We start from the raw sequence: 72,089 nt of genomic DNA, 5'->3' as shown, positions 1-72,089 counted from the left end.
CCTGAACTGATATAAGCACATTTAATATCTTTCTTTATCCCAGAATGAGTATTTCTGCAATTGACTGCAAAATAATTACTGGTTTTCACTAAAGGATTCAGAACTATCCTCAACTCTACAGCACATGGTGAGAGTTTTTGGACAAGGAAGTGAAGTTCTGCATTCACAATAACACAGTGGTAAGGGAACTCTCACTGTTCCCACTTTATAGATGGGGGACTAAAACTGAGTAAATCCAAGAACTCCTTGGTTTCTCCAATGCAAAGCCACTGTGTGTTTCTCACTCTCCAGCAATGCCTCCCTATAATACTACAAATAAATAAATAAATAAATAAATAAATAAATAAATAAATAAATAAATAAACGCTTTGCCTCCACAACACATACACACAAAAGAGTTCTATCTTCATTCAATTTTTTTTTTTTTTTTTTTTTTTTTTTTTTTTTTTTTTTTTATTGTGAGACTGCTATAATTTCAATGTGACAGCTTTCACAAACAGGACAGAACGAAATGAGAAAAGGAAAAGAAAGTGTAAATGAATGAAGACGTAAAAATTGGTAACATGTTGGTAGAAAAGAACAAGAGGCTGATGAAGCCAGAGTGCAAATGTAAGCAAGAAAGGTGTGGAACAAGTATGAGCAACCAACTGAAGTAGTAACACATGCACATTTTCTTTAAGCTTTAAAACAAGTGATGAAGAAGCATGTAACCTTCATTATTATTTCTATGAAGTAGAAAAGGGCAGAGATGCATCCATGGTGAAGATGTAATAATAAAATAACACCAGTAACAATTTCTAGAGTGTTATTTTTAATGTCTCAGACATTGGATTGAAACAGATCTCATTTTATATTTTTCTTATCATGGCTCCATAGGTATTATTGCCCCAATTACAAATGAGAAAACATACTCCCAAGGAAGTTAATATAAAATGTGCAAGATCAAACAACTAACTTCAAAATTTGTGTCCAAAAGAAGAACAGTTTTCTGATTCTGAGGGCAGTGCTCTTTGTGCTAAACCACCCAGCTTCTTCCATGTATGTAAATATCTGCTTATCAAGGAATTCATAAAACTACTAAATTACTTTTAACATTGGAGTAACAAATAAGAATGGAAATCTGAGGATAAATGTGGGGCTTCTAGGTGACCACCACAACGTTTTTATTTGGGACATAAGGCTCTCCAAAACCATGAGGCACCTATTAAATAAGTCACTTTTGCTGATGTTCCCAATGGTATTACAAAATCGAATAGGGAGTTTTACTTCTAACATGACATTTATTTCTATGGATTTTCTTCTAATACAATAATTACTTTGGATTCAATAAATTATGATCATTACATTTCACATGCATCATAAGCTTTATACGCACAGGAATATTTTCGGGTTAAAAATGACTCTAACTTGTCTGAGTTTGCTTCTGTTGCAATTTAAATCAGCAACTTGAATAGTTATCCTCTTTACCAAAGGTTTGCATTCCAGTTTCCGGGTCTTCAGCTTCACAGATGTTCAATCTGAGCAGATTGAGAATAGATAAATAAGTCAATGTAAAACAAATCACAGCTTGCTTCAAAAGAAAAAAAGTTTTCTTATTTTGTTTGCAATCATTTTGTTCTGCCAGTTTCAAGAACATTTATGCCACTAAACAATGAGAACCCTAATTAATTTAAAAAAAAAAAAAAAAGAAAAAAGAAGGACAAACAGAACACACAGACAAGTCTTTTACCATCGGCTTCAGTAATATCAAATAATTCTAGGTCATGGAGACAGAAGACACAGTAACTGTTTGCAATATTCTTCAGACTGAACATCAAGATATAACAGTGGGTACAATCAGGCATTCCAGAAATGTTATGTTCTGTGTGTTTGCATTCTTGCCAATTTTATTACTATTATAAATATAAGGTCATATTATAACTGGAGAATTTTCTCAGATGAGAAAGAGTTTGTTTTGCATATTTGTGTGAGTAATGCTTGATGTTAAAATAGATTTAATTTACACTGATGTTACTTGTACCAAGTTTACATATCAATAAATTGTACTGGTATCATACTGGAAGTGGCAAATCCCAGTACTCACTTTATTTTGCAGTTCTTTTTGGAGATCTTGCTTGTAGATTTCAAACTCTTCATGTTCAGCTGCAATGGCATTTTCTGCAGTTCTTACCAAAAAACTGCAACTTCATGAGCTAGATGAGCTGAGTCGAAGAAACTAACACATAATTCTACTCATTGTCACTCTTCAGTTTTCTTAATTTATTTAAAAAATACAGCAAAAAGGTTCTAGTGTGGTGTTTCTATTTTTTGTGGTCACATGACACGTATGATATTAATTCTATTAAACGACTGCAGAGAAATCCTAACTCAAATTTTAGAGCAATAAAACATGCTGGGAACAGTAGCTTATGCCTGTAAGTCCAGTACTTTTAGAGGTGGAGGTGGGTGGATCATGATGTGAAGGGATGGACAGAATCTTGGTCAACATGGTGAAACCACATCTCTACTAAAATTACAAAAATTAGTCACATGTTGTGAAACTTGCATAGTGATTCATGAATAACTTTTAAAAAAGAAATTCTGGAATAAAAATATCTTACAGAATATTTTAAACTGACAGTAAAAAAAGCTGAGTTTGTTAGCTCAACTTTTATGGATTCAGTAAAATTCAACAGAATTTTCAAAGATCTGCTTTTCTAACAGCCTTTCTTGCAGAAGAAAAATAAATCTCTGTTTTAAGCAAAATATTTAAAATATGTCAGTGACCACTTTACATAGAGTACATATGTAATTTTAGTTTGTAAGTTAGTAAATATTTTGATACATGCAGCAAGTCTAGATTTAAAATAATTATATAAAATATTGAAGTAAAATTTATTTAAGTCTTTAAAATTATTGAAGGCAGCTCCAGCATTAAACTTGCAGAGTTCTAATAAGTTGTGTAACAACTTTGAATCATACAGGTAAACTCCAATAAAAGTTACCAAAGCCAATAATGAAATGTTATTATTAATATGTAATATGTTTTCACTTGATGGTTTAACAGCTTGAATGTGTCTTCCCTCAAAATAACACATTCTTACAAAGAGAAAACAACATTCATACATTATTTGATGACATTAACTTTGTGTGATAAGACAAAAATCTGAGATTTTGTGTGTTGAATGTGTTATTGTCACTTTTCTCTTAGTTTAAAATGGCACTGAATTACCTTCTCTTTGGTATTAGTTCCATTGTAATCCAAATTTTAAACATGGCCATCCTCAACTTTTAGCAAAAATGAAAAGAAGGATTGGGGTAATAAATGCTTCTCTTGTATCTACTTTATTCACTGAAGATTTCAACAAGAAGCACTTTAGAGCAGGCGTTAACAGAAATAATCATAATTCTAGATTAATTACTAAAACTAATGGAGAAAATTTATTTTCAATCTCCACAGATTTACATCACTTTGGGAGGTCGAGGCAGGTGGATCATGAAGTCAAGGAATTGAGACCATCCTGGTCAACATGGTGAAACCCCGTCTCTACTGAAAATACAAAAAAATTAGCTGGGCATGGTGACACGTACCTGTAATCCCAGCTACTCAGGAGGCTGAGGCAGGAGAATTGCCTGAACCCGGAAGGTTCAAAATTGTCCTGCAGGTCGGGCCAGTCTGGCGGCCAACGTGGGGTTAGATGTAAGAGGGACACAGTGAGGGATGTCGTTGAAGCCAGCCGGATTGAAGGAAGAAATCCAGAGAGGAGTCACCACAGGAACCTGCTGCGGCCTTGCTCTCTGGTAAGTGAACGATGATATTATGGGTCAGGAAATTAGTCAGCATGAATTGTTCATTGAAGAACTCAACAAAGCATTAAAGGCGCGAGGAGTAAAGGTGAAAGTAAGATGGTTAATTAAATATTTTGATTATATTAAGGATGTTTGCCCCTGGTTCCCTCAAGAGGGAACCATAGATCAAAGATGTTGGAAAAGAGTAGGGGATGCCTTAAAAGATTATTATAGTGCTTTCGGGTCTCAAAAGGTCCCTGTAACTGCTTTCTCATACTGGAATCTGATAAATGAGATCATTGCCCAAAAACATGACGATCCAGTCATTGCTAATGTCATAACCCAGGGGGAAACTTGCCTGAGAGACTCATGCAAAAATTTGTCCGATAAAAGCCCCCCCACCCTCTTTAAATAACATTCGTTAGTTTTGGAAATACCAGAGTCCAAAGAGGGCAAGGAGAAAAAGTCAGGGGAAGCTGACTTAATGCCATTTGATAGCAACTCTGGTAAAGAGGAACAAAAACCCGTGGAGAGCGGTGGGCCTGTGTGTTCCTTAGAGAAATTTGCTGAACGTGTAACCGCAGGTCTTAAACAAAAATTAGCTAATCCAAAATATCAAAAGAGGATTGTATGGCTAGCCAGTCAAGCTAATAATTCAGAGGACGAAGGCATTGATGAGGGTATTGATTGAGACGATCTTGAGGATGAAGTGGCTCGATACCAGAATTCTGTGATCTGAGTTGGATATATTTAAAGGTATTTTGAAAGTTATGTTCAAGGCTAACACCTGAGCTTTGTTTAATGTAAATAAGACCTTGTGTTTATGAACCTTCCAGCTAATTTGCTTTTTTTCCCCCTTACATGCCAAGTGATGTTAAGGTTTTGAATGTTTTTGTATCAGTTTTTTCCTTTGTAAATGGCATTAACATTGTTACTTGAGGTCTTGTTTAATCACTTTTGTTGTCCTGAGGACTTGAATTTACAGTGCATCAGATTTGTTGTAATTTAGTCTGTAGATAGTCTAGTTTCAGCTGTTTATGGTGATGCTACATTTACATTTATAAATATGTTTGTGGTATAAAAAAAAATGAGTATAACCAAGTTTGGCTGGAATTAATATCCCTGGGCACCCTGGAACAGGGTGGTGTATATTTGTGTACAACCCGGCCTCTCTTCCCCTGTAGCCATACCTCTGGGATTCTACAAAGTTATTGTAGACTTAAAAGACTGTTTCTTTACTATTCCTCTCCATCCAGAGGATTGTAAGCCTTTCACTTTCAGCCTTCCCACAATTAACTTTAAAGAACCTATGAAGAGATATCAATGAAAGGTTTTGCCTCAGGGCATGGCCAACTGTCCCACCTTATGTCAGTCATATGTGGCTATCGCCATTGCGAAAGTTAAAAAAGATTGGAAGGATGTATACATAATCCATTATATGGATGATATACTTTTAGCAGCAGCAAAAGAGGAGGTGGTCTTGTCTTGTTTCAAAAGTCTACAAACTGCCCTTACTGCTAATGGGTTAGTCATCGCCCCAGAGAAGGTGCAACTTACTGATCCCTACACCTACCTAGGATTTCAGTTAAGTGGAACTCGCCTATCGACTCAAAAAGTGCAACTCAGGCTAGACTGTTTAAAAACCCTCAATGATTTTCAAAAATTGTTAGGAGACATAAACTGGCTGTTACCTTATCTAAAATTATGCAAAGCTGATCTCAAGCCCCTATATGATATATTGGTAGGGGACCCCAGTCCTACTTCTTTAAGACAACTTACCCCTGAAGCAAAATCAGCTATCAACTTAGTTAACCAAGCTATCAATAACCAAACCATCACCTTTTTCAATATTGACAAACCATTCCAATTTATTTTATGTCATACCTCATTATCTCCCACAGCTGTGTTCTGGCAAACTGCTCCACTTATGTGGATCCATCTTCCTAATATGCCCACTAAAGTCATTGAAACTTACTACCTTATGGTGGCCAGTCTAATTACCAAAGGAAGAACCCTAGGCAAGGAATATTTCTGACAGGAACCTATCAACATTGTCCAACCTTATACCAAACAGCAGATCCATTGGCTCATGCAAAATACTGAAGCATGGCCCATTGCACTTGCCTCATATACTGGCAACCTCGATAATCATTATGCTCCCAATAAGCTTCTAGATTTTGCCAACAGACATGATTTTGTTTTTCCTAAAAATACTAGACTTCATCCCCTTCCAAATGGAATTACCATTTTCACTGACGGGTCATCCACAGGGCTTGCAGCCTTTGTTACCCCAAACCAAACTATCAGTTTTCAATCCCAATCTTCGTCTGCCCAATTAGCAGAGCTACATGCAGTTATAGCTGCATTTTCCATGTTTCCCAATGATCCTCTCAATGTCCATACAGACAGTGCATACATTGCTAACTCTGTCCTAAAGTTAGAAACAGCCCCATTCATAAAACACACCTCAACCACTGCAAAACTATTTTCTCAACTACAAAATCCATTAATTTCCAGAACACGACCTTTTTACATTGGGCATTTACGTGCTCATTCAGGCTTACCTGGTCCATTAGCCTCTGGAAATGCCAAAGCAGACCTAGCCACCCGTGTTCTGTTAGTTCAACTCCCTAACACCCCTCTAGCTCAAGCACAACATTTGCACAACTTGCATCATCTTAATGCTCAATCCTTAAGACTAGTTCATCACATAACTAGAGAACAAGCCCAAAAAATAGTAAAGTCCTGCACATAATGTGCCCCTCACTTACCGGTGCCACATCTTGGAGCTAACCCCCGAGGCCTCCTACCTAACGCCCTTTGGCAAATGGATGTCACCTACATCCCAGAATTTGGAAATCTTAAATATGTTCATGTCTGCATTGATACTTGTAGTGGATATATCTTTGCCACTTTACAAACCGGAGAAGCCACAAAACATGTCATTGCTCATCTTTTAACTGCCTTTGCATCCCTGGGGTGTCCAGGTAAAATCAAAACTGACAATGGGCCTGGTTATGTCAGTACAGCCTTCACTCAATTCTGTACTCACCTAAACATTCAACATGTTACAGGCATCCTGTACAACCCTCAGAGACAAGGCATAGTAGAAAGAGCTCATCTCACCATAAAAACCACTCTAAATCAAATTAAAAAAGGGGGAATGGTACCCCCATAAGGGATCACCAAAAAACCTTTTATCACACTCCTTATTTATTTTAAATTTTTTAACACTGTATCAAGAAGGACACTCTGCTGCCGATCGACACTGGCATTTTGAATCCAAAAGCCATTATGCATCGGTAATGTGGAAAGATCCCATGACAGGCTCATGGCATGGCCCGGACCCGTTTCTGATTTGGGGTCAAGGATCGGTGTGCATTTATGCCCAGGAAGCCGATTCAGCCAAGTGGCTTCCCGAGAGACTTGTAAAGCAAGTAGATACCAAAGAATCTGAAAAACCAACTCCACCCAGGGATGACACCAAGCCCTGAGGGTCCAGGCTTCTTAAGATCACAAATTGAGGCCATAAAGATGCAGCCCATTCAGGTTCATTACCACAGGCTGAAAATGGCAGACCTAGCGATGGAGTTTGATTCATAAAACACCAAGGTTATACCTTTCCTCTCAGGTCACTGGGCGAGCTGAACTGGCTAGCCAATGACGGGCAACTGAGGAGCATGAGTAAGGAGACTCCACCTAAAATAGGGAGGAAAATGTTTTTCCCCTTCCCATGACAGATAAGGAGTTAATGTTCTCTCACGTGGGGTCCTCTGACCTAAGACAGGCACGGTTCCCGTGTGCAAAACTACCCCTCAGCCAAATTTCTAAATAAAATAAAAAAGGGGGACCCATGGGCAGCAATAGCCACCATTTTGTAATCTGCTCAGCCATGTTGTGGTTTGCCTAAGCTGATAAGTTTCAGTCTAATCCCTCCTGGTAAGCTGATAAGTTTCAGTCTACTCCCTGCTGATAAGTTTCAGTCCACTGAAACTTACTTAGGCCAGAATTTCCCATATGCAAGCTACCCTTGCCCCGCCTCTCTGCCTGTGCTTACTTAAGCTGTGAACTTCTCTACAATAAACAAGAATTGATCAGACTCCTGTCTTGTCTCCATTCTTTGAGTCTCCTGTTCCCATCCATCCCCACTCCCTGCCTTTGAGCTCCTGTTGTTGTCCTGCAGGTCAGGACAGCCAAGGCAGTCAGATCACCTGAAATCAGGGGTCTGAGACTAGACTGTCCAAAATGGTGAAACTACATCACTTAAACAAACAAACAAACAAACAAACAAAAAACAAACAAAAAAAAAACCTTTAGACAGCCATGCTGGAAAGCATCTGTAACCTCAGGAGGCTGAGGCAGGATAATCATTTGAACGTGAGAGGTGGAGGCTGCAGTGAGCTGAGATCTTGCCACTGCACTCAAGCCTGAGTGACAAAGTGAAACTTCATCTGAAAAAGAAAAATAAAAAGAAAGAAAGAAAAGAAAGAAAGATAGAAAAGAAAGAAAGAAGAAAGAAAGAAAAAATTACAGCCTTGATTTGGAATCTTTTCAGCCTTGTAAAGCAAGGTTACAACCTTATTCACCTAAATATTCTACTGCATAAATATTGTTACCTCAAATATTATTAAACTGATATCCCAATTATTATTAAACTTTGAAGCATTCCTAAAATCTCTTATGTCATTTATGATACCCAGTGCTTTAACATCACTCAGTCTCTTTTCCAAATAATAATAAAAATAATCAGACATTGCTATGCTCTGTTGCCCAGGCTGGAGTGCACTGGTGTAATCTTGGCTCACTGCATCCTCTGCCTCCTTGGATCAAGAATCTTAATACTTAACTCAGCCTCCAAGTAGCTGAAACTACAGGCACACACCAGCAAGTTCAGCTAATTTTTTGAATTACTTCTAGACATGAACTTTTGCCATTCTGCTCAGACTGGTCTTGAACAGCTGGGTTTCAATGACGTGACTACCTGTGCCCCTCAACGTGCTGGAACTACAGGCATGAGCCAGAGGCCTTGCCCCTTACATAAAATTTGGTAACGTCTTCAGAAATAATAATTACAGAAAATGTGCGTTCAGCACTTAACCTTCAAAAGAATAAAAATCTCCACTATTTTTAGTAATGGTGCTGTCTTAATGTTTTAGTTTGTTGGTCATTTTGACTCAGAGTTAGCAAACTCATATGAGCTTTTAAATAAATGGGCCATCCTTCCATTTGTCTTCCACAGAGCAAGAATTTACTAAACACTCTGTCACATTCCAAGCAGCATACTGAGAACTAGATATAAAAAGGTAGACAGATATAGTCTTCACCGTTAAAGACCTCAAAATGCAGTCAGGGAGAAACAATCCCAATATAATATCATAATTTCATAAATGAGGTAAATACAAATTTCATACAGAAATGAAGTCTAAATGAGTCACTCAGTGGAAGTCAGGGAAAGCATATCGGAGTGACATGAAAGGTGGATCTTGAAAGACAGTATGGTTTTATCAGGGAGAGAGAGGGATTGCCATTCCAGGTGATGAAATATAAGCATGGTGCTTTATATGAGGATGACAATCTTTTTCAAAGCTTTCATATACTTACAGTCAAATAGAAATCTAGTCAGTCATCTACTTTGAAGATTAAGATATTAGTCTAAAAACAATCCAATCATCTCAAAGATCTGTGCTTCCAACATTCAATTTTAGAACAGATGTAAGCCCAATTCCAAGAAATGATACACAAAATTGTAGATGAGGTTGCACTTACCATTAAACGATTAAGTGTTATTGAGAATACCCGAGGAAGATGGACACTATGGGGAAGCCTTTCTACTTTTAACGTCTGGTAGCAGCAGTTCTGGATGTGTGTTAAAAAATACTGCTATGGGACTTTCAAGATGGCCGCCTAAGAACAGCTCAGGACTTCAGCTCCCAGTGAAAGTGCAGAGGGTGAGTGGACGCTGCATTTCCAGACGAACTCTTATTGCCCACAGACCAGGAGATACCCAGGCAGAGGGGTCGCCAGCGTCGCAGTCCCAGCCGGTGCGGCTGTTTTGGCCCCCGCGGGGCTGATTCCGCCCGCGCGGCTGCTGTGACCACTCCCTGTTGCTGCGGTTCTCCGTACAAAAGCCAATGGTCTGGGAGCCCTCTTAGCTGGCGAGCAGAGCCTTGAGACGGCAGAATAGCCCATTCATCTGAAATAGCGAGCCAGGCCAGGAGATTCCTAGGCAAAAAATCCGCCAGGAGCCGGCGCCGCGGTTCGAGCCGACTCCGTGAGTCGCAGCACGGGAGATCCCGGCGACTTTTCAACAAGCGACCGGAATGCGGGGTCGTTCAACTTAAAAGAAAAGACTCTGAGTCAGGGAGCCAGGTGATCAGGTTCCGTTGGTCCCAGCCTTCCACCCCCAACAACAACGAAAACAAAAACAGTAATTGGAAACCCTCTGGGTTGAGCCCTTCAAACCAAGCACAGCTGAACCGGGACGGTCCGGCTCCGTGGGGGAGGGGCTTCCGCCATTACTGAGACTCTCCACCGCTATGGAGGCAGGCTGCCGTTGCCGAGGCAACCCGCCGTTGCCGAGGCAACCTGCCACAACAGAGAGTGTCCGCCATAACAGAGGCGGGGCCACCATTGCCCAGACAGTTCTAACTACGCCCATATAAAAAGGACGACAGGGAAGAGCTCAGGGCAGCTGGGCGGAGCCCACAGCAGCTCAGCAAAGCCCCTGCGGGCAGGCAGAGGCTAGGCCTGCTGCTAGCTGGGCGGGTCGACCTGAAAAAAAAAGAAATCAAAAAACGCAGTAGTGCAACGGAAACTCATAAAGCTCCAACTCCCTGGGACAGAGACAGACAACAGGTGGATAAACCCACAAAAATGGGTAGAAACCAGCGTAAAAAGGAGGAAAACTCCTGAAACCAGAACACCTCTCCTCCTAAAAGTGATCACAACTCCTCACCAGCAAGGGAACCAGACCGGATGGAGAAGGAGGGTGATGAAATGACAGAATCAGACTTCAGAAGATGGGTAGTAAGAAACTACAATGAGCTAAAAGAACATGTTCTAACCCATCGCAAAGAAAATAGGAACTTTGAAAAAAGATTGGACAAACTGCTGACGAGAATGGACAGCATAGAGAGGAGAATAAGTGAATTGATGGAGCTGAAAAACGCAACACGAGAACTTCGTGAAGCATGCACAAGCTTCAACAGCCGAATTGACCAAGCAGAAGAAAGGATATCAGAGGTCGAAGACCAACTCAATGAAATAAAAAGAGAAGGCAAGAACAGAGAAAAAAGCGCAAAAAGGAATGAACAAAATCTTCAAGAAATGTGGGACTATGTGAAAAGACCTAATCTACGTCTGATAGGTGTACCTGAATGTGATGAAGAGAATGAATCCAAGCTGGAAAATACTCTTCAGGATATTATCCAGGAAAACTTCCCCAACCTAGCAAGGCAGACCAATATTCAAATCCAGGAAATACAGAGAACACCACAGAGATATTCCTCAAGAAGAGCAACCCCAAGGCACATAATCGTCAGATTCACCAGGGTTGAAATGAAAGAGAAAATGCTAAGGGCAGCCAGAGAGAAAAGGTCGGGTTACCCACAAAGGGAAGCCCATTAGACTCACAGCAGATCTCTCAGCAGAAACCCTACAAGCCAGAAGAGACTGGGGGCCAATATTCAACATCCTTAAAGAAAAGAAATTTCAACCCAGAATCTCCTATCCAGCCAAACTCAGCTTCATAAGTGAAGGAAAAATAAAATCCTTTGTGAACAAGCAAGCACTCAGAGATTTCATGACCACCAAACCTGCTCTACAAGAACTCCTGAAAGAGGCTCTACACATATAAAGGAACAACCAGTACCAGCCACTCCAAAAACACACCAAATGGTAAAAAAAGCAGCAACACAATCAAGAATCTGCATCAACTAACCAACAAAACAGCCAGGTAGCATCAAAATGACAGCATCAAATTCACACATAACAATACTATCCCTAAATGTCAATGGACTAAATGCCCCAATCAAAAGACACAGACTGGCAAATTGGATAAAAAGCCAAAACTCATCAGTGTGCTGTATCCAGGAAAGCCATCTTACATGCAAGGATACACAAAGGCTCAAAATAAAGGGATGGAGGAAGATCTACCAAGCAAATGGAGAGCAAAAAAAGGCAGGAGTTGCAATTCTCATCTCTGATAAAATAGACTTTAAAGCAACAAAGATCAAAAGAGACAAAGAAGGACATCACATAATGGTAAAAGGATCACTGCAACAAGAAGAGCTAACGATCCTAAATATATATGCACCCAATACAGGAGCACCCAGATACATAAGGCAAGTTCTTAATAACTTACAAAGAGACTTAGACTCCCACACAATAATAGTGGGAGACTTTAACACCCCATTGTCAATATTAGACAGATCAACCAGACAGAAAATCAACAAGGATATCCAGGACCTGAACACAGACCTGGAACGAGCAAACCTAATAGACATTTACAGAACTCTCCACCCCAAATCCACAGAATATACATTCTTCTCAGCACCACATCACACCTACTCTAAAATTGACCACATAATTGGCAATAAATCACTCCTCAGAAAATGCAAAAGAACAGAAATCATAACAAACAGTCTCTCAGACCACAGTGCAATCGAGTTAGAACTCAGAATGCAGAAACTAACTCAGAACCGCACAGCTTCATGGAAACTGAACAACTTGCTCTTGAATGTTGACTGGATAAACAATGAAATGAAGGCAGAAATAAAGATGTTGTTCAAAACCAATGAGAACGAAGACACAACATACCAGAATCTCTGGGACACATTTAAAGCAGTCTCTAGAGGAAAATATATAGCAATGAGTGCCCACATGAGAAGAAAGGAGAGATCTAAAATTGACACCCTATCATCAAAATTGAAAGAGCTAGAGGAGCAAGATCAAAAAAACTCAAAACCTAGCAGAAGACAGGAAATAACGAAGATCCGAGCAGAACTGAAGGAAATAGAGACACAAAAAACTCTTCAAAAAATCAATAAATCCAGGAGCTGGTTTTTTGAAAAGATCAACAAAATAGACAGACCACTAGCCAGATTAATAAAAAAGAAAAGAGAGAATAACCAAATTGATGCAATAAAAAACGATAAAGGGGATATCACCACAGATTCCACAGAAATCCAAACCATCATCAGAGATTATTACAAACAACTCTATGCACATAAACTAGTAAACCTGGAAGAAATGGATAAATTCCTGGACATCTGCAACCTCCCAAGCCTAAACCTGGAAGAAGCCGAAACCCTGAATAGACCAATAACATGGTCTGAAGTCGAGGCAGCAATAAAGAGCCTACCACCCAAAAAAAGCCAAGGTCCAGATGGGTTCACAGCTGAATTCTACCAGACATACAAGGAGGAGCTGATACCATTCCTTCTGAAACTATTCCAGACAATCCAAAAAGAGGGAATCCTTCCCAAATCATTTTACGAGACAAACATCATCCTGATACCAAAACCCGGCAGAGACTCAACAAGAAAAGAAAATTTCAGGCCAATATCCATGATGAACATAGATGCAAAAATCTTCAATAAAATACTGGCAAACCAATTGCAACAGCATATCAAAAAGCTCATCCACCATGATCAAGTAGGATTCATCCCGGGGATGCAAGGCTGGTTCAACATACGCAAGTCCATAAACGTAATTCACCACATAAACAGAACCAAAGACAAAAACCACATGATTATCTCGATTGATGCAGAGAAGGCTTTTGACAAAATTCAACAACGCTTTATGCTAAAAAACCCTCAATAAACTAGGTATTGACGGAACGTATCTCAAAACAATAAAAGCTATTTACGACAAACCAACAGCCAATATCATACTGAATGGGCAAAAACTGGAAGCATTCCCTTTGAAATCTGGCACTAGACAAGGATGCCCTCTCTCACCACTCCTATTCAATATAGTACTGGAAGTTCTAGCCAGAGCAATCAGGCAAGAAAAAGAAATAAAGGGTATCCAAATTGGAAAGGAGGAAATCAAATTGTCTCTATTTGCAGATGACATGATTGTATATCTGGAAGACCCCATCATCTCAGCCCAAAATCTCCTGAAACTGATAAACAACTTCAGCAAAGTCTCAGGATACAAAATCAACGTGCAAAAATCACAAGCATTCCTATACACCAGTAATAGACTTCAAGAGAGCCAAATCAAAAACGAACTGCCATTCACAATTGCTACAAAGAGAATAAAGTACCTAGGAATACAACTAACAAGGAACGTAAAGGACCTCTTCAAGGAGAACTACAAGCCATTGCTCAACGAAATAAGACAGGATACAAACAGATGGAGAAACATTCCATGTTCATGGTTAGGAAGAATCAACATTGTGAAAATGGCCATACTGCCCAAAGTAATTTACAGATTCAATGCTATTCCCATCAAGCTACCAATGACCTTTTTCACAGAACTGGAAAAAAACACCTTAAACTTCATATGGAACCAAAAGAGAGCCCGCATAGCCAAGTCAATTCTAAGCAAAAAGAACAAAGCGGGAGGCATCACACTACCGGACTTCAAACTATACTACAAGGCTACAGTAATCAAAACAGCATGGTACTGGTACCAAAACAGAGATATAGACCAATGGAACAGAACAGAGGCCTCACAGGAAATACAACATACCCACAACCATCTGATCTTCGACAAACCCGACAAAAACAAGCAATGGGGAAAGGACTCCCTGTTTAATAAATGGTGTTGGGAAAACTGGCTAGCCATGTGCAGAAAGCGGAAACAGGACCCCTTCCTGACACCTTACACCAAAATTAACTCCAGATGGATTAACGACTTAAACATCAGACCTAATACCATAAAAACCTTAGAAGAAAATCTAGGCAAAACCATCCAGGACATAGGTGTAGGCAAGGACTTCATGACCAAAACGCCAAAAGCAATGGCAACAAAAGCCAAAATAGACAAATGGGACCTAATCAAACTCCACAGCTTCTTCACGGCAAAAGAAACAGTCAGTAGAGTGAATCGGCATCCAACAGAATGGGAAAAAAATTTTGCAGTCTACCCACCTGACAAGGGGCTGATATCCAGAATTTACAAAGAAGTAAAGCAGATCTACAAGAAAAAAACAAACAAGCCCATTCAAAAATGGGCAAAGGATATGAACAGATACTTTACAAAAGAAGACATACAGGAGGCCAACAAACATATGAAAAAATGCTCATCATCACTGGTCATCAGAGAAATGCAAATCAAAACCACATTGAGATACCATCTCACACCAGTTAGAATGACGATCATTAAAAAATCGGGAAACAACAGATGCTGGAGAGGATGTGGAGAAATAGGAACACTTTTACACTGTTGGTGGGAATGTAAATTAATTCAACCATTGTGGAAGACAGTGTGGCGATTCCTCAAGGACCTAAAAATAGAAATCCCATTTGACCCAGCAATCCCATTACTGGGTATATATCCAAAGGATTATAAATCATTCTACTACAAGGACACGTGCACACGAATGTTCATTGCAGCACTGTTTACAATAGCAAAGACCTGGAACCAACCCAAATGCCCAACGATGATAGACTGGATAGGGAAAATGTGGTACATATACACCATGGAATATTATGCAGCCATCAAAAACGATGAGTTCACGTCCTTTATAGGGACATGGATGAACCTGGAAACCATCATTCTCAGCAAACTGACACAAGAGCAGAAAATCAAACACCGTATATTCTCACTCATAGGCGGGTGTTGAACAATGAGAACACATGGACACAGGGAGGGGAGCACTACACACTGGGGTCTGTTGGGGGGAAATGGGGGAGGGGCGGGGGGTGGGGAGGTGGGAAGAGATAGCATGGGGAGAAATGACAGATACAGGTGAGGGGAAGGAAGGCAGCAAAGCACACTGCCATGTGTGTACCTATGCAACAATCTTGCATGTTCATCACATGTACCCCAAAACCTAAAATGCAATAAAAAAAAAAATACTGCTATGAATCCATTCATGGCTAAGATACACTCTTGGAATAAGAATATGATTTTCTAAAGAAATAGATCCAATGCCACTTGCTGACATGGATTCTCTGTCACTCCTCATTCTCCTTGACTCTTGTTGAATTACTTTACCATTCCCCAGGTGAAATGGCCACATAGATGACCCTTCTCACCTTAGGTACTCTTTTACCTAAGGAACCTTGACCCTTGCTCATTTCCATAGCATCATCCAATGGCAGCACAGTGCCTTTGGTTTCCAGTTTCCACGTGAACTCTCATCCTGCAATTCTGCACTTTTGGGCAATTCTTATTCTTTCACCTGTTAGAATCTCCAGATCTAGTCCTTCATCACTGAGTCTGCCACACAACCCTCACTTTCCCCCTAGCTTGGCAGCCCCCTTTCTTCTCCTCTGCTTCGCTTCACAACACAAGAGAGATCCAGAATTTTCAATTAAAGAGGCTGCCTTTATAAATTCAAATTAATTAGGCTCTGCAGAACTCCACACTTTAAATATCTTCATCTTTCCACCCTCACAGAACATATCAGAGGGAGAGACATTTACAGTTTCTCGCCAGAGCTGGAATAGAAAACTCATTTATAAGCATATGGTTTGGTATATCAATTCCAGGCTCCCCCAACCACAGATGAACTCTCAATGTAGGTTATCAATTCTATCTGCCTTAATGAGTTATTCTTACCTTACTCACATGAGCTACTCTAAATCTCCAAGTTACTCCTAAAATGCATCATCTAACCCTCTTAACCTGAGATGAGGCTTATTTAGGGTTTGTTTCTTATAGCGTCAATGTACTGTTTAACTCTGCAATACCTGCCTTTCCATTGATCTAAGAGAAAGCAAATTTGTGTATCCTTTTCAAGTTCCCTTCTTCTTTCCATTTGATCCTTTGATCCTGATTCCTATTGCTCTTTTGCGGCCTTGTTTTATTCATTGTACAACTTCATTTCTGGATCTTGAGCCTACATAGTAATAACTGAAGAAAATAGCCACACAGTAAAATAGGTATATAGCACCTCGTGGTGCTTATTAATTCTCTCAAGTTGGCTCTTTCTTGAAGAATAAAGGCTGTAGATTTTACATGACAAGATATCTCAGAATTGTTTTAGAATACAGCTGGTTTATTCTCATACTTGCTTTTTGTTTTCATTTTAATTTTTGCTATCTCAGTATCTTAAAATTGATCACAAAAATAAAAATGTCAAATATTATACTATATGAACAATTACAAATTCTCTTTTCACAGCTAGACTTAACATTAATTCTGTGTTTAAATACATTTAAATAAGTCTCACCCTTGATATGCTGAGAATAAGCATCTTCAAACTGATCATCAATAAGTTGAAGTTTCTCACCTATTAAAATATCACATATCAAATTAAGATACAGAAGTATGACCAGGTGTGTAAGAGGGAGGCCTCTGGTTCAAAAGTAAAGATTATACTTAGGAGAAATCATAGACATTCACAATTTATTTAGGTCGAAACACACACACATACACGTGCAAACACATACACAATCAAGATGAATGAACAAATGAATGGACAGATATAAAGGAAGCAATTGTAATACAAATGCAGCAATGGTATACAGGTGGTAGGCCTGAAAGTGTTCACTGCAAAAGTCTTTCAACTTTTCTATATGGTTGATCGAAGCTATTTATTATAACATGTTGGAGAAAAAGAAATCCAAGGGTACAGTTTTAAGTCAGAATATATTTGGATATCTTCCTACTGTCTGTATAAGTGCTACGGCAGAGAGCTCTTTATTGTACTTTGTTTAAAGCTGACTTCAGATCGAAAACAATAAATTTTAAAGAATCAAACGTCAATTGGTGGGAAGATGGCCGCCTAAGAACAGCTCAGGACTTCAGCTTCCAGTGAAAGTGCAGAGGATGAGTGGACGCTGCATTTCCAGATGAATTTTTATTGCCCACAGACCAGGAGATACCCAGGCAGAGGGGTCTCCAGTGCCACTGTTCCGGCCAATGCAGCTGTTTTGGCCCCCACGGGGCTGATTTGGCCTGTGGGGCTGCTTTGACCATGCCCTGTCATGGCAGTTCTCCATACAAAAGCCACTGGTCTGGGAGCCCTATTAGCTGGCGATTGGAGCCCTGAGATGGCAGAGTTACCCTTTCATCTGAAATAGCGAGCCAGGCCAGGAGATTCCTAGGCAAAAAAAAAAAAAAAAAAGTCAGTAAGTCGCAGCATGGGAGATCCCGGCGCCTTTTCAACAAGCGACTGGAACGCTGGGTCATTCAACTTAAAAAATTAAAAAAAAAAAAAAAAAAAAAAAAAAAAAAAAAAAAAAAAAAAAAACTCTGAGTCAGGGAGCTAGGTGATCAGGCTTGGTTGGTCCCACATCCCACCCCCAACAATATCGAAAACAAAAACAGTAATTGGAAACCCTCTGGGTTGAGCCCTTCACAGCAAGCATAGCTGAACCCGGGAGGGTCCAGTTCAGTTGGGGAGGGGCGTCTGCCATTACTGATACTCTCCATCACTACAGAGGCAGGCTGCCATTGCCGAGGCAACTCACCATTGCCAAGGCATTCTGCCACAACAGAGAGAGTCCACCATAACAGAGGTGGGGTGACCATTGCTGAGGCAGTTCTAACTATGTACATATAAACAGGACTGAAAGGAAGAGCAGAGGGCAGCTGGGTGGAGCCCACAGCAGCTCAGCAAAGCCTCTGCAGGCAGACAGTGGCCAGGTGGGCTGCTAGCTGGGCAGAGCAGACCTGAAAGAAAAAACAACGGCAGCAGCACAACAGAAACTCATAAAGCCCTAACTACCCGGGACAGACCACCTGGGAACAAAAAGTGGTTTATGAGTTCACCTGCAGCAGATCTAAATGTACCTGCCCAGCAGCTCTGAATGGACAACAGAGATCACAGCTCAGGACTTAAGCCCCAATAAAAGATAGACTGTCTCCTCAAGTAGCTCCCTGACCACCACAGATCCAAAGAGTCACCTCATAAAGGAGAGAATTGATGGACAGTTGGTGAGCATCCTTCTGGGACAAAGATAGTGGAAGAGGAAACTGGTATCAACCCTTACTGTTCTGCAGCTGCTGCAGGTGATCCCCAGGCAAGCAGGGCCTGGAGAGGATCTCAGTAGTCCTACGGCAGAGGGGCCAGACTGTTAGAAGAAAAGCTTAAAAAAAAAAAAAAAAAGTAACTTCAGTATCCATGAACTAGAAGCTCACTCAGAGACCCAATCTGAAAGACAGTAACTACAAAGACAAAAGGTGGATAAATCCACAAAAATAGGAAGAAACCAGTGCAAAAAGGATGAAAATTCCCGAAACCAGAACACCTCTCCTCCTAAAAGGGATCACAACTCCTCACCAGCAAGGGAACCAGACCGGATGGAGAAGGAGGGTGATGAAATGACAGAATTAGATTCAGAAGGTGGGTAGTAAGAAACTACAGTGAGCTAAAAGAACATATTCTAACACAACGCAAAGAAACTAGGAACCTTGAAAAAAGAGTGGATGAAATGTTAACAAGAATGGACAACATAGAGAGGAATATAAGTGAATTGATGGAGCTGAAAAACACAACTCTAGAACTTCGTGAAGCATGAACAAGCTTCAACAGCCGAATTGACCGAGCAGAAGAAAGGATATCAGAGGTCGAAGACCAACTCAATGAAATAAAAAGAGAAGGCAAGAACAGAGAAAAAAAATGCAAAAAGGAATGAAAAAATCTTCAAGAAATGTGGGACTATGTGAAAAGACCTAATCTACGTTTGATAGGTGTATCTGAATGTGATGAAGAGAATGAATCTAAGCTTGAAAATACTCTTCAGTATATTATCCAGGAAAACTTCCCCAACCTAGCAAGACAGGACAATACTCAAATACAGGAAATAAAGAGACCACCACAAAGATATTCCTCAAGAAGTGCCACCCCAAGGCACAAAATCATCAGATTCACCAGGGTTGAAATGAAAGAGAAAATGCAAAGGGTAGTCAGAGAGAAAGGTTCGGTTACCCACAAAGGGAAGCCCATTAGACTCACAGCAGATCTCTCAGCAGAAACCCTACAAGCCAGAAGAGATTCGGGGCCAATATTCAACATCCTTAAAGAAAAGAATTTTCAACCTAGAATCTCCTATCCAGGTAAACTAAGTTTCATAAGTTAAGAAAAAATAAAATCCTTTGCGAACAAGCAAGTACTCACATTTCATCACCACAAAACCTGCTCTACAAGAACTCCTGAAAGAGGCTCTACACATATAAAAGAACAACCAGTACCAGCCACTCCTAAAACACACCAAATGGTAAAAGAGTATCAACACAATCAAGAATTTCTGTCAACTAACCAACAAACCAACCAGGTAGCATCAAAATGACAGTATCAAATTCAAACATAACAATACTATCCCTAAATGTCAATGGACTAAATGCCCCAATCAAAAGACACAGACTGGCAAATTGGATAAAAAGCCAAAATCCATCAGTGTGCTATATCCAAGAAACCCATCTTACATGCAAGGATACACAAAGGCTCAAAATAAAGGGATGGAGGAAGATCTACCAAGCAAATGGAGAGGAAAAAAAAAAAAAAAAAAAAAAAAAAAAAAAAAAAAAAAAGCAGAAGTTGCAATTCTCATCTCTGGTAAAACAGACTTTAAAGCAACAAAGATCAAAAGAAACAAAGAAGGACATTACTTAATGATAAAATGATCACTGCAACAAGAAGAGCTAACGATCCTAAATATATACGCACCCAATACAGGAGCACCCAGATACATAAGGCAAGTTCTTAATGACTTACAAAGAGACTTAGACTCCCACACAATAATAGTGGGAAACTTTAACACCCCATTGTCAATATTAGACAGATCAACCAGACAGAAAATCAACAAGGATATCCAGGACCTGAATACAGACCTGGAACAAGCAAACCTAATAGACATTTACAGAACTCTCCACCCCAAATCCACAGAATATACATTCTTCTCAGCACCACATCACACCTACTCTAAAATTGACCACATAATTGGCAATAAATCACTCCTCAGAAAATGCAAAAGAACAGAAATCATAACAAACAGTCTCTCAGACCACAGTGCAATCGAATTAGAACTCAAAATGCAGAAACTAACTCAGAACCGCACAGCTTCATGGAAACTGAACAACTTGCTCTTGAATGTTGACTGGATAAACAATGAAATGAAGGCAGAAATAGAGATGTTCTTCAAAACCAACAAGAACGAAGACACAACATACCAGAATCTCTGGGACACATTTAAAGCAGTCTCTAGAGGAAAATATATAGCAATGAGTGCCCACATGAGAAAAAAGGAGAGAACAAAAATTGACACCCTATCATCAAAATTGAAAGAGCTAGATGAACAAGATAAAAGAAAAAAAAAATACTCAAAACCTAGCAGAAGACAGGAAATAACTAAGATAAGAGCAGAACTGAAGGAAATAGATACACAAAAAACTCTTAAAAAAAATCAATAAATCCAGGAACTGATTTTTCGAAAAGATCAACAAAATAGACAGACCACTAGCCAGATTAATAAAAAAGAAAAGAGAAAATAACCAAATTGATGCAATAAAAAATGATAAAGAGGATATCACCAGATATTCCAAAGAAATCCAAACCATTATCAGAGATTATTACAAACAACTCTATGCACATAAACTATTAAACCTGGTAGAAATGGATAAATTCCTGGACACCTGCATCCTCCCAAGCTTAAACCCAGAAGAAGCCGAAACCCTGAATAGACCAATAACAAGGTCTGAAGTCGAGGCAGCAATTAAGAGCCTATCACCCAAAAAAAGCCCAGGTCAAGATGGGTTCACAACCGAATTCTCCCAGACATACAAAGAGGAGTTGATACTATTCCTTCTGAAACTATTGCAGACAATCCAAAAAGAGGCAATCCTTCCCAAATCATTTTATGAGACAAATATCATCCTGAAACCAAAACCCAGCAGAGACACAACAAGAAAAGAAAATTTCAGGCCAACATCCATGATGAACATAGATGCAAAAATATTCAATAAAATATCGGCCAACCGATTGCAACAGCATATCAAAAAACTCATCCACCATGATCAAATAGGATTCATCCCGGGGATGCAAGGCTGGTTCAACATATGCAAGTCCATAAACGTAATTCACCACATAAACAGAACCAAACATAAAAACCCACATGATTATCTCAATTGATGCAGAGAAGGCCTTTGACAAAAATCCACAGAGCTTTATGTTAAAAACCCTCAATAAACTAGGTATTGATGGAACGTATCTCAAAATAATAAAAGCTATTTACCAACAGACAATATCATACTGAATGGTCAAAAACTGGAAGCATTCCCTTTGAAATCTGACACTAGACAAGGATGCCCTCTCTCACCACTCATATTCAATATAGTACTGGAAGTTCTAGCTAAAGCAATCAGGCAAGAAAAAGAAATAAAGGGTATTCAAATGGGAAAGGGGAAATCAAATTGTCTCTATTTGCAGATGCCATGATTGTATATCTATAGGACTCCATCGTCTCAGCCCAAAATCTCCTGAAACTGATAACTTCAGCAAAGTCTCAGGATACAAAATGAATGTGCAAAAATCATAAGCATTCCTATTCATCGGAAACAGACTTAAAGAGAGCCAAATCAAGAACGAACCGCCATTCACAATTACTACAAAGAAAATAAAATACCTAGGAATACAACTAACAAGGAACGTAAAGGACCTCTTCAAGGAAAACTACAAGCCACTGCTCAATGAAATAAGAGAGTACACAAACAGATGGAGAAATATTCCATGTTCACAGTTAGGAAGAATCAATACAGTGAAAATGGCCATACTGCCCAAAGTAATTTACAAATTTAACGCTATTCCCATCAAGCTATCAATCACCTTCTTCACAGAACTGGAAAAAAAACACCTTAAACTTCATATGGAACCAAAAGAGAGCCCGCATAGCCAAGTCAATTCTAAACAAAAAGAACTAAGCAGGAGGCATCACACTACTGGACTTCAAACTATACTACAAGGCTACAGTAATCAAAACAGCATGGTACTGTTACCAAAACAGAGATCTAGACCAATGGAACAGAACAGAGGCCTCAGAGGAAATACAACATATCCAGAACCATCTGATCTTCGACAAACCTGACAAAAACAAGAAATGGGGAAAGGATTCCCTGTTTAATAAATGGTGTTGGGAAAACTAACTGGCTAGCCATGTGCCGAAAGCAGAAACTGGACCCCTTCCTGACACCTTACACCAAAATTAATTCCAGATGGCTTAAAGACTTAAACATAAGACCTAAAACCATAAAAACCCTAGAAGAATATCTAGGCAAAACCATTCAGGACATAGGCATAGGCAAGGGCTTCCTGACCAAAATGCGAAAAGCAATGTCAGCAAAAGCCAAAATAGACAAATGGGACCTAAAGAAACTCCACAGCTTCTGCAAGGCAAAAGAGACAGTCAGTAGAGTGAATCAGCAACCAACAGAATGGGAAAATTTTTTTGCAGTCTACTCATCTGACAAGAGGCTGATATCCAGAATTTACAAAGAACTAATACAGATCTACAAGAAAAAAACAAATAAGCCCATTCAAAAATGGGTGAAGGATATGAACAGACACTTTACAAAAGAAGACATACAGGAGGCCAATAAACATGAACAAATGCTCATCATCACTGGTCATTAGATAAATGCAAAACAAAACCACATTGAGATACCAACTTACACCAGTTAGAATGGTATTCATTAAAAAAATCTGAAAACAAGGCCGGGCGCAGTGGCTCAAGCCTGTAATCCCAGCACTTTGGGAGACTGAGGCGTGTGGATCACAAGGTTGAGAGATTGAGACCATCCTGGTCAACATGGTGAAACCCCGTCTCTATTAAAAATACAAAAAAACTAGCTGGGCGTGGTGGCATGTGCCTGTAATCCCAGCTACTCAGGAGGCTGAGGCAGGAGAATTGCCTGAGCCCAGGAGGCGGAGGTTGCGGTGAGCTGAGATTGCGCCATTGCACTCCAGCCTGGGAAACAAGAGCAAAACTCCGTTTAGAAAAAAAAAAAAAAAAAAAAAAAAAAAAAAAAAAAAAAAAAAAAAAAAAACTGGAAACAACAGATGCTGGAGAGGATGTGGAGAAATAGGAACACTTTTACGCTGTTGGTTGTAATGTAAATTAATTCAACCATTGTGGAAGACAGTGTGGCGATTCCTCAATGACCTAAAAATAAAAATCCCATTTTACCCAGCAATCCCTTTACTGGGTATATATCCAAATGATTATAAATCATTCTACTATAAGGACACATGAACACGAATGTTCATTGCAGCACTGCTTACAATAGCAAAGACCTGGAACCAACCCAAATGCCCAACGATGATAGATTAGATAGGGAAAATGTGGCACATATACACCATGGAATATTACACAGCCATCAAAAACTATGAGTTCACGTCCTTTGTAGGGACATGGAGGAACCTGGAAACCATCCTTCTCAGCAAACTGACACAAGAGCAGAAAATCAAACACCTCATGTTCTCACTCATAGATGGGTGTTGAATAATGAGACAACATGGACACAGGGAGAGGAGCACTACACACTGGGGTCCGTTGGGGGGAAATGGGGGAGGGATGGGGGGTGGGGAGGTGGGAAGATATAGCATGGGGAGAAATGACAGATACAGGTGACGGGACGGAAGGCAGCAAACCACACTGCCATGTGTGTACCTATGCAATAATCCTGCATGTTCTTCATATGTACCCCAAAACCTAAAATGCAATTAAAAAAAAAACAATCAAATGTTATGTAGTTCAACACCTCCACTTTATAAGTAAAGAGCAAATACAAATATAGCTTAATAAGTGACTACATAATAGCATAACCAAACTAACATGAGGCCTACTGACACTTTCATTAGTCCAATGGCTGTAAAACCAACGATGGATCAAAAGCAACCACACAGCAGAATGCAAATCTGAATGCAGAATGCAATACTGACCATGTATAACAACCACCCAAAAAGTATGCATGCGGGAAAAAGACTGACAGAAGTAGATTGTAATATCAAAAGCGTTATTCTGTGGTATACAAGACTTTACACATATTTTCTCATCTACTTTCCTGTATTTTCCAAATGCTGTTAAACATGAGACTCTCCAGCCATGTGGGGTCACTGACACTTTTAAAGTGACCAGTCTGAACTAAGATGTGCTTTAAATGTAAAAAGCACATGAAATTTCAAAGGCTTAGTGCAAAAATATAAATGTAAAATATCTCATCATTATTTTTATATTCAATACATGTTGAAGTTATAACTTGAATATATTGGGTTAAAGATATTATTAAAGAAAAATTTACCTATTTCTTTTTACTGTTTCAATATGGCTACTAGAAAACTTGAAGTTATGTGTTTGGCCTACATATTGGATAGCACCACTTGATAAATAAGTTACACATTTCTAATGGAATTAAATCTACTTTTATTTAAAGACATTGTCACATAATGCATTTTTTAAATTACAAACATATCTTTACAAGTTACTGTTACTATTAAAGAGTAAGAAAGGATGAGAAATTCATTTAGCACATCATTTTAAACAGCTGTTTTGCATATCTACTCAACTACTGTAGAACAGCTGTATATTATAAAAATCTCTAGATAATAGATAAGACAATATTGGCTAAGCTATCAGTTCTGATGCAGAATGCTTTCAAATGTATCTTTCTCTGAGGTTCTCAATTTTCTCAAGTATAGAATAAAGTGATTGGCCAATGACTTCTCTAGGTCTTTACAAAACAAATAGTCTATTATCTTATAACTTGGTGGATGTAAATTTAAGACAATATATGAGAAAGAATCTCTCAGTTAGCAGAGGTAAAACACAACAAACAAGAGAAAATATGAGCCTTTGAATTCCTGCATGCCTTGATAAATGTAGCACTGGCATTCATGAGGTGAGGAAATGACATTCAAGAGAACTACCTGCCCCTGACCAGAAAACGATTCCAGAAGAAGTAAAATCCCTTGCTGCTGGCAGATTGCACTTTTCCAATTCAAGGAGCCAACACACCATATGATAAATTGTCTAACTACCTTCATTCAAAATGAAAACAGCAGAACTGAAATTATATAAGAAGACTATTAGTTCTTAGAGATTATATGTCAAAGATTAATGTCAAAGGTGTCTGAGTTTTCATGTTACAGCTCTCTACAGCTTAATGATTTTATTCAAATTCATTTTTGAAAATGTATCAAAAAGTTTAAAAAAATCGATGCATACAGTTTTGTTTTAGAGCTTTCAGCCACTGCTCACTGGTTACACAATCTTGGATAGTATCACATAATCATTTTGCACAACAGTTATTCTTTTTTCTTTTCTTTTCTTTTCTGTTTTTTCTTGGAGACAATAAAGGCTAAAGTGCAGTGGTTTAGCTATGGCTTTCTTCAGACTTAACCTACTGGCTCAAGCAATTCTCTTACTTCAGTATCCCAAGTACTTGGGAATGGCAAACTGCACCACCATCCAGGACTTGAAGCAGATTTGATTTTTTTTTTTTTTTCTCTCTTTTTTTTTTTTTTTTTTTTTTTTTGAGAGACAGGGATTTCCTGTGGTTGCCAGGCTGGTATCAAACTCATGGTCTCAAGCAATCCTCCTGCCTGGGCCTTTCAATATGCCAGAATGACACACATGAGCTACTGTGCCTAGACTTGGGTTCCAGGAAAAAATGTAAAGAATGACCTCAAGCATTCTACATAATGTGGAAGAAATTTGATCAAGCTAACTACATAAAAATTAAAAATTTACATGTGGTACAAAAATAAAACAAATAATACACTTCAATAATATGGAGATATAACTGTTGTAAGAAGTATTTAAAAATCATTATCAGTAGATTGAGAGAATAATGGCATTATTTAAATATTGTTATCTCTTTTAAAGTAGCCCCAGTATCATTTCTTGTCTAGTAGAAAAACCTAGGCTTTTAGAGCAGAAGAGGCAAACTTTCATATGCAAATGCCAGCCATTAGAAACTGTATCTAACCAAACATGGCAATTTCTAGCCTCTTCTTTTTGAATTTGTCCCCACATGTGCCTGGAAACCTGGCTTCCCCCACATATTCCCATGTGTGCAGAACATCTGGGAATCTGCATCTGCATATTAAAACTCAAGGGTGAAAGGGACACTTTTTTTAAGAGCCTGCATGTCTAGTAAATTAGTCACCAATTGCTCCAGCCTTCTCATGTAACTAGCTGATTTCCACTTCACTTCGGGTTTCTTCTATTGTCCTTGAAGAATATTTGAATTTTTAATTTATTTCATTTTATTATTTTAGAGACGGATTTCCTATGGTTGTCAGGCTTGTCTCAAACTCATGGCCTCAAGCAATCCTCCTGCCTGGGCCTCCCAATATGCCAGGATGACACACATGAGTTACTGTGCCTAAACTTGAGTTCTAGGAAAAAAAAAAAAAAAATGTGAAGAATCACCTTCTCAAGCATATACACCATCATTCTACAGAAAACATTACTTCTTCTTTCTTCTCTTTTCTTTCTTGCCTTTTAAACTCTCTACTTTTTAAAACCACTCCACATGTGTCTGTGTCATTTTATCCAGTTGGAATGAGACAAGAGACCTTGTGTTCCTGCACTCACCAGAGCCACATCATTTTGGTGTATAGACTAAAAATTCAAGATACAGCATTTGTCAGAATACTGAATACGGGGGCAAGCTTGAAACCTGTTCTATCATTCCACAGCATACTTACCCTCTTTATTAATACAAATAAAACAAATTAATGTCCATCCATTAGTCTAGTGCATATGTTTAACATTGACTTCTGTACTAAATATATCGATTTGGGTAGTGTTGGGGTGAATACGGAGAATGCCTCCTTAATCAGGAGTATTGAACTTCGGACTGGGAGACATCCTGGCATAATTTAAAGATCTCTGGAGCAAAATTTATTTTCCAATAGCCCATTCTGGGTGTTTGCAGAGAATCCTTAACTATCCTCTTGTAAAACTCTTTCCTATCCATAGCCTCTTACTCATTCTCTGTGAGAAACGTGCAGGCATTTTTAGTCTAGCAACAAAGTGTTTCCCTTTTCCCTTGTGGTGTGGTTACTTGCTACTACTTTTCTGATGAGTACATAGCATTTCTTAGCCAATGTCTCTACCGACTTGAAATGGAAATCCTCTTTCGGATGTATTTTGTTTATCTTTTATCAGAGCAACACCATATTTTCATTTTAAAATGTTAGAAAGTAAGCTCCAGGTCTCTTCTGAGATGGAAAATTTATGTCTCTAACAAGTAGGGGAAAGATGTTTTCTGTAGCCAAAATTTAGTCTTAATATTGTCCCACTGAAAGAAAAACAGCCATTCAGTTTTCATGTTCCTTTAAGAAATCTATTATATCTTGTATTAAGAGAGTATTTAATTAGTTAAGGTAATTTTAAGCCCGGAAGTTATTGGGAACAATTTCTATGGGTAAATGCTTTAGCACTGCCATAATAGCATGATATAAAGTCTCAACTAGCATGAATTCTCCCTTAAAGGCGCTTTGCCCAATTATGTAGTTTCTATTCAACACAAAACTTAACTCTGCTTAATTCTCAATTAAGAATTAAAAGCATAACTAATTTCCAAAAGTTTAGCGTCTTTGATGTCATGGCTTGGAGGGTCATTCCTGCAGTCATCGTTGGCACATTTAAATGGGTGCTTGGATTTCAGAGCAAATAAAATAGTTACAGAACTCCTCCTAATATATTTATCTCTATTCTGGCTCACATACAGGAAGGAGAAAGACCATTAGAATTCCTTTATTCTGGCTTCTCTTTCTGATGGGTAACAGAGTGTGTTTAATATGCACACTGCTGGAGAGTTTCTTTTTCTTTCTTTCTTTTCTTTTCTTTTTTTTTTTTTTTTTTTTTTTTTTTTTTTTTTTTTTTTTTGAGGAAGTCTCACTCTGTCACCCAGGGTGGAGTGCAGTGGTTTAATCTTGGATCACTGCAATGTCTGCCTGCTGGGTGCAACAGATTCTCCTGTCTCAGCTTCCTGAGTAGCTGGAATCACAGGCATGTTCCCATATATCTGACAAATTTTGATATTTTTAGTAGAGAGGAGGTTTCACCATATTGGGGAGTTTTGTCCTGAGTTCTTGACCTTGTAATAGGCCTGTCTCATCCTCTCAGAGCTTGGATTAAAGGCATAAGCCACTGTATTCATCCAAGTGTGTGTGTGTTTTTTTTTTTTAAAGCACATGGACTTCATGAACCCTGAAACATATAGAAAAGCATTTCTTACTTTATTTTGTACAAGAGAATGGCCTTAGTATTAGCCCTCTTCAAGTGTTGCAAAGTAATCCAGCCTATTCAGCAATCATGTCACACAGTCTCCAAGAAAATAATTTTTGAAAATTAGAAAAGGAAGTTTCAGGGAAACCATCTGAGTGTTCTCTTATTTAATGTTCTTTCAGTTTCCCTTATTACTGCAGGACCTTAGGCAGACAAAGAAAGATTCATGACAATTATTTGACAATCCTGACAGGTATATATATTTTCTAAGATTTAACTCAGGTATTTGACCTCTCGTGAAGAAATGTTATTCTGTTTCAGAGCCAAATAGTAACTGCAGCAAAACAGGCAGCTCTGCAAGCAAAAAAGAAAGAAAATATTTGGAGATGAGCAATATGTCTTATATAATAGGCTGCACAGGATAAAAGAAAATAGAGAAGGCAAAGAAAAAGGGGAAACACCATTGTCAATCGGCAATACTTTATTTTTTTTTTTAATTTATTTTTATTTTTTTTTTTTTGCAAGGCAGTCATTTTATTTTATTTTATTTTATTTTATTTTATTTTATTTTATTTTATTTTATTTTATTTTATTTTTTTTATTGCAATGCTTCTTAACCAGCCTATTTGGGACTGCTTTCTATTGTGTTTTTCCGACTTTCATGGTTTAAAATGGCTTCTCTTTTATAATCTTCATCCAACCTGGAAAATTTTATTTATTTAATCTTTAAAAGGTTGGCTTAGAATTGAGGTGGGAAACAAAACTCAGAAGACTGATAAGCAGGCAAAAGAGTAAAAATTTTTTCCTAGGTGGGCTTTTTGCTTCTCTCTCCCTGTGTAAACCTGGAGAAAGTGTCTTGAACTTCTGACCTTCTGACCAGCCCATCTTGGCCTCCCAAGGCCCTGGGATTATAGGCATGAGCCACCCTAACTGGCCAACAGCTACATTTTATATGCATATTGTTAAGCAATTAGCATTTTATCCTTTCATTCTTGGATCAAGAAAATAATTTTCAAATGCTATAATGTTAGATTATTAAAGTATGAGATATTTGCAATGCATTCTTATTACTTTTTAATTCTCTTCAAAATAATTTAATAGTTTCTATTTTTATTCTACATATCATTAGAATTATTCTCATTGGCAATTACTCATAATTTGCATGCCATTAATGCACTTCAACCCCCATAATCATATTCCACAGCCCCTGGAGAATGGCAGGCCCCAAGTGGTACAAACTAATTCAGACAGTTTGTCATGCATACAGCTAGATTCTAGCTGTCTATAAATGGAAAGCCTATCCATAGATACTGTTCAGTTTTAAGAAAAATGCTGGCCGGGCGCGGTGGCTCAAGCCTGTAATCCCAGCACTTTGGGAGGCCGAGGCGGGTGGTTCACGAGGTCAAGAGATTGAGACCATCCCGGTCAACATGGTGAAACCCCGTCTCTACTAAAAATACAAAAAATTAGCTGGGTATGGTGGCGCGTGCCTGTAGTCCCAGCTACTCAGGAGGCTGAGGCAGGAGAATTGCTTGAACCCAGGAGGCGGAGGTTGCGGTGAGCCGAGATCGCGCCATTGCACTCCAGCCTGGGTAACAAGAGCGAAACTCAGTCTCAAAAAAAAAAAAAAAAAAAAAAAAAAAAAAAAATGCTTACTACTGAACTTGGCAAAGAGACAAGTGTGCATGTGTGTATGTGATCACTTGTAACAATTATAATGCACTGTGTGGAGAATAAAACATTACATGTAATCCAAGTACTTTGGGAGGCCGAGGTGGGTGGATCACTAGGTCCAGAGATCCAGACCATCCTGGTCAACATGGTGAAACCCCATCTCTACTAAAAAAAAAAAAAAAAAAAAAAAAAATACAAAAAATTAGCTGGGCATGGTGGCACGTGCCTGTAATCCCAGCTACTCAGGAAGCTGAGACAGGAGAATTGCTTGAACCCAGGAGGCGGATGTTGTGGTGAGCTGAGATCGTGCCATTGCACTCCAGCCTGGGTAACAAGAGCGAAACTCTGTCTCAAAAAAACAAAAACAAAAACAAACAAAACAAACAAACAAACAAGCAAAAAACATTACAATTACACTAGAGGACTTTGTGCTACTTTCTTCACCCTTGGGAAAACTTTCCTAGTTGAAGTTACACCATTGCTTTTTAACACAAGACACAAGGGAACCTTATCAGAGGAAATACTAAGAAGGACCGTACTTTGTCAGAAGGTAAAAAAAGACATCTTTTTTTTTTTTTTTTTTTTTTTCAGCCATGTATTTACTTAATTTCTTCTTTATCACTGAACATTGTTTAGTGATTTGCCCTCAAGGATTTTTGTTGTTGTTGTTGTTGTTCCAAAAAGACTTGCTGCAATTATTTGACTTGATAAAGCAAATGGTGTTTTTTGGGGGATAAAGTTCATATGCTGTGCAGTTGGTGACCATCTGATTCTAAGGAGGCTAACCAAAGCCTAGACTTAGTGTGGATGAGATTGTAGAGTGATCAGAATATCAAAAGACAGGCTGGGTTGAGAGGTGACTATCAGATGATACAAAGGAGGCTTTAAAAAAATTAGATTTATTTTCCTGGCCCATTCCAATGGGAACCAACGTGAAAGTATTATAGTAAGTTAGCTTTTATAGTAAGTAACATTCTAACATAAGCGTCGATTTTGCCATATGGAAACACTTTATGGAAAATACAATAGAATATGTTTGCAGAACAAAGCAGTTAATGAGCATGACAGCGGGAGCAGTGAGAAGCAGCAGCAGAGCCTTTCTGAACAGAAGGACATATTATGATTCATAGTCTGAGGGAAGCATGGGGTCCAGTAATACAGGAGTTACTCCATATGGTCTGTCATAAATCCAGTTAGGTTGAAGCCACGAATGAAATATCTTTTCATAGAGAGAGGTCAGTTTTTAGAGAAAAGACTACTACTAAACTTGGAGAACAGACAAATATGTAACTGATGTAACAATTACAATTAGCTTTGTGGAGGATATAAAATTACAATTCCATTATTGGACTAAATATTTTTGTTACTTTTCATCCATGGGGAAAAATTATTAGTTGAATTTAAAACATTTATACTCTTGTCTCAGGAGAAAAGCTTTTTACATTTCTGTACAAACACATTTTTTTTTCCTTTTTATATTATGACACGATCATGTACATTCTCTCAAAATGTTTATGTTTTGTAGAGTTATAAAGTAGGAAAACATATCTGGTTGGTACCCAGTGAAAGATGGTGTGTGAATATTAAGTTGTTTCAGGGACTCTGGACTGACAAACAGAAAGTGTTGAAATACTAAAAAGTTAAAGAACATGGTTATTACATGATCAGAGTAGAGATTGAGAGTGTCTATGTCCTTGCAAAGAAAACATTCTATAAAGTTCTGGCTATAGAAAAAAAATAAAACTTCATGTGTGCATTTAATCTACATCATTTTTTAGAGAAGGTAGTGAATGTGGCAGAGGGAGCAGTGAGAAACAGCTCCAGAACCTTTCTGGGAAGAAGAATGATAGATTATGTACCATAGTATGATGGAAGGGTGGGCCTCCATAACACAGGGTATTCTCCATATGGTCTGTCATACATCCAGCTAGGTTGAAGCCATGAATAGAATGCTTTTCCACAGAGGGAGTTCATTGTTTAGAAAAAAAGCTAACTACTGAACTTGGAGAAGAGACACACGTGCCTTAGTAAAGACTAAAGCAGTTCTACCCATGTGCTCCAGTGCCCTTCTCCACGTGTTCAAACTCAAAATGCAGTGAAGCCCACCTCTTCTGCAGCCCACCTTGGAAGTCTCACTGAATGCTACACTTCCCTTTCAATTCCTTCAAAGACTCAAGACACACACAAAATGTGGCAGTTAATTTTAGTAATATACACACAGAAAGTGTGTTACTAGTTCCCACCTCATCTTCATCAGACTGGAGAAAAGGCTATTTTCAGGGTATGGGTACCACCATGGTGCAGCTGTGGCATGTCTTCTTGCTGTCACTAACCCAAGAGCTTGTGGCTGGCTTTCATCACAGCCATCTGGTTTATAAATAATAGGTTAGGACATCGTCTTAATTTGTGCACTACCAAGGGAGAAAATAAGACAAAAACAGTTGTGGTAGGAATCACTTTAAAATAGATATTAAACTACCACAACCAACTTTGAACAAAACTATTTAAGCAATCAAATAAATTGGTAAAAATTATGATAGCATGTCTCCCAGGAAAACAAGACAAAATTTAGAATTACTTCTCAAATGTAACTCAAAATGGAAAAAAAAAAAAAAAATTGTTCAGGTGCTCACCATCAGCACGTTGTATTACCTGCTTTTCAATGAATGTTAACTATTTTACAGTAAGGTCTTACCATAAAAACAACAGGATCATTTCCAGCCCCCTCTGGCATACCATCTTGACCTTACAAAGTGCTAGGATTATAGGCATGAGTCACCATGCCCAGACACATTCTAAACATTTCAGAAAAGATATGTGACTTCCACCTTTTCTCCACTTACGAAACAACTGTTACAATTTAAATATATAATGCAAATAAAGACACTGCCATAACTGAGGTACCTGTGTTGTCATGAGTGTGTATTCCTGATCTGCTTGATTTCTCCATTGCCTTAAACAGAGGCCTTTCAAGCATCTAGAAGACTAGGTGGAAATGTTAATGTAACCCAAGCTTTGCTTTGATTACTATCCTAAATAATACCTTACAACTTTTTACAAGTATGGTCATCAACAGTTTGCAATCTGAAGAAAGAAAATATAAGAATATAAAGTGGCATAACCAGATTCTCACTATGTAGCAGGAACCCTATTCCTAGCCACTGCCAGAAGCAGGCATGTGACACTTAGCACTGCACATGTGTGTTTTTGACTTCTTGAGTACTTCTCTGTATACTGCCTATACCTTTTTGAAACATCTCTAAATGTATAAGTAAATTAATATGAATGTATATGGTATTACATTTTATTCCCAAATACAGAATATTTTAGTTTTAAATATATCTACCAAATCTGAACTATGACATTTATTTTTGAATTATTATATTAAGATCAATCTATCTAGGCCAGTTTTGGTGACTCACATCTGTAATTTCAAAGCTTTGAGAGGATGATACAGGTGGATTATAAGGGTCAGAAATTTGAGACAAACCTGGCCAACATGATGAAATCTGGTCTCTGCTACAAATACAAAAAATAATCAGGGATGGTTGCTGGTGCCTGTGATACCAGTTATTCAGGAGGCTGGAGCAGCAGAGTCATCTGAACCCAAGAGGCAAAAGAACCCAAGAGGCAAAAGTTGCAGTGAGCTGAGATCATGCCATTGTATTTCAGCTGGGGGACAAAATGCAACTCTGCTAAAAGGAAGGGAGAGAGAGAGAGAGAGAGAGAGAGAGAGAGAGAGAGAGAGAGAGAGAGAGAGAGAGAGAGAGAGAGAGAAAGAGAGAGAGAGAGAGAGAGAGAGAGAGAGAGAGAGAGGGAGGGAGAGAGAGAGAGAGAGAGAGAGAGAGAAGAAGAAGAAGAAGAAGAAGAAGAAAAAGAAGAAGAAGAAGAAGAAGAAGAAGAAGAAGAAGAAGAAGAAGAAGAAGAAGAAGAAGAAGAAGAAAGAAGAAGAAGAAGAAGAAGAAGAAGAAGAAGAAGAAGAAAGAAAGAAAGAAAGAAAGAAAGAAAGAAAGAAAGAAAGAAAGAAAGAAAGAAAGAAAGAAAGAAGAAACCGAGATGCCAAATAAAAAAAAGGAAGTGGCACTTATTCTTCTTGAATATTTGAAAATAGAAGAAACAATACCTATTTGATTATGCTCTCCATTAATAGTACTGTCACTTACTTGTAAAGTAGATGAAAACATTTTACATTAAATTATGAAGTAGGGATTCCTTATGTTGGCTGCTTCCTTACTCTACTGTACCCTAATAAAATTGACGATGAACATCAAAAGAGGAAAAATAAAGAAAAATAATTATTTTCACGATTATCTAAAAATAACTACCATGAGTTGTGTTCCTAAATACATATCCACCTGGCTATTAAGACTCTGTTGTCAAGGCAGTTGCCAGAAATAGTTCTGATGGGGAGAGACTAGTTTGAAAGGTAAACTGTGCATCCTAAGGGAATTACTTCAATAGGCCAATTTCCCAACAAAAATAATTTTTATAATCACATAATAAAAATCATATGCAAAAACAAGCCTTTATGTGCAAATCATAAGCATCATAAAGAAATACTTTATTCTAAAATCTTGCCTTATTCTATGAAGTATTATTAATTTTATATGTGACGTAATTTTGGCATAATCTTTCTTAGAAATGAAAAACACAAAAGCAGCCAGTTTACTGATACAATATTCTTCAAATACATGCAGTGATAGAAGACTGAGATACATAAACTGGGTTTAAAATTAAGTTTCTTCAGGTTTGTGGAACGTTCAGCCACAGCTGTAAGCACTCCTCTATGTCATCGACCTTTATGTGAGGAAGCTTTCAAAGAGAGAAAATAACTTTTCAAGGGGAGAAAAAAAGCTTTCAAAGTGATAAATAATCATACAATAAAATAAAATCTACATTGCTATAATTCAGATAACTTTTTTGTGTGTATGAGGACTAGTTTTAAAGTTAGGCATTCAAAAAAATGCTTTTGCCCCTTTAAAAAAAGGAAAGTAGCCCCATCAGTGGACACAAGTACATTTATACTTGACTGTAAAGCCTACGGATTCAGAGCCTAGCATCTGTGTTTTATGTTCTAGTTTGTGAATCCAAATTTTAGTTATCTTTAAAAGTTAAAGATATGCTCTACATTGACAAATGCTGACCTGATTCACTCATTGAACCTGTCCACAGTTTTCAAGTACATGTCGTTCAACAGCCACATATTCTCATCTGTGAGGTGGAGAGCAGCATGAGCTATGACCTGGTTAACATGATGATGGTTTTCCTTAATGGCAGTGTGAGCAACAACAGATTAATCTTTCCATATGGCATAAAGAATGCAGACATTTCATTCTGAAAATTCTAATGATAATTTTCGTGTGGTGGGGAGGGGGAAGATTTGCTTTTGGCTTGTCCTTTATGTTCAAGAGATATATAAAACACTTGTTTGTATAATATATTCTATTTTTAAATTTGACATATAAAGCTCAAAGAATAGAAACAGAAATTAATAAATGAAATGTATATCTAGTCATTTAATAAATGTATGTTTATATAAATGTGCATATATAAATGTACATGTATAAACCTATATAAAGGAAAACTGCTTTATAACTTAATCTAAAATCATTCAATCTACTTTACAAATAAGTTACAGTCCTATAATGAGTAGCACTGTGCAGAAGAGGTGCCATTTATGCCAGGCCTCAAGGTCTGGGAGAAAACTGAGAGGGCTGGGTTTCCTCCACAGTAGCACCAGGTAAGAAGTAGAGACTGTTGAAATGACACTTGTAATGGCTACCAGAGGCCTCTTTCCAGTGCATGAAGCTTAGATGGCAGTGAGTCCTAGGGTTAGTGGGAGATGATGTTCAGCCACAGTTGTAAGCACTCCTCTATGTCATCAACAGGACACAGTTCTGCCAGAGCTGTGAGTGTCCTTTTTCTGGACTGAAAATGCTTCAGTGAACAGAAGATGAGACTGCCCCATCATAATATAAAGTGGAAATTTACAACTTGGAATGAGATCTTACTCCAGTGTAACTCTTTCTTTGAAAATTTGGTTTTTTGTTGTTTGTCTGTTTTTTTTTTTTTTTTTTTTTTTTCCAAAAAACACCTGTTATGGATTGAAGTGTGTCCTCTTCAAAATTATATTGTTCAAGTCCCAAGTCACAGTACCTCAGAATGTATGTATAGCTTCATTTAGAAAGAGGGTCACTATAGTTCTGCTTAGTTAAGATGAGGTCATATTGGAGTACTTTGGGCCCCTAAACTAACCACTAGTATATTTAGAAATAGGGAACATTTGGAGGTGCACACAGAAAAAAAGCATGTTCTACTTCACTTATATTGCCATTACAAAGCTAAGTAAGTCCTACAGAAATTAATGTTTTTGTGCTTGGCTGATAGCAGTGTTTTTGTTGCCATTGTTGCTGTTTTTCGTTTGTTTGTTTGTTTGCAGTAATGATTGTAACATCATCCTGATACCAGAACCAGGCAGAGACTCAACTCAAAAATAAAGCTTCAGGCCAATATCCATGATGAACATCGACACAAAAATCTTCAATAAAATACTGGCACAGATTGCAACAGCACATCAGGAGCTCATCCATCATGAACAAGTAGACTTCATCCTGGGGATACAAGGCTGTTTCAACATATGCAAATCAATAAATGTAATCCATCACATAAATGGAACCAAAGACAAAAAAACACATAATTATCTCACTAGATGCAGAGAAGGCATTTGATAAAATTCAACAGTCCTTCAAGCTGAAAACTCTCAATAAACTAGATATTGATGGAATGTATCACAATATGATAAAAGCAATATATGACAAATGTACAGCCAGTATCAGACTGAATGAACAAAAGTTGAAAGAATTCTCTTTGAAATCAGGCACAATACAAGGACGCCCTCTCTCACCACTTCTATTCAACACAGTATTGAAAGTTCTAGCCAGAGCAATCAGGTAAGAAAATAATAATAATAATAATAATAATAATAATAATAATAATAATAAAGGGTATTTTATTAGAAAAGGAGAAAGTCAAACTGTCTGTATTTGCAGATGACATGATTGTGTATCTAGAGGACCCCATTGTCTCAACCCAAAATCTACTCAAACGGATAAGCAACTTCAGCAAAGTATCATGGTACAAAATAAATGTGCAAAACTCACAAGCATTTCTATATATCAATAACAGACAAAGAGCCAAATCAAGAGCTAACACCCATTCACAATTGCTACAAAGAGAATAAAATATCTAAAAATACAACTAATGAAGGATGTAAAGGACCTCTTTAAAGAAAACTACAAACCACTGATCAACAAAGTGAGAGAGGGCAAACAGATGAAGAAACATTCTGTGCTCATAATTAGAAAGATTCAATATCATGAAAATGGCCATACCGCCCAAACTAATCTATATATTTAATGCTATTCCCATCAAGTTAGCAAAGACCTTCTTCATAAAACTAGAAAATAACTTTAAACTTCATGTGGAATCACAAGAGACCCCGCATGGCCAAGACAATCCTAAGCAAAAGGAACAAAGCCAGAGGCATCACACCACAGGACTTCAAACTATACTACAAAGTTACAGTAATCAAAACAGCATGATACTGGTACCAATGCAGAGACACAGACCAATGGAACAGAACAGAGATCTGAGAAGAAACATCACACATCCACAACCATCTGATCTTTGACAAACCCAGCAAAAACAAGCAATGAAGATAAGACACCATCTTTAATAAACGGTGTTGGGAAAACTGCCTAGCAATGTGCAGAAAGCAGAAACTCAACCCCTACCTGTTCCCTTACACAAAAATTAACTTCACATGGATTAAATATTTAATCATAAAACCTAACACCATAAAAACACTAGAAGGAAATGTAGGCAAAACCATCCAGGATGTAGGCATAGGCAAGGACTTCATGACTAAAACACCAACAGCAATGGCAATAAAAGTCAGGATAGACAAATGGGATCTAATTAAACTCCAGAGCTTCTGTGCAGCAAGAGAAACCATCATTGAAGTGAATTGGCAACTAAGAGATTGGGAAAAATATTTTTGCAAACTATCCATCTGACAAAGGGCTAATATCCAGAATCTGGAAAGAACTAAAACAGATATACAGGTAAAAAGCAAACAACACCATTCAAAAATGGGTGAAGGATATGAACAGACACTTTTCAAAAGAGCACACATATGAGGCCAGCCAAGAATACATATGAAAAAATGCTCATCATCACCAGTCATTAGAGAAATTCAAATCAAACCCACACTGAGATATCATCTCACACCGGTTAGAATGGCAACCATTAAAAAATCAGGAGACAACAAATGCTAAAGAGGAATTGGAGAAAAAGGAACACTCTTATACATTTGATAGGAGCATAAGTTAGTTCAATTATTGTGCAAGAGAGTGTGGAAATTTCTCAAAGATCTAGAAATAGAAATTCCATTTGACCCAGCAATCCCACATTGGGTATATACCCAAAGAACTATAAATTGTTCTACTATAAAGACACATGCACACATATGTTCATTGCAGTACTGTGTACAAGAGCGAAGACTTGGAATCAACCCAACTGCCTATCTATGATAGACTGGACATAGAAAATGTGGTACATATACACCATGGAATACTACACAGTCATAAAAAAAAAAAAACAAAAAACGATGAGTTTGTTTCCTTAGTAGGGACTTGGAAGAATCTGGAAACCATCATTCTCAGCAAACTGACCCAAGAACAGAAAGCTAAGCACCATATGTTCTCACTCAGAACTATGAGAACACATGGAGTCAGGGAGAGGAGCATCACACATGAGGACATTTGGGAGTGTAAAGGAGAGACAATGGGGAGTGAGGAGGGAGGGTAGAGTGGGGATGGATAACATGGGGAGAGATGCCAGATATAATATGCACCTAAAATAAAATAAATAAATTTTTAAAAAAGAAAAAGAAAACAATATTGTACTAAGCTTCTCACATCCTTAAAACTTTGAAACATGATCAGACACAGTGGCCCATGCCTGTAATCCCGGCACTTTAGGAGGCCAAGGTGGGTGGATCACCTGAGGCCAGGAATTGGAGACCAGCCTGACCAACATAAAAAAAAACTCCATCTCTATTATACAAAATTAACTGGAGCATGCCTCTAATCCCAACTACTTGACAGGGTGATGTAGGAGAATATCTTGAAGCTGTGAGATGGAAGTTACAGTGAGCTGAGATTGTACCATTGCACTCCAGCCTGCGAAACAAGAGTGAAATTCCATCTCAAAAACTAACAAACAAAATGAAAACAAGCAAACAAAAAACGGACAAAGAAACAAAAAACGCACATTGAAATGTGAAACTTTGGGATAACTATAAACAAGATAAACAGCATAAAAACATATGAACAACACCAAGAGTGAAAGCTAACCTAAACTACAGTCTAATGGTGATAATGACTTTTCTGGGTAGTATTATCGATTGTACCAAAAATACCACCTTGGTTCAAGACGTTGATAGTGGGGGAAGCTGTGCCTGTGTAGAAATAGCAGATGTATAGGAATTTTCTGTAATTCCCACTCTACTTTGCTGTGAACCCAAATTTTCCTTAAAAAATAATGTCTACTAAACACACACACACATACACACACACACACACACACAGAGATAAAGATTGCTACATTTGCTTTGAAAATAACAAAGCAGGACTCATGTTCAACAGTAACAGTGAAGAAACGTAGTTAAAAAGTTAGAAATGTACTAAAATATAAAAGTAAAGCCAATTTAATATTTGAGATCATTATAGATTTTTTAAAATTATTTTATTCTCATATAATTATTACAAAGAAGGAAAACATCTGAAGTAATTGGGGAAGAAAAAAGTGCTAATTTTAGAAATCTCAGTTTACTGCTCTTCATTGTTACTTAAAAGTTGCTTGATTCACGTCTCCAGAGTCTTATTCCTAATCTGTAACTAAAAAAATATCTCCAGTGTGCCTGTCACAGTGCCAACATGGAATATAGATCAATTTTACCTCTGAAATAGAGATTTCATATAATGATTTTACAAAAGATTAAGTGAGATACCAATAGATTGATTTCAAATTTAATATTCTCTTGTCATATAACATAAGTGTAAATATGCAGGTAGAATGTGAATTAAAAGAGAAATGTAAAATGGACCTAGTCATGAAACACTTTGCTATAATGCAGCATTTTAGAATCAGCAAAGGAAGAAACTGTTAATCAAAAAATTTAAAAACAGAAAAGAAAAACTTTATTTTTTATTTTGCTAGGCCACATTCTGGAAAGAAAACACAAAATGAATATTCATAGCAACATCTTTGTAAGTGATCCGTAAGAGTTAAAGGTGACTAGTGAGAGGGAGCTCCTTCCACTGAAATGGTCTGAAATTGCAGTTCTCGATTTGCTATATGTTGCATCAACTCATCAATTAATTGCTTTCAAACCTGTGTCTAGAGAAAGAAAGAAAGAGAGACAGGGAGAAACAAAAAAACAAAGAAGGAAGGAAGGAAGAAAGAATGGAGGGAGGGAGGGAAGGGAGAAAGGAAGGTAAGAAGGAAGGAGGGAAAAAAGAAAAGACAAGAGGGAGAAAAGTAAGGAAGGAGGAAAGGAAGGAAGGAGGGAAAGAAGGAAGGAAGAAAGCAAGAAAGGAGGGGAGGAGGGAGTGTTAAAGTGAGGGAGGGAAGGAATAAAGGAAAGGAATATAAAGAAAAAGAGGGGAAGGGAAAGGAGAACTATGGAGAGGGGAGGGGAGAAGAAGGGACGGGAGGTGAGAGAAAGGAATTTCAGCAGGATTGTCTCAGTAGAAATGTAGACATATATGTTACATTCATTAGAAACCTTTTGTTATTGTTGTTGTTCAATCTCCAAATGGTTCTAGTTCGATGGCCAGAAGTTAGGTGCCTTCCACTGCACACATTGGACCCTATGAAATAAGCAGGCCCAGTGAGTTCTAGAAAAAAAAAAAAAAAAAGCTTTCTTTCCCCAGTTTCCAAGTGAAACTTGTCATTGGCTAGGTTCTCTTGTACACTCTTCGCTTCTCTAGAAGCCCAATTCAGCAGCTTGCAATTGGGATATGAAGTATACAAAAAAATTCTTCCAATTTGTCACACCTCTGTAGATTGTAGAATAACATAATCAAAATATTCAACTATAAAGAACTACCATGTATATTACAAAAATATAGAAAGATAAGCTTATTGCCACTCAAAATAAGGATTTTAAAGAAAAAGAAACTTCTAAGAAAATAGGTTAATTTTCCCCATTATAACTTAAATTAATAAAGTAATATATACACAGGATATATCTACATATCTTAAATGTGAAATATGCTTTCTGAATGCATATTGCAATAAAACACTTTGAGTTAATCATAGTCCTGGTTGTTAATCCAATTGCAAAGTATACTAATAGATATTTACTGCCCTAATTATATATTCAAACATTTCAGTATAACGTAAAGACTAAATTTTTCATTCCCACACTATTATTAAATAGCATGTTAGTATTTTCAAGGTGGTGTCAATGTCCCACATCCAATATATTAGAAGCCATTTATTAGTATAGGAACCTACAAGCCAGATTTATAAAAGAAACCTAACCTTACTAAAATGTGTTTATTATATAAAAGCTTCCTTCTTTTATTTTATTGAGTTCAAGTATTTGAACATTCCCCTTCAGGTCGACCCAAAATGAGCATTTTCTCAAGTGTTTTCAATTAGACTGTAATATTTCAGGACAGAGTTATTCAGAAATGTAAAAATGTAATTTGCCAACACAGTCTGTGTATCATACAATCATTAAAATCCATACTTTGGATGAATTAAAATGTGAAATATCTGTTACAGGCTACACTTGTAAAACTTATGACAGAGCTATGTTTAACTCGCACGCCTTGACTGTGTCCAATATACCCTGATCATACAATGCCTGTGACAGATTTTCACAAAGCCCATCATGACTCAATACGTCAGATAGGGAATATGTTGGACTAGAGGAAAATGGTTACATGTTACCTGGAATTGGCAGACAGAAACTGAATGACGTTTTAGGACTTGCCTGGAGGTCAGTGGTCCAGGTAATCCCTAAGAGGCCTACGGGAAAAGGGGATTTAAGGAACATAAAACATTTCCTTCTGTCCCCAAGGAGGGACACGTGTTTCTACCTGAGCCATCATCAGGCATCACCTTCCTCCCCATCCACCTTGTTCTAGCAACCAGCGTGGGCTGTCAGGCCAAGACAAGGGGCAATCTCTGCCCTCAGAGCATTATCCCTGTTCTAGGGAAGGAACAAATGTGCTGAAGGCTGCCTGCCTTGCACTCGCAGCTAGCTTTTTTACCAATCACGTCAGCCTCCTCTCCTCACGGTTCTGAGGCGTGGGCAGCTGGAGGGCGGGGACTCAGAGATGAAGGACAGAAGCTGGTGAGGCAAGAACTTAAGTTTGAAACCCTCACATCCCATCCTGAAACTCCCAAAAAGCTGCCACCTGCAGACTGTGGGTGTGAAGAGACATGGGCTTGCACTTTTTTCCCCTGCCCTGGCCAGAAGCTCCACCCACATCTTGCAAGAGCACATCTGTAGCCTATCACAAGACTTGCTTGGGCGTCCATGACCCTGCTGACGTTACCAGTGCGGATATCCTTGGACGGGACTGCCATTATGCTTCTGTTGTAGGCCTCTCATTGGTAAGGGACGAAGCCTGTTGAAAGTGGGAGTTTTGAGTCTTTGGGGAACTTCACAGGCCCTGAGGCTGTGGTTGGTGCTGTATTTCCACCACTCCATGGGGTAGCAGGGTCAGACCTGTAAGACCCTGGCTGGCTCATCCATGAAGGGAACGCTTCCACCTTCAAGTGTTTGCCCTCTCAGGAGGCTTTGCTTTGGTGGTTCACTGATTCATTCAGCAGACCCACGGTTTCCTAATGATGCCACTGTTGCCTTTTAGAGATGGAAGATTATTTGATTGTGGAGGCTGTCCTGTGTACTGTAGATTTAGCTGTATTTTTTGGTCTCCATTTTATTAACACCTTATTCCTCAAGGGTGATAACCAAAACGGTCTGCAAATATTGCCTTATGTCATCTCAAAATCAGGATGTTTTCGGGTTGAGATCCACAGAGTTAAACACCTTTTGGTACCCACCATTGCTTGTTTTGAGGAAAGGTGAGCCTGTCCTCACAAGTCTTAAGTGTAATTAGAAAGAAAAGGAACCAACTTCTCAGAAGAAATAATGAAAATGTTACAGCCAGAAAATTGATCAAGAACTAAGATAACACTATAAACTGAGTAAAAAGTAAAGGGAAAGTGGTTGTACATGAAAGTGATTCAAGTCATCTCTTGGAAGAAGTGTGACTCCATCAGGGCTTTGATACATAGTATTTGGGTGCTGGGCAAAAAGGAGAGCATTACAGCAAGGTGGAAACAAGCAAAGAAATACAAAAGACAAAACAAAATCGAGCACCATTTTAGGGGCAATGACGAATCAAAGGACTCCAGAGTTGTATGCTGTGAAATAAGCCTGATAAAGTATCTAAGCTCTGTGAGGACAAAATTCTGTCAATGTCAGCTTTGTTCACAGCATAGAAGAAAAGTACAATGAGTTTTGATTTCTGACTGTGAAAAATTCAAAGTCTTTAAGAGGTAGTAAGAGTGACAGGACTTCATAGGAAGTGGAGAACCTGTAAACTTGTTGTAAATAATCAAAAAGGAGCAGAGACTTACTTGGATTTTAAAGGATAGATGGTGGTGCCAGCAGAATCAGGAAGAACATATCAGTCATGACAAGAGAAATAATAGCATTTCTCAAATGGATACAGTCAATGTCAACCTGGGGAAAAACTAAATAAACAACTCACCTCTAGCAGAGCGGGAACAATAGGTCTGAGAAAAAATCATGTGGAACAATATGGGTTTCCGTTTTGAATACCAGTACACGATCCTGTAGCTGAGACACATCAAGGCTTTTGAGAGGAATAATGAAAATGGTGTTCTATAAATAGGCTGACAGTTTGTAAGTCCTGTTAGGTAGAATCACCAGTCGACTGTTTATAAAATAATAAATATGTGTGGGGCCAGGCATGGTAGCTCACACTTGAAATCCTAGCACTTCCAGAGGCCAAGGCAGGTGAATCATGAGGTCAGGGCTTACCTACCAACCTGGAAAAGATGGAGAAACCCTGCCTCTATTAAAAATATCTTTCAGGGTGTGGTGTCAGGCACCTGTAATCCTAGCTACTTGAGAGTCTGAGGCAGAAGAATCACTTGGACCTGGCGAGCACAGGTTGAACTAAACTGAGATCGAGCCACTGCACCACAGCCTGGGTGACAGAGTGAGTCAACATTTTTAAAAAAATGATTAATTAACTTAATTAATTAAGGACAAATACTGTGTCTTAAGACCCCCTTACTTCCACCCCTACCTTTGGTCCCACCATTGATTATATGAGTATAATTAGATAAAATATTATAAAAAAAAAACCCATAACTTCTCCTAGGGGTGGGAGAATTGCTTATAATATTAACAGCAAAATGTCACATTAGAGACTTATCGATAGTATTTATAATGCCTCTTCTCATTGCAACAGACATGTCCCATGGCACACCAGTTTAATCTCATGACCCCAGGTATACAGCATGACTAAAACCACTGCTGCAGGAAGAACTGCATAATTTTTATGGAAGCTCTTCATACATGCTGTAAAGAGACTTCCTCAAAATATGATCTCTGAAACTGGATTCCATGAGTTTCATCATGCATTTGCCTACTTCTTAAAATAAGAGCAGGGAATTCCAAGATCATTGACCATTCTCTCAATCTGGCACTGGTGGTGTTTCAGCCACTCCTTAATTTCTAGTTTTCTGTGATTCAAAATGAGCAGCCTTGGGCTTGACCTATGAAACAGTTTGAAATAAGTCTGTCTAGTCCAGGGTCAACAAATACTTGGCCTTCATATAGGCACTTCATTTTCCTAAATCAAAAGACTGATAGTTGATCACAACATTCTTTCCTACTTACCTAACTTCCTGTTTACCACACTTAGTCTCAGAATCTTTCTCAGCACCAGTTCCTGGCAGTCACTACCAGTTTCTTAGAATTAGCTAATGAGAGGAATGTCATTTGCCATCTTGAGTCAAATCTCTTTTCCATTAGACAGATTTTTGTAATTAAAGATTGTATTGTGCTTTGCCCTGCCCCTTTCCATCCAGAAAGGTCCCCCGGGCCCATTTAAACATCATCAGTTCTTTCAGCTGCTCTTGCTGCCTTTTCAAAGCATTCCCTACCCATAGAACACACACAGGTCAGTTATTGAACTTTTCACAATAGATTCACAAACTGAGTCCCTTCTCCAAAGATTATATGACTCCCAGTACTGAGTCAGTCCCTCAGTGAGAACATCATCATTCTCCCTGGTCTTCCTTTTAATACCACCTAGAATTGCATTAGCTGTTTCTTGGACAAACCTATCAGACTTTTGCCTCTTACTTCTTACTGAGCTTATTGTAAGTTAACACTTTTGGGTTGATGCTGGTTTTTTTTTTTTTTTTTGGAGATGGAGTCTCTGTCACCTGGGCTGGAGTATAGTGATGCAATCTTGGCTCACTGCAGTTCTTGCCTTCCTGGTTCAAGTGATTCCCCTGCCTCAGTTCTCCTGAGTAGCTGCGATTCCAGGCACATACCACCACACCTGGATAATTATTGTATTATTAGTAGAGACAGAGCCTTGCCATGTTGGCCAGGCTGGTCTGGAACTTCTGACCTCAGGTGATTCACCTGCCTTCGCCTCCCAAAATGCTGGTATTAAAGGCATGAACCACCATGCCAGCCTGTTATTAATCTAGGTGTGTCATGTCCTGTTGTTGTACCGTTGACTTTTAGCCCAAGTACAGGGCTTTCTTATCGTCTTAACTTCTCACTTGTTAATTATACCTTACTCTTTGACCAATGGAGATAATTTTGAATCCTAACTTCTGCCTTCTAATAACTTAGCTGACCTTGGTGTCATCTTTGAATGTTATAAGTTGTCTTCACTGAAGTTATTGATTTAAATTCTGAGCTAGACTAGGTTAAGTTCAGTGTTAAAGCCTTCTAGAGACCCTGTGCCATACCTTGACATGATGTTCCCAATGTACTCTGAGTAGTGACACACAAGTCAGCTATGAGCCATCCCACATTCAGCAAATGATGAGTGCTTTTGGGGTCTCTGGCATCATTCTAATGCTAGAGATAATACAGTAAATGAGATAAATGGTGAACCTGCTCTTGTACAGGGCACCATTCTGGCAAAACTTTCTATTTTCACCCAGGCTCCAGGTCTCCAGTTTGTTCTTAAGTAGATCCAAAAGTGTACCATAAAGTTATTTCGGTTTACATACAATATCCCCCTTAAAAAATACATTTGGGATGAATTGTTCTTAGTACAACCAGGAGTATGTGAAGGAGTAATAATCTCTTTATATCTAGGAATTCATATTAAATGAGTTAATGTATAATAAAAGAGTGGCATGGCATCTGACTGAAAAGAAGCATTCAATATTTGTTTTTGTTGGTGTTTTATTCACTCTGAATGTGCTCTGTTATAGAGTAGGATATAAGCCTCTACTTCTGTTTTTGAAAATAGAAAAAGCTTTTAACCTAGTGGATGATATGGCATTTTGTTTTCTGCAATATCTTAAATGTCACTGATCTGTAGTTATGTGATACATTTGTTAACCCAAGACAAGTAATCTGCCAGGAACTGATGACCTGGATTTATTGAAATATGTATTGAAATTGGTTAACATACCTATAATTTGAGGCTTACAATGTGCCTAATCTTCTTTCCTCTTTGCTTATTGTTATAAATGTCATTTATTATTATTTGGGTGTATGCGCAGTAAAATAATTTATGGGTCAAATTGTATTTTGACTTGTAGCTCCTTGAGGAAAGGACAAACTTACCCTTCCACCAGCAGTGAAAAACATTTCTATTTCTTCACATCCTTCTCAGCATCCATTATTTTCTGACTTTTTAATAGTCACCATTCTAACTGGCATGAGATAGTATCTCATTGTTGTTTTAATGTGCATTCTCTAGTAACCAGTGATGATGAGCTTTTTCTCATATGTTTGTTGGTGACATAAATGACTTATTTTGAGAAGTGTCTGTCCATTTCCTTTGCCTGCTTTGGGGTAGGGTTGTCCTGGCTTTTTATTTTTTATGTTTTTGTAATTTTGTTTAAGTTCTTTCTACATTCTGGATATTAGACCTTTTTCAGACAGATAGACTGCCGATTTTTTTGCCTCATTCTTTAGGTTGCCTATGGCATATATATATATATATATATATATATATATATATATATATATATATATGCATGATGCTATAAAAAAGAATGAGTTTATGTCTTTTGCAGGGAAAGCGCTGGAAACTATCATACTCATCCAGCTACCACAGGAATTAAAAACCAAACACTGTATGCTCCCACTTGTAAGTGCACATTAGACAATGAGAACACCCGGACACAGCGAAAGAAATATTACACAGCAGGGAATGTTGGAGATTGGTTGGGAAGGGTAGAGAGTGCATTGAGAAAGATACCTAATGCATGCTTAAGCCCCAGATGGCAGGTTAATAGGTGCAGCAAACTACTGTCACACATATATAACAAACCTGGACATTCAGCACATGTATTCAAGTAGGACAATAATTTAAAAAGTTAAAGGCTCTCAAGTTTGTTTGTTTGTTTGTTTAGATATCTCACTCATTTCTGCCTACATAGGTAAATATTTCTGGCTACCAGTAAAATTTAAAGTGCTATAATTTTATTTCTTTATTGGTTTTTAACTGTTCCTGTGTTACAAATGCAATAGAGAACAACAACAAAGAAGCAGAAGAAAATAAATGTTTGTGCATCTTTATGAGTAGGTGTCTGTTTATGTATAAGGAAAATAACATGCATCCCCACACTCCCGTATACAGAAGGCCACAGCAGGTTGAACAAGATGGTTCTAGGCTAGCAGCAAGACAGAGACAAAGGGAACTCAAAGACCAATTGTATTAGAATACTCTTACCCACTACTCAGACAAGCAGAGGATAAGACAGCAGTTTCTATATATACACCCTGTGTTTTAGCTGAGCGAAAAATTTGATTTTGATTTTATAAACTACTGAGAAATCAAGTAAGACTATAATTTTTCATTGGATTCTGTCACAGAAAGAAAAAGAAAAAAACGTATGGAATTACTGAAAATCCTGGGAGAAAACGATGGTGTTGTCTTGAGAAGAGAATAGCTGCAATCACTTAGAAGATATTTGAGAGTGTCAGGCAAAGGTGAGACACACACTAGAATTATTCTGCATTGTCCAATCTGTGTAAATTTCTGAAAGAATGCAAATGCTCTACAAATGGAAATGAATTTCAAAGAATTCAAATATGAGACCAAAATAAAAAGAAAACATTTTTTGTTTAGTTTTGTTTTTTTTTAATTTATCAGAGAAAGTGGAAGTAAAGTGATTGGAATACTCCAAAATTTCAGTACCAAGTGTTTGAAGCAATTGACGTTCTCTCTTAATTTTTTACTAATTGTAGCCTAAAAATACTCATATATATATGTACATTAATATATATATTTATATTCATATATGTATTCATATATATATTTATATATTCATGTATATGTATTTATATATTTTATATATTTTTATATATTCACATATATTTATATATTAATATGTATATGTGTATATATATTTATATGTATATATATACATATATATGTGTGTGTGTGTGTATATATATATATATATATATGTATGATACACACCAATTCACTGCAAACCTTTGCCTTCCTGATGCTAGTCTCACTGATATCTGGAGCCATGTTTATGTTCATAACTAGTTAGTGTCCTACTTCCTTTTTTTTTCTTAAGTGGACTCTTAAGTATAAGAGAGTTAGAGAGCTTTTCATATCACCAAGTTGATTTTTTAACATTGTACTTCTCCAAAAGCTCAGGTTGTCCTAGCCTCTGGGCACATCTGCTGTTTCCACCACAAGTAAGTGTCCTGGCTTCCTCTCCTCGGCCACCAAGCCCAGTTCCTTGTTGTGGAGGATTTGTTTATAGGTGCCTTACAGAAACGTTGGTAACTTCTCACAAATGCGCTGCTTACCACCTGAACACTTATCAAAGATGCTGTTTACCACCTGTGTTTACAGTGGAGCCTCTGAAACCTCTGAAGCCACAGTGAAGCCTCTGAAGTCTCTGAAGCCACTGTGACTTTCAGAAGGTTCTTAGAATGGTTGAGTCTACTATGTAACAATGAAATCCAACCAGGTCTGTTATTGAATTTCAGGATGTTCTGACAACACTGTCTAACTGGACGCTCCTGTCTCCACCCTCAAGTTCTGTTCTGCAAGCATTGAGGACTTACTTTGTACCAGTTTCTATGTTAGAGGTTGAGGATATACAGTGGAGAAGATCTAGCCCCTGTCCATTCTCACATTCTTATTGTCGTATTGCTCCAGATGCTTCAGCTTCATGCATCATTGCCTTGGCACAACACCTTCTCCACAGTCCTTTAAAACCCATGTGCCCTGGCAGATAAACGTTCATCCCCACAGTTTTAATGCTCACCGGATTTCATATTGGACAGCACAGATGTATAATATTTCCATGCTTTCAGAAATTTTCACAGACTGGACAGTGTAAAATTCTAGTGTGTGTCTCACTTTGCTTGATAATTTCATATATTTGCTAAATGATTTCAGCTATTCCCTCCCTGAGACAATGCGGTCATTTTATCCCAAGGTTTTCAATTCTGCTTCGCCTTTTAGAATTTCCTTGACAGAACTGAAAAAAAAAAAAAAAAAAAAAAAAAAAAAAAAAAATTACAGGCTTTCTTCATCTGTTTGTAAAATCAAAATTAAATTGGCAGCTCTGGTCAAACATATAATGTCTTCTGCCTATCTGAGTAACTGGTAAGAGTACTGTCATGTGATTAGACTTTGAATTTCCCTTTCTGTGTGTTTTCCCAATGACTTAGCACCATGCTTTTTGCCCATTTGTGGCTTTCCATATATGGGAGTGTGTGGATGCATGTTGTCTCTCTTATACCCAGCACATACACACAGGTATACTTCTATTTCCTTTTTCTTTTGTTTGTTTGTTTGTTTCTTTCTTTCTTTCTTTCCTTTCTTTCTTTCTTTCTTATCTGTCTTTTTCTTTCTTTTTTTCTTTTTTCTTTCTTTCTTTCCTTCTTGTCTTTCTTTTTTCTTTCTATTTTCTTTTTCTTTTTCTTTTTCTTTCTTTCTTTCTTTCTTTTTTCCTTCTCTCTGTTTCTTTTTCCTTTTTTCTTTCTTTCTTTGTCTTCTTCTCTCTTTCTCTGTACCTCTTTCTCTCTCATGTTCTTTCTCTGTCTCCTTTTCTTCCTTCCTTCTTTCCTTCCTTCCTTCCTTCCTTTCTTCCTTCCTTCCTTCCTTCCTACCTTCCTTACTTCCTACCTTCCTTCCTTCCTACCTTCCTTCCTTCCTTCCTCCCTTCCTTCCTTCTTCCTTCCTTCCTTTCTTTCTTTCTTCTGCTGCTTAAATATTTGTGCTGGACAAGTGATCAGTGGTGTAATAAACATATGTATGCATGTGCTTTTATAAAATAATCATTTATAATCGTTTGGGTATATATATATGTATATATATATATATATTTTTTTTTTTCCTCTTAAACCTGCTCCAGCTTTGCTCTAGAAACTCCTGTGTGTTTTTTGTTTTCATCAATTTCAAAGGTTATTTAACAATCTCTAATTTATTAAACATCTCAAATATTATTAATTCTTTATTTTATTAATCTCAAATATTTATTTCTGCCAAAATTTGTCATTTTCCTACTAGTCATTCAGTAGCGGATTGTTCAGTTTCCATGTAGCAGTATGATTTTGAAGGTGATTTTTAATCCTGAGTTCTAATGTGATTGCATTATAATCTGAGAGACTTTTATGATTTCCATTTTTTTTTTTTTGCATTTGCTGAAGAGTCTTTTAGTTCCGCTTATGTGCTAAATTTTAGATTAATTGTGATGTGGTCATCAGATGAATGTATATTCTGTTCATTTTGGGATTGAGTGTTCTGTAAATGTCTATTAGGTCCATTTGGTTCAGACCTGAATTCAAGTCCTGAATATCTTTGTTAATTTTCTATCTCATTGATCTGTCTAATATTGACAATAGTGTGTTAAAGTATCCCATATTACATTTTTATTGTGTAAGAGTCTAAGTAGATTATTATTGTGTAAAATTCTACATAGTCTTGTTAGATATCTAATAACTTGCTTTATCTGTGTGCTCCCATATTGGGTGCATATCTATTTAGGATAGTTAGCTCTTCTTGTTGCATTGATTCCTTTACCATTATGTAATCTCCTTCTTTGTCTTTTTTGATCTTCGATGGCTTAAAGTTTGTCTATCAGAGACTGACATTGCAACCCCTGTTCTTTTTATGTTTCACTTTCCATTTGTTTCTAAATATTTCTCCATAATTTCTTTTAAGCTATTTATGCCTTTGTATGTATGATGTGTCTCCCGAATACAGCTCAGCAATGGATTTTTACTCTTCATCCAATTTGCCAGTCTTTGTCTTTTACTTGAGGTGTTTAGCTCATTTCCATTTATAGTTAATATTGTTATATGTAAATTTGATCTTGCAGTTATTATTCCAGTTTGGTATTTTTCGTATTAGTTCACATAGTTTTTCATAGTGGCAATGATGTATGCCACTTCATAAGCTTTAGCAGTAGCTAGTACCAGGTTTGTTTTGTTTTGTTTTGTTTCATAGTTCTTTTTCTCAGAAGCTCTTGTAATCAAGCCTGCGGGTAACAAAATGTATTAGCATTTACTTTTATACAAAGGATTTTATTTATCCTTTGCTTATGAAGCTTTGTTTGTCTGTATATAAAATTTCATTTGAAAATTCATTTTCTTAAAATTGTAATTATGTTCTGGAGTATATGTACAGATCATGCAGGATTGTTGTATAGTTACATACCTGGCCAGGTGGTTTGCTGCCTTCATCCACTCATCACCTATATCTTGTATTTCTCCTCTCATTATTTTTCCCCACTTTCCCCAACCTGCTGTCCCTCCCCTACCCACCTTACTGACCACATTGTGTGATCCTCCCCTGCCTGTGTCCACATCTTCAAATTGTTCAACACCCGCCTGTCAGTGATAACATATGGTGTTAGATTTTCGGTTCTTGTGTCAGTTTGCTGAGAATGATGGTATTCAGATATATCCATGTCCCTACAAAGGACACATACTCATTATTTTTTTATGACTGCATAGAATTCCATGGTATATATATGCCACATATTCTTTATCCAGTCTATTGATGATGAACATTTGGGTTGGTTCCAGGCCTTTGTTATTTTAAACAGTGCCACAATGAACATACATGTGCATGTATCTTTATATTAGAACAATTTATAATTCTTTAGATATATACCCAGTAATGATCTTGCTGAATAAAATGGTATTTCTATTTCTAGGTCCTTGAGGAATTGCCACACTGTCTTTTACAATGGTTGAACTAATTTACACTCCCACCAAGAGTGTAAAAGTGTTCTGTTTCTCCACATCCTCTCTAGTATCTGTTGTCTCCAGATTTTTTAATAATCACTGTTCTAACTGTGAGATGGTATCTCAGTGTGAGATGGTATCTCAGTGTGGCTTTGATTTGCATTTTGTAATGACCAATGATGATGAGCATTTTTTCACGTTTGTTGGTCTCATGTATGTCTTCTTTTCTAACGTGTCTGTTCATATCATTCCCTTAATTTTGAATGGGTTTCTTTGTTTTTTTTTTCTTGTATATCTCTTTTAGTTCTTTGTAGATTTTGCATATTACCCCTCTGTCAGATAGGTAGATTGCAAAATGTTTTTTCCCATTCTGTTGATTGCCAGTTTACTCTAATGACTATTTATTTTGCTGTACAGAAGCTCCAGAGTTTAATTAGATTTCATTTGTCTATTTTGGCTTTGATTGCCTGCTTTTGGTCATGAAATCCTTGCCTATGCCTATGTCCTGAATGGTTTTGCCTAGGTTTTCTTCTAGGATTTTTATTGTGTTAGGTCTTATGGTTAGATCTTTAATCCATCTGGAGCTAATTTTAGTGTCCGGTGTCAGAAAGGGATTCAGTTTCTGCTTTCTGCACATTGTTAGCCAGTTTTCCCAACACCATTTATTAAACAGGGAATCCTTTCTCTCTTGCTTGTTTTTCTCAAATTTGTCGGTGATCAAATGATTGTAGATGTGTATTGTTGCTTCTGAGGCCTCTGTTCTGTTCCATTGGTCTATGTCTGTGTTTTGGTACCAGTACCATACAGTTTTGATTACTGTGGCCTTGAAGTATAGTTTGAAGTCAGACATTGTGATTCCTTTGGCTTTGTTCATTTTGCTTAGGATTGTTTAGGCTATGCTAGTTCCCATTTGGTTTCATATGAAGTTTAAGTATTTTCCAATTCTGTGAAGAAGGTCATTAATAGCTTGATTGGGATAACATTGAATATATAAATTACTTTGGGCCATAAGGCCACTTTCACAATGTTGATTGTTCTCAACCATGAGTAAGGGATTTTTCCCATCTGTGTGTGTCCTATCTTATTTCATTGAGCAGTGGTTTGTAGTTCTCTTAGAAGAGATTCTTTACATTCTTTGTTAGTTGTATTCCTGGGCATTTTATTCCCCATGTAGCAATTGTGAATGGGATTTCACTTTTGATTTGGCTCTCTGTTAGTCTGTTATTGGTGTATGGAAATGCTTGTGATTTCAGCATATTGATTTTGTATCCTAAGACATTGCTGAACTTGATTATCAGTTTCAGGAGATTTTGGACGGAGACAATGGGGTCTTCTAAATATACAATTATGTCATCTGCAAAAAGACACAATTTGACTTCCTCATTCCTATGTATATATGCTTAATTTCTTTCTCTTGCCTGATTGCCCTGGATAGAACTTTCAATACTATATTGTATAGCAATGGTGAGAGAGGACATCCTTCTCTTGTGCCAGATTTCAAGGAGAATCATTTCCGTTTTTGCTCATACAATATGATATTGGCTGTGGGTTTCTCATAAATAGCTTAAGAATGTTGATCAAGAAGCAGCCTCTCTGCTTTTTCTGGAATGTTCTCCTATTTCTACTCACCTGCCTCCAGTTCAGCTTCTACCACGTCCATCAAGGTGACCCAGAAATCCTACATTGTGCTCACCTCTGGCCTGTCAATCTTCAGCAGCTGCTTCTATACAAATGGGTCTGGTGTTCATATGAACTCCTTAGGCTTCTCCTGAGTGGGCAGCAGCAGCTTACAGGGTGACCCGAGTGGAGGCTATGGTGGGGCCAGAGGATGACTCATCACCAGAAGTCATGGTCTACAAGAATCTGCTGAGCCCCTTTAATTAGGAGGTGGACCTTAACTTCCAGGCAACATGCACCGAGGAAAAACAGCAGATTAAGACCCTCAACAACAACTTTATGTCCTTCATAGACAAAGTAGTTCCTGGAGCAGCAGGAAAAAATGCAGGAGAGCAAGTGGAGCTTTTGCAGCTGCAGAGGATGGCTCAGAGAAACATGGACAACATGTTGGAGATCTACATCAACAACCTTAGGCAGCAACTGGTGACTCTGGGCCAGGAGAAGATGAAGCTGGAAGTGGAGCATGATAACTTGCAGGAGCTGGTGGAGTAATTCAAGTACAAGTATGAGAATGAGATCAATAAGTATACATAGATGGAGAATAAATTTGTCCTCATTAAGAAGAATGTGGATGAAGCTTACATGAATAAAGTATAGCTGGAGTCACACCTGGAAGTTCTGACTGATCAGTTCTGACTGTATACAGCTGCCTGAGGAAGATTAACTTCCTCAGGCAGCTGTATACAGAGGAGATACAAGATTTGCAATCCTGGAGCTTAGACACATCTGTGGTGCTCTCTGTGGACACCATTATCACTGATGTAAAGGTACAGTAAGAGATCACCAATCACAGCCAGTCTGAGGCTGAGATCACATACCAGACCAGGCATTGAAGAAGAAATTAAATAATAGCAATAATAGTAAAACAACATCTTACAATTTGTAGTTGCTATAAAATAAATTTTCCACTGTAGTGTGCTATTTAATATAATACCTTCCAGCTCTGTCTAAGGCAAAATATTAACTGCCTTCCTGCAAACCATTACACTTTACCTATCCTCCCCCTATTGTTAGCAAAGTTCCCAGGTAACTAAAAGTTCCTGTGCCTCTTCCATTCAACAGCTGCAATGTGAGAAAACAGTCAGTCTTTAAACAGAAGAATATGTTCTCAAAATATTACTTTTGAAATGTAAAGTGCATTACAAAATGTGTCACAAGTTAATTAACTGTTCTTTATTCTGGCTGCTATAAAGCTGCTTCTGGCTTAGTCATCTGATACCAACTAAGTGCATAAAGGCATTCCATTTTTTCTGTGCTTTGTTCAGAATTAGGAAATGATTCCTCTGAGTTTGTTTTCATATTTAATAAAATATATCTCCAGCCCTATTGGTCACTCCAAATCTTCAAAATTTGTATTGCAATATAAGGAGCTACAGACACTGCTCAAAGACCAGAGGGCTTTCCTGGATGCTGCCATCACAGACACCTAGCAGTGTGGGGAACTGACTATTAAGGATGCCAACATAAAGCTGAGTTGGAGGCCTGCAGGACACTAAGTAGGATACGGCGTGTCAGCTGTGTGAATACCAGAAGTTGATGACCATCAAACTGGCCCTGAAAATCAAGATTGCCACCTACAACCAGCTGCTGGAAAGCCAGGAGAGCCAGCTGGAATCTGGAATGCAAAACGTGAGTATCCATGTTTTAAAATGTAAATGTAACAAATTTAAGAACTAAAATAAATTTTGTTTTGCACAATTTAATTTGAGACATTAATTGCTCATAGAAAGCACATTGTTTATAATACACCTAAAACTAATTTTAATTGCCAAGAATCAGTATACACTTTTACACTTTTTAAATCACAATTAGTAACATTCAGTAAATATTTTTTAATTTAGTTTCTCTCAACATGTATAAAAATAAGTAAAAATAATCAAACTGAGTATAAGCACTAGCAAATTTAAATATTTTTATAAGCACTTATTTAAGACCTATGTCCCAAATATTTGATCTGACACTAAAACCTAACTTTTTTGTTGCTTTATTTTTAGCAGAATTATTTTTATAGGTGGCATAATTGTAATTATTTACTGATATTATTAAAACATTCATGTAGAGTTACTTGAGAAACAAGTAGGTTTTCTAGCACAAAGGCATTAATTGGAGACCAAGAGAAAGAATTTTGAATGTAAGCACAACTTTTGAAAGACAGGCAACATAAAATCTGAAAGAAATTAAGGTAAAATAATTAAACAGACAAAATAATGAGAATAAAAATTAAAATGTAAATTTAAGAAAAAAATAAAAATATATTAAAAATAAATATATTCATTATTTTTAATTACTAAATTGTATTTACCATGTCATAAAAATGTAATTATATTAACCATGACAAAAAAGTCAGAGAAATTATCAACTGAATTTTTAAGTTATTACATAGCACTACAAATATAGCAGTCATAATACTCAGTGATTCTAGTATCATCAAAGTGTAGCAGTGACAAAATATTATGAAATTACAATAATCTCAGAATTAACAACAGTATCTGCTATCAGTTCTTCAAACAAAGAAATGATAATACATAAATATTTTACTCATCTATTTGTTTCTCCTCTTGGAACGATCATGATTTACATCACTACCCGTGTCTTCAATTGCAGGGATACAGGCTGCGATGAAAATATCAGGTATACCTGCTGGATCTCAGAAATTATGTATTAAGGAGCACCGGCATTTTTTTTTTTTTTTTTTTTTTTTGTCCTACTAATTATTTTGCTGAGCTGGGTTCAACAGAGAACAGATATTCCCACTAAATAAGTTCTTTGCAAGCTGAGATAAGCAGAAAATTATGCCTATACTATTAACATGACTATATTGACTATATATAAATATATATAAATCATTATATTTTCACAGAAAGTTTGCAGTGTATTTTAAGAGTGTGTGTGTGTGTGTGTGTGTGTGTGTGTGTGTGTGTGTGTCATACTGCTTGTACTTTAGGACACATTTCATGTTATCACTTAATTAAAATGTGATTATTACTTATGTATAATTTACTCTATCAAGCTGACAAATTAATATTAGCAACAACTCATTTAAAACCACAGATTCTTTTAAACAGTACTTTAATTTTTCATATCAACACCCTGAATCATTATACAGATTCTTAACTGCAGATACCTTAAGACTATATTTTAATGACATTTCTTCTGCAAAACTTTTGTTAGAGTTATACAAGGTGGCATAATATAAAATTTCTATGTGATAGCTATCAACAGCATTAATTATTATAAGTAAACTCTGAGAAATTTGACACTTTAAGTATTCAGTTAACTGATGTTAGGACTGTATATATGTAAAACATCACATTTTATCAGTTTTAATAGTATATATGACAACTTCAGTTGAACACGTGGTTCTGACTCTTAAAACTACAATTTAAGTACAAATATCAGTTTCTTTAGTAACTATGATGAATGCTTTGCCTGTATTCTCAGGTTTATTGTGAAAAGGGATCAATGAGGTGATGTATTCACTGGAAGGATTATAAATCCCTCTCTGTAAAATTACACAAAACTAAACATCAAATACCATATCAGAGGCAGATTACATAAATTGGAGCACATTGAACTGCAAGTTACATAGACAAAAAAGAAGAACTGAACAGACTTTTATTTACTGACAAGCGTGTTACTAAGTACAAAACTAAGTTAATACCCTACTTTGCATACTTGTATTTGTAAAAGAAATTATAAATGAAAAGCTGTATGTATATAAATGTACATACACAGAGATAATCACTGGACTAAGAATATAAAATTGGTGGAAATATAATTTTTATACATATTTTATTTTTTGAAATATATATTCAACATGGATAAACATTAGGTAAATAAATTAACAACAAATGTCTTTCTGAAAAATAAACTGTTTTAAAATCATATATTTACAATTTACATTTATTATCTCAATACATTAATAAATTTTCTGTAGCAAAAAGGAAAAAAGTTAAAAAAATAAATAAAAAAACTCTCTTCTGCCTAAATAGATCCTACAGGACAGGTAAAAATCTTACCTTTTAAGCAGTGAGTTTAGTGCTAAACTTTTACAATGTGATCAAACTATCCTAAAACAAAGATAGATATCAAACAAGATAATTTCATACATAATATTTAAAATTTTTATACTGAATATTGTTATTAATTATATTCCTAATCATTGTTGTTCTATTAGGATGTACTAACTTGTATTTTTTTAAAAAAAATAATTTACTTAGACTACCTCCTATAATATGTTTCAGTTCTGAATAAAGTCTGAAGATAGCTTTGTGGGAATGATCCTTCCTACATACAAGTACATTTAGAACTTAATAAAATATACTAAAATGTCCTCTTTTCAGATTCTGATATTTAAAACAATACCTTTCTTAATATTCAACTAAAATAATGGTAAACAATTTTATGTTTAGGTTATAAATGTAATTTCTATGAATCTACTCTTAAATATAATTTTTCTATATCATTTTTGTTTCGGTTATAGTTTTCCTAATATTTTAGGTTCATTTCACATATTATTAAACAAATCTGACAGTGCTAAGTTACCTAACCCAATTATAGCAGCGTACTTAAAAGATGTATCTACCTTTTTCTCAATTAATGTTTTCTGGCTGAAAGGGTTTTAATTTTATACCTAACTGGTAAAACATGTTATTCTAGTTAAACAAAAAATTAAAAAGTAAACTTTTTCTGTAAATGAAAAAATGAAATATTAAAGTATTAATGAACAAAAACAATCTTATAATTTTAAATACCCACTATTTATTGTTCTGTCTATGTAATATATCCCAGTCTAGTATTTGTTTGAAATTTCTTACACACCTAATAGCTAATTTTACATTTAGTTCAAAAAGAGGATAAATCTATATTAGAAATAAATAGTGAACTACAGCCTTAGAAAGCCTGCTCAGGTAGCAGTTTTCTCTTTCACATTGCTTGTAACTTTTAGATACAGGAAAGGTGAAATCAGTAATTTACGCCTACTAAGTTAGAAAAATATACAACATATTAGTATAAAATACAGTATTGAAAAACATGTCTTTGCAAAGGAAACAGTTCCAAGTTTATTTAAAATATACAACTGATTATGTCAAAATAATTTTAGATTTTCTTACAGAAACAATCCTCATTAAAACACTGAGTACAATTAATAAATGTGACTACTTTCTCAGAAAATAAATTCTGAAGTGATTTCTAAAAGCTCAGAATCTTGCACAAATTGAATCAGATATAAAAATATTTTAAATAAAAACACTTGCATTAGAATTAAATTATTTTTATTAATTTATAAGACAAAAACTCATTACAAAATTGTATATATATAATTATATATATATATATATACACACACACACACATATATATATATGTGTGTATATATATATATATATATATACATATATAATAGGGAGATGGTTATTTTTAATATGAAAATAGAACCAATTGCAGTGGTTCATTCCTGTAGTCCCACTTGTTTGTAAGACTGGGCTATATCTTCTTCAGGGGCAGTTTTTCACTCCAGATCAAAAGTTTAAAATAAGCTTGGTCAACATCTCTATCTATAGTAAATTTTCATCTCTACTACAAATACAAAACTTAATGAGACATGGTGGCAACAGCCTGTAATTCTAGCTAATTTGGAAGCTGACAAATAAAAATCACTTAAACCTAGAGGCAGGACGTGGCAATGAGCCAAGATAAAGCCACTGCACTCCAGCCTGAAAATCAGAGTGAGACTCCATATCAAAATGTAATAATATAAAATAGTATTAAAAAGGGGGGTTATGAGTTCTGCTGCAGCAGACATAAACATACCTGCCCAGCAGTTCTAAATGAACAACAGAGATCACAGCTCAGCACTTGAACTCCTATAAAGGAAAGACTCTCTGCTCAAGCAGCTCCCTGACTCCCATATATCCAAAGAGTCACCTCATAAAAGAAAGCTCAGACTGACATTTGGCAGGTATCCTTCAGGGACAAAGATAGCAGAAGAAGAAACTGGCAGCAACCCTTACTGTCCTGTAGCCATGGCAGGTGATCGACTGGCAAGCAGGTCCTGGAATAGATCTCAGTAATCCTACAGCAGAGGGGCCAGACGGTTAGAAGAAAATTTTAAAAACAGAAGACAATAACTTCCTTATCAACAAACTGGACGTCCACTCAGAGGTCCAATCTGAAAGTCAACAACTTCAAAGATGACAGGTGGATAACTTCACAAAGATGGAAAAAAAAAAAAAAAAAAGTGCAAAAAGAATGAAAGCACCCAAAACCAGAATGCTTGTCCTACAAGGGATCACAACTCCTCACCAACAAGGGAACAAAACTGGATGAAGAATGAATGTGATGAATTGAAACAATCAGGCTTCAGAATGTGGGTAATAAGAAAATTCGTTGAGCTAAAATAACATGTTGTAACCCAATGCAAAGAAACTAAGAACCTTAAAAAAGATTTGATGAAATACTAATGAGAATAGACAACTTAGAGAATTGATGGAGGTGAAAAACACAACATGAGAACTTTGCGAAGCATGCACAAGTTTCAACAGCCGAATTGACCAAACAGAAGACAGAATATCAGAGGTTGAAGGTCAACACAATGTAATAACATGAGAAGCCAAGATTAGAGAGAAAAGGTTAAAAAAGAATGAATAAAGTTTTCAAGAAATACAGGACTATGTGAAAAGACCTAATCTATGTTTGATAGGTATACCTGAATGTGATAAAGAGAAGGAATCCAAGCTGGAAAATACTCTTCAGGGAGTATTATCCAGGAAAACTTTCCCAACCTTGCAAGGCTTGTCAATATTCAAGTCCAGGAATTACAGAAAGCCCAACAAGGAAGCCCATCAGACTCACTGCAGATCTCTCAGCAGAAACCCTACAAGCCAAAAGAGAGTTGGGACTAATATTCAATATCCTTAAAGAAAAGACCTTTCAACCTAGAATTTCATATCCAGCCAAATTAAGCTTCATAAGGGAAGAAAAAATAAAATCCTTTGTGAACAAGCAACTACTCAGAGATTTCATCACCACCAGGCCTGCTTTACAAGAGCTCCTGAAAGAAGTACTAAACATAGAAAGGAAAAATCAGTACCATCCACTCCAAAAACATAGCAAATGTTAAAGATTATTAACACAATGAAGAAACTGAATCAACTAATTGGCAAAAGAGCCAGCTAGCATCAAAGCGACAGGATCAAATTCACACATCACAATATTAACCCTAAATGTAAATGGGCTAAATGTCCCAATCAGAAGACACAGACTGGTAAATTGTATAAAAAGACAAAACTCATCAGTGTGCTGTATCCAGAGGACACATCTCACATTCAAGGATACAAAAAGGCTCAAAATAAAGGAATGGAGAAAGATTTACCAAGCAAATGGAGAGGAAAAAAAAAAGCAAGATTTGAAATTCTCATCTCTGATAAAATAGACTTTAAGCCAAAAAAGATGGAAAGAGAAAAAGAAGAATATTACAAAATGGTAAAAAATCAATGCAACAAGAAGTGCTAACATTACTAAATATATATGCACCTAATACAGGAGTACCGAAATACATAACGCAAGTTCTTAGTGACTTCCAAAGAGACTTAGACTCCCACACAATGACAGTGGACGACTTTAACGCCCCATTGTCAATATTAGACAGATCAAAAAACAATAATAATAATAATAATTAACAAGGATATCCAGGACTCGAACTCAGACTTGGATCAAGAAAACATAATAGATATTAACATAACTCTCCAACCTAAATCCACAGAATATACTCAGCACCACATCACAACTATGCCAAAATTGACCACATAATTGGAAGTAAAACACGCCACAAAAATGCAAAAGAACGGAAATCAGCAAACAGTCTCTCAAGCCACAGTGCAATGGAGTTAGGACTCAGAATACAGAAACTAACTCAGAACCACACTGCTTCATGGAACTGAACAACTGGCTCTTGAATGTTGACTGGATAAACAATGAAACGAAGGCAGAAATACAGATGTTCTTTGAAACCAATGAGAATGAAGACACAACATACCAGAATTTTGGACACATTTAAAGCTTTCTCTAGAGAAAAACATATAGCAATAAATGCCCACATGAGAAGAAAGGAGTGATCTAAAATTGACACCCTATTATAAAAATTTAAAAAGCTGGGGTAGCAAACTAAAAAAAAATCAAAACCTAACAGAAGACAATAAATAATTAAGATCAGAGCAGAACTGAAGGAGATAGAGACACAAAATACCCTTTAAAAATCAATAAATCCAGGAGCTGCTTTTTCAAACAGATAAAAAAAAATACCACTAGCCATATTAATAAAAAAGAAAAGAGAGAATAATCAAATAAATGCCATAAAAATGATAAAGGGGATATTATCACAGATTCCATAGAAATTGAAACCATCATGAGAAATTATTGCACACAACTCTATGCACATGCACTAGTAAACCTGGGAGAAATGGATAAATTCCTGGATACTTGCCTCCTCCCAAGCCTAAACCAGGAAGAAGTCCAAACCCTCAATAGACCAATAAAAAGATCTGAAGTGGAGGCAGCAATTAAGAGCTTACCACCTAGCCGGGCGCGATGGCTCAAGCCTGTAATCCCAGCACTTTGGGAGGCCGAGCCGGGTGGATCACAAGGTCGAGAGATCGAGACCAACCTGGTCAACATGGTGAAACCCCATCTCTACTAAAAATACAAAAATTAGCTGGGCATGGTGGCGCGTGCCTATAATCCCAGCTACTCAGGAGGCTGAGGCAGGAGAATTGCCTGAACCCAGGAGGCGGAGATTGCGGTGAGCCGAGATCACGCCATTGCACTCCAGCCTGGGTAACAAGAGCAAAACTCCATCTCAAAAAAAAAAAAAAAAAAAAAAAAAAAAAAAGAGCTTACCACTTAATAAAAGCCCAGGTCCAGATGGGATCACAGCCAAATTCTAACAGACATACAAAGAGGAACTGGTACCATTCCTTCTAAAACTATTTGAAATAATCCCAAAAGAGGAAATCGTTCCCAAATTATTTTATGAGATCAACATCATCCTGATACCAAAACTCAGCAGAGACTCAGCAAGAAAAGAAAACTTTAGGCCAATATCCATGATGAACAAAGATGCAAAAATCTTCAATAAAACACTGGCAAGCCAATTGCAACAAAACATCAAAAAGCTTATCCACCATGATCAAGTAGGACTCATCCGGGGATGCAAAGCTGGTTGAACATATGCAAGTTTATAAACATAACTCACCACATAAACAGAACCAAAGACAAAAACCACATGATTATCTCAATGCATGCAGACAATGCCTTTGACAAAATTGAACAGCGCTTTATGCTAAAAAACATCAATAGACTACACATTGACAGAAAGTATCTCAACATAATAAAAGCTATTTATGACAAATGAACAGCCAATTGTATACAGAACAAGCAAAAACTGGAACCAATCTCTTTGAAATCTGGCATTAGGCAAGTATTCTTTCTCTCACCACTCCTACTCAATAGAGTACTGGAAGTTCTAGCCAGAGCAATCAGGCAAGGAAAAAAATAAAGGATATTCAAATAAGAAAGGAGGAAGTCTCATTGTCTCTATTTGCAGATGACATGATTGTATATCTAGAAGACCCCATTGTCTCAGCCCAAAATCTCCTGAAACTGATAAGCAACTTCAGCAAAGTGTCAGAATACAAAATCAATGTGCAAAAATCACAAGCATTTCTATACACCAATAACATAATTAAAGAGAGCCAAATTAAGAACAAACTGCCATTCACAACTGTTACGAAGAGAATCAAATATCTAAAAATACAACTAACAACGAATGTAAAGGACCTCTTCAAGGAGAACTACAAGCCACTGCTCAACAAAATAAGAAAGGACACATACAGATGAGCAACATTCCACGTTCATTGTTATGAAGAATGTGAAAATGGCCATATTGCCCAAAGTAATTTACAGATTCAATGCTATCCTCATCAAACTACAAATGACCTTCTTCACAGAACTGGAGAAAAACGCCTTAAACTGCATATGGAACCAAAAAAACCTCACATATCCAACTCAATTCTAAACAAACAACAACAACAACAACAACAACAACAACAACAACGAGGCCTTACACTACAGGACTTCAAACTATACTACAAGGCTACAGTAATCAAAACAGCATGATACTGGTACCAACAGAGATCTAGGCCCATGGAACACAATAGAGGCCTCAGAGGCAGCACAACATATCTACAACCATCTGATCCTGGACAAACCTTACAGAAACAAGCAATGAAGAAAGGATTCCCTGCTTAAAAATGATGTTGAGAAACTGGCTAGCCATGTGCAAAAAGCAGAAACTGAACATCTTCCAGACACCTTACACTAAAATTAACTCCAGATGGATTAAAGACTTAAACATAAGACCTAACACCATAAAAACTCTAGAAGAAAATCTAGGCAAAAAACATTCAGGATGTAGGTGTAGGCAGGGACTTCATGACACCAACAGTATTGGCAACAAAAGCCAAAATAGACAAATGGTACCTAATCAAACTTATCAGCTTTAGCACAGAAAAAAAAAAAGAAAGAAAGAAAAGAAAAGAAAATAGAATAAAATAGAAATAATAGAATAGAATAGAATAGAATAGAATAGAATAGAATAGAATAGAATAATAAAATAAAATAAAGACAGTCACTAGAGTGAATCGACAACCAAGAGAATGGAAAAAACTTTTGCAGTCTATCCGTCTGAAAAAGGGCTGATATCCAGAATTTACAAAGAACTAAAACAGATTTACACAAAATAAATAAATAAATAATAAAAATTAAAATTAAAAATTAAAAAAAAAATCCCATTTAAAAGTGGGCAAAGGATATGAACAGACACTTTACAAAAGAAGACATACATGAGGCCAACAAACATAGGAAAAAATGTTTATCATTACTGGCCATTAGATAAATGTAAATCAAAACTACATTGAGATACTATCTGACGCCAGTTAGAATGGTGATCATTGAAAAATTTGGATAGAGCAGATGTTGGAGAGGATGTGAAGAAAGAGTAGCACTTTTACACTGTTGGTGGGAGTGTACATTAGCTCAACCATTGTGGAAGACAGTGTGGAGATTCCTCAAGGACTTAGAAATGGAAATCCCACTTGACCCAGCAATCCTACTACTGGGTATATATCCAAAGGATTATAAATCATTCTACTATAAGGACACATACACACCAATGTTCATTGCAACACTGTTTACAATAGCAAAGATCTGAAACCAACCCAAATGTCCATCGATGATAGACTGGACAGATAAAATGTGGCACATATACACCATGGAATATTTTGCAGCCGTCAAAAATGATGAGTTGGTGTTCTTTGTAGGGACATGGATGAACATGGAAACCATCATTCTCAGCTAACTGACACAAGAACAGAAAATCAAACACTGCATGTTCTCACTCATAGATGGGTGTTGAAAAATGAGAACACATGGACACAGGGAGGGGAGTATTGCACACTGGGGTATGTTGGGGGGGAATGGGGGAGTGATGGTGAAGTATTGGGGAGTTGGAGAGATAGCATGGGGAGAAATGTCAGATACAGGTGAAGGGGAGGAAGGCAGCAAATCATGTTGCCATGTGTGTACTTATGCCACAATCCTGCATGTTCTTTACATGTATTCCAAAACCTAAAAAGGAATAATAAAATAATAATAATAATAATAATAATAATAAAACAATAAAATAAAATGTAAATCAAGTAAAACTGACATATATGGAATTGTTTAGTTTTCAACATATATTCCAAGTATTACACATATTTTAATATTCCAATATTACACATTTATACATATATATGTATAAATATGTGTGTGTGTGTATATATATATATATATATATATACACACAAAGAGTCCGTATATATTCCAAACCACCATGAAAAATCAATAAGCAATATTGTTTAGTTTTCCATATGCTAAACTACACTGCTCATTGATTTTTCATTGCAGTTTATCCCCTCCCTGATTTGTAATTACTTTATTAAAACTCTTGAAGAGAGTCTTACAGATTGAAGTTACTGTAACCTTTTCAGAAATAAAAGCCTTTTAAAAATAAAGTAGATAAAACAAGCAAAATACTAGAATATATTTCAAAGACATAATACAGCCCTACAGAGAATTGTTAACAAATATGCATAACATAATAATAATTAGTTAAGGACCACAACTTAAAACTTGCTAAAAAAAAAAACAAAACAAAACAAAACAAAACAAAAAAAAAAACCCTCCGTTTTACAATTGTGTTACCTTTTCCAGGAGTTTGAAAGCGCATTATAGCTAATCAAAGATGCCCACTGAACATTCTGTTATCCAATATTTTTCTTGAAATGTGGAGGTACTTGAATATTAATTATATTTAACAACTTCTAAGAAAACTGAAATTCTTTAATTACAGATAGATTACTTGAAAACTTCACTTACATTGGCTTGAGTATTGAAATATCTTTTCAACTTTTATGTCATATGACAAATTTTAATATTTGCCATTAAAATGTTATAATTTATAATGTAAATTCATAGAGTGTTCTAATGAACAAGTGTGTATTTATATTATGCATGCCTTCCAACTCTTGTGAAGATTACTGTTTTACAAATGTCATTGATTAATTATTTAATACCCGTCAATCTAAAGCTCCTAGGTTTGCATTTTATTATGTTACTATTCAATTATTATATTAAAAAGTCATAAAAAACTGAAAAAGAAGAAAAAATACTATATGGTTTATTTAATCATAGATTACCTGAACTGACTTTATAGTAGTAACACTTATCCAAACTTGAATAAACTAAACTTTTCAAAAACTTCTGAAGTTTCTGTGATTTCTAAGAAATATACATTGAGTTAAGAAGTATACTCAAACTGTATCAGTCATATGTATGCTTGTCTTCACAATTTTCTGAAGAGCTGATTGAACACTGTTAGTTTCTCAAAGATGACTTCCACTGCAGATTTTAGTATTTTGGGAAGCTTTTCTAGCCTCTCTCCATCTGATATAGTTACGACCTTTTCAATCCCACTTCCAGTTTTGAGCCAGGCTTAGAGTAAAATGTAAAATAAAGCCTATTGATGTACATAAAACTGTACACAATTACACAGACTGTCTGTTAGTTTTATAAGCTCATAATCCATATTTTCTCTTTCTTACTCCGCTCTAGTGACTGTGACTTTGCTGTTATTTTAATAAGTTAAGCAGGCATATCCCTGGGACGTTTATACTTGCTAATTTGACTTCATACTCACATAATTATGCTTTTAGTGTTTCCTTTAAATAATTACTTAAAGGTAACCTTGTTAGTAATTTATTATGTCATTTTATATAACAAATTAACTGCATGTTATAATAAATAATTCTGCCTTATGCATTTTATATAAAATTCATAACCTAACTCAAAAACATACCAAACAACTGTCTGCTGTAAGAACTAATATAAAATCTAACATTCAGGAATCAAAATAGCATCTTCACAAACTATTTAAGTATTCTTTTAACTATAAATAAACCCTAACATTAAAAATATGAGTGCTTCAGAAATATTAATAAATGCAAAACTGCAGGGCAGGCAGCCTCAAAGTCTCAGGAAAAATATTTTACCAACTAAAAACTGTCTCAACCTGGACCCATTAAAAAAAAAAAATAGTTTGTAACAACCATGCAAACACTGAATCAAGAAAGGCAATTTAAAAATTATAGAAAAGACTGTGGTGTCGTAAAACCTCTCAGGCACGGCTGAAGTTTCCAAAACAGCAATCAACATTCCCAATGGGAAGTCCTAACCTCTGATTGTGGAACGAATAAAGAAGACTTTTGGTACTATACTAATTGTGTTTGTCCTAGAAACTGTTAAATAAGACTGTTAATACACATTCTATTTCAAAAACTAAACATGTCTGTGTTTTATCCAGACAATATATCGCCAGAATTCAAGCTAAGCCTTCAATAACCAAGAACACACCTTGAAGAAATAAAGCCTAACTTCCAGTTAGTACGTTATAACATTCCAGATAAAGATTTCTACAAAACAAAACAAAACAACAACAACAAAAGTATAGTCAATATGAAGTAAAAACAGAAACTAAAAATGTCCCACACTTTTTAGACAAATATTTTAAGAAAATATTTGGAAGTATGTCCAAAAGAAAAATAAAAGAACATGAGAGTTTCAGAGACACAAAGTATAAAATGAAAATATAATAAATACAGAAAAAAGTGCAATTATGAAAATAAAAGATTCAGTAAAGAATGTTAACAAAAAATTGAGCAGACATAGAGTCAATCTAAAAAAAAAAAAAAAAAAAAAAAAAAAAAAATCCAGTATAAGAACATTAAACAAAACAGATTAAAGATGTTCAAAAAGCCTAAGCTTTAGCTGATAAATATATGCAATATTGGCGTCTCATATCTTCAGGAAAACAAAAGACAGAAAGAATATCTAATAGTATTAATGAATAAAATTTTTCACAACTGGATATAGTATGTAAATCTATGAATTTAAGAACACCAAAAATCTTCAAACATAAAAAATCAGTCAAACACAAGAGCAGAAAGTTAAATCTGTCTTTTTCTTTTTCTTTCTTTTTCTTTTTTTTTTTTTTTTTTTTTTTTTGTTGTTTTACAAAAATCAAACACTGCATCATCTCACTCATAAGTATTTTGAAAAATGAGAACACATAGACACAGGGGGAAAAACATCACACACTTGGTCCTATTAAGGGGTAAGGCCTAGGGAAGGCATAGCGGGAGTGTGAGTATTGGACAGGAATAGCATTAGGTGAAATACATAATGTAGATGAAGGGGTGATGGATGCAGCAAATCATTATGGCACACAGATACCTATGTAACAAACCTGCATGTTCTGTTCATGTATCCTAGAACTTAAAGTGAAATTTAAAAAATAATATCAAAGTAAATAAATATAGGTTTTATAACTTTAGAATGTTAAATTTTGTTATTATTACAATGACAAAGTATATTATCAGACCACTAGAAAATTTTCTGCACTATACGTAAAAATGGAAGCCATTAATTCAGTTGCTTTTAGTTTTGCATAGAAGCACCATGAGTTGAAGTCTCAACTGACCCACTAGGTATTAAAAATGGAGAGCCAAAGACACATATTGCATCTTTTTTTTCATGCAACTTCTATCCTGCCAGTGCATACAAACAGGGAGAGACTTATTTGTGCTCAGTGCTCAGTAGAGCAGTGGATGCAGTGCCATTCATGGATTGGTTAACAGCCAATGGAACAACAAACATAAAAACATGTTTCAACCATGAGATGTGAAAAAATGAACAGCTAAGGATGATGGAAAAACCAGCCTTTTGACAAGAGAGTGTGTTTCAGCATGAGGCTAATAGAAAGTGTCAGCAGATTCAGAGATACCATGTTAAGGAAGAAAGATGGCTTCACTCAGATCTTGCTACCAACAAGATCAACAGATAACAACACATTGAATAGAGAGATAATGAATGAAATACAGAGTGTTCTGGATAGTAAGCTTGTGCTGCTTATTGTGGTTGGCAGTGTCTTTTGCTGTGGTCTTAATTTTGAAAACTTTGTGAAGCATTTAAAACATGACAGGACAAATGAAGCACTAAATTAGTGGACACCATCAAAAACGTTGTGAATACTTTCATTGAGTTTCAGAAACCAATTGTATCAGTCATTCTGCTCATGACACCAGACTAGGCTGAGCAGAGTTCACCATTAGGTACAAAATGCTCTACTTTGTTTTCATGGCCCAGTAAAACTTCACCCATAACTAATGCTTGAGTGGAGTACTAAAAAGATTCAGACTACTTATTATCAACGCAATTTTAATCACTGTAACTTTAAAATAAATAGCTGACTTGGTGTCTCATTTCTCTCAGCACTGCGGGTGGCTGAGACAGCTAGATTGCCTGAGGTCAGAAGTTCTATACCAGCCTGGCCAACATAGTGAAACCCAGTATCTACTAAAAATTTTTAAAAATTAGCTGGGAATTGTTTGCGGCACTTGTAATCTCAGCTACTCCAGAGGCTGAGGCAAGAGAATCACTTGAACCTGAGAGGCAGAGATTAAGTGAGTTCAAATTGTGCCATTGCATGCTAACCTGGGCAAAAAGAGAAAATCTCCATTACAAAAATAAACAAACAACAATTACAAAAGTTTTTTTTTTGTTTGTTTGTTTTTTTTTTTTTTTTTCTCAAATGTCATTGTTTTATGTACAAATACAGACATTTAAGTATAAACTGGTAAGCACTAGAATTATTGTAGCTCTAATTTTTTAAATCTATGACTCATAAAATTAAAAGTGTTTTTTTTTTAATTTTGAATTACAAAAAATATTGAAATAACATTTTTTTTTCCACAGAATGGAGAGTCTTAAAGAGTATGAGACAGCTGCTATTTCTGTTTCACAAATATACACACAAGACAACATGAGATGTTGCATTTGTTTTTATTAAGGTACAAATAGTTGAGATAGAAAACTCTGAATGAAAAAAAATTATCTTTCAGGATAAATATTTCTAACAAACAATTCACTGAGTATGATTACCCAAGGCAAAACATGTGCTAAAGATTTATGCTGAGATATCAGTAGATTTTTCTTTCACTTTAAAATGCCTGTTTCTTACTCAGTTAACTTATAGAAACCATTTTCTCTTGATAATAAAGTTTTCTGTGCAGTATTCATGAGTCATAAAATAACTTTGGTAGAAATATCTAAGTGAAAATGTTTATCACATGCAGTTTTTAGATTAACTTGAAGTATGTTTTATTTAAGAAGTTAAAATTCAGGACACATAATTAAATAGAAACTCTTTTCAAAAGAAGCCAAAATAAAATATTTACTTGATATATGACATTTTAAATGACTGGTTTTAGCCTTTATGTGCACAGTATTTTCAAGAAAACTCTACATATTCGGTGATTCAGTAGCTCTCTGTAGCCTGTACAGATGGGTTTTATAAAAAATTTTGTTACATAGGTATGATTTAATAATCCACTGGCTATGGGTGTTCCGTGTCA

The sequence above is a fragment of the Saimiri boliviensis genome, chromosome Y, assembly GCF_048565385.1.
Source record: "Saimiri boliviensis isolate mSaiBol1 chromosome Y, mSaiBol1.pri, whole genome shotgun sequence".
Classification (NCBI taxonomy): Eukaryota; Metazoa; Chordata; class Mammalia; order Primates; family Cebidae; genus Saimiri; species Saimiri boliviensis.
The sequence above is the reverse complement of the archived record's forward strand: the minus strand, read 5'-3'. Positions refer to the sequence as shown.